Raw genomic sequence first — 72,089 nt, forward strand, 5'->3', positions numbered from 1 at the left:
GAGTAGGGATGAAATAGGAATTAAATTGTGTAAAATTGGATTTAGTGAATTTTTCAAATTAAATGGGTACATATGGTAGTTTTAGTATTTAAATTGAGTATATATGATATTATATGATTTACTTGGGTGAATATGTGATTTTTAAAGATTAATAAGGGTATATATGAATAATTTAATATGCAATATTTAAGGAACTAATGACATATAACCTAATTAAATCTCTCTTGTGTGTGTGTATATATATATATATATATATATATATATATATATATATATATATATAGGTAGGATTAATGGGGAAGTAACCAATTAGGAAGAAGCGGGGAGAATCAATTTTTTTTTCTTTCGTTTTCTGAAAAAACTTTGTTCACGAACATTATAGATTGGATGAAAATATGAACATTCAAAAAAGACACTTTGTGATAAATGTTTTTATTTTGACGCGAAAACGCCCGAAAAATAATATAACAATTATCGTATTTTTCAAGCGTATTTTGAGGGTTTAGAAATTAGGGTTTAGATATTAGGGTTTAGAAATTTAGGGTTTATGGTTTAGATTTAGGATTTAGATTGAGTTTTTAACACGAACGGTTTAGGGTTTAGGGTTTAAGGTTTAGGGTTTTGGGTTTTGGGACTAAACCCAAAACACTAAACCCCAAACCCTAAACCCTAAACTCTAAATCGGACTAAATTTTGACAAAAAGTACTTCACAAAACATGAAAAAAAAAGTTCGAAGATTAATATTCTTCACGATCAATATTATCTTGAATGTTATTTTTGTCGATCGTTTTCTCGCCTAAATAATAACATTCATCACAAAGTATCCTTTTTAAGTGTTCATATTTTCGTGTGATCTTAATGCGTGATAAAAAATTCGAAATTTTTATTTTCTTCCCCCGCTTCCCCCAATTATATTTGATCCTAATATATATATATATATATATATATATATATATATATATATATATATATATATATATATATATATATATATATATATATAATATTTTCATATTTAATCCTACCCCTATATGGCTATATTAATATTTTTAAATGTTCATATTTGATCATACCTTTATATATATATATATATATATATATATATATATATATATATATATATATATATATATATATTAATATTAATATTTTCGTAAAAAAAAAACTAATGATTTATAAATCAAACGCAATTTGAGATTTCATTACTACACATTTATCATTGTTGCGTTTTTTTTTTTCAATTGAAAAGTCTAACTAATAACAATAATACATAATCATTTAACTTATACTAGTATATGATAACGGCCGTGCATCGCACGGGATAAAAATTTAGTATAATATACATAAATATAAATATTTATTTATATATTTATACGGGTAGATTTCATTTTGGAAATGTGTGTTTAAATTTTAAAATGTTAAATACAACTAGTAGAGTGAACACAAAAAGTTTAATTTGTATTGGAAGACCAAAAGACAACCGGGACTATTTTTGCAATTTACACTTTGAAAAAACAAAATTAAAGGAAAAAAAAAAAATTGACCCAAAAACCTTGTTCTTCCTCAAATTTCAAACGCAAACATTTCCCGGTTAAGTATATACATCGCCAGCATCACTCACAAATCAGAAGCAAATTCAAAACCCTAAAGTAAAAGAAAATGGAAGCCAATAGTCCACCACCATCGTGCCCTAACACCGTCACTATCCGTCGTAACCCTCCCCGGCGAGCCAGACCAACACCGTACTCCGCCGCCCCTCTCTCACGCCATCCATCAGCTTCCAAAACTGCATCCATCCGTTCATTCCCTATTGACGACATTTTATCAATAAACGTCCCCGATCAACCAATTATTTTAGTACCTTCTTCTTCCGAACCCTTACCGTCGGAAAAACTTAAAGTGTTCCTCCGAATTCGACCAATCGTTATAATACAGCAACAGAAAGTGAGAGGATCACCGGGGAAGCCTACAGTAATCCAAAAAAATGTCTGGCCTAGGAAAAAAGAAGTTTCTAGAAAAACTACGAAGAAGAAGACTGACACGAAAGATGATGTGTGTCTCAAGGTCATTGATTCGCATTCTGTTACTCTACATCCTCCACAGAGCTTGGCGGATGCTCGGCGGATCAAATCTGAAGTTTATGAAGGTTTTTCTCACGTATTTTGTCCTGAATCTACTCAGGTTACACTCTTTCATTGTTTGATTTATGTTTTTGATTAGTTAATTTTTTTTTTTTGAAAAGCAAGATGATATATTACCAACCACAAACCAAACACGAATACAACAAACGTCCGTTGCTAAGATCGCAACATGAGATCTAACAAGAAACTAAAAGTCCTACCACAATTAATCAACCCAATAATAGCATTATATTTATAATCTAAACGTAATTGATGACAGATTTAGGTTAAATTTTGGATATAACATGAAATGGTTATAGGTCTCATCAAATGAGGTATACATATGCATATATTTCATTGTTTTATTTGTGAGAAATTTGAACTAATAAACAAGTATTTGGCTATTAGCATAGCATTTGAAATGTAAATTACATGTTTACGTTTTTACTGTAAGTTGATAGTAGTTAGTGATGAAATGATTACATTATGGAAATGAAACGTAATTGGTTAATTATGGAAATGAAGTCTGGTAAGGATAAAATGTGTGTGTTTGTGATATTGTGTTTGATGTTTTGATGGTGAATCATAAATCATAATTGACAGAGTGAAGTATATGAGGAAATGGTGAAACCACTAGTAATCGAGTTTTTGAAAGGTAAGAGTGGAATGCTGGCAGCGTTGGGCCCCAGTGGATCAGGTAAAACTCATACCGTATTTGGACGTAAAAAGGATCCCGGTATGGTTGCTCTTGCTCTTCGCCATATCTTTACCGAAAAAGAGAATAACGGGTCTAAACATTCAAGGTTAGTGGTTAATTGTTGATTGTATTTGAATTGCAGTTTGAACCTTTTTTTGTTGTGTATAGTTACTTCATTTAGGCAACCATGAGCAACACAATCATATGTTGTTATATATTGTTTCAGGACATTCTATTTGTCGATGTTTGAAATATATTCTGAGCGAGGAAAAGGAGAAAAAATAATGGATTTATCACACGATGGAGGTGATTTAGTTATGCAACAGTCAAATATTAAAGGCCTTCAAGAGGTTACGTTACTCTTTATACTTATATTATCATTCCTATTATTCAACTTATTAACGCTTTGGCATCTTTCTTGAGCTGCTATAGATCGATATTGAGTGTTTTGTTTTGTTTCATATACGCAGGTAGTCATCCATGATGTTCAAGAGGCTGAATCTTTGATTGCATATGGAATGTTAAAGCGCTCCACGGCTATGACAAATTCGAATATTCAGTCGAGGTATGTGGCACTGTTAACATGAGTTGGTGTGTTACAATATTGATTTAGTTTTACTGCTGTGATAAAGTAATATTCATTCATTTTTTATTTTCTTTCAGTCGTTCACAGTGCATCATAAACATTCGTTGTGATTTTAATAACCCTGATGAAGATGATGCTGCTCAGTCCTGCACTGCTGTGTTGACCATAGTTGATCTTGCTGGTGCTGAAAGAGAAAAGAAGACTGGAAATCAGGTGCATATTATTATTGTTTTTAGCCTATTTATAGCACATATGAGTTGAAATATTCTTGATTTCTGAAGGTATATCATTGAACTTATGTATATCTCTTGTTGATAACAGACCCTTTTTCTCAAAATCAGTAATTGTTTTTTTTGTAATGATTGTTTTACTTGTAGTGGTCTTAATGTGATAAAGTTGGATTTGCCTGCTTACTCTGATTTTGATTACTTGCTACCTTTGAAAATTTCATTCCTGTGACAGGGATCGAGATTACAAGAGAGCAATTTCATCAACAACACATCTATGGTTTTTAAATCATGTTTAAGGGTATGTATCAGACTTAAGCTTTTAAATGAAATATGTTTCGTTTGATTAGTACATTCTCTTTTTTCTATCTCCCTTTTGATATATGTCTCTCTTTATATATTTGTATATACACATAAGACATCTTTTTGTGCTTATATACACATGCACTGATGCACACTGCACAAATCATAACAGATCATTTTCATTCTTGATATGCAATATTATACTTTTACATGTTTTTATGATTTGTTTGATCCTTTTTAGTCTTTATTGGAGCACCAGAAGCATCCCAAGAAAACTTTCCACAATCATACAAATGAATCTTTGGTAATGCCTCATCAAATCTTTTTAGCGTTTGCTGTCTTGTTTGGTATTGGTACCCTTGTTCTTTGTATTGATTTCTGACACAACAATACTTTTTCTATATTGTTATCAGTTAACTAGATACTTGCGTGATTTTTTGGAGGGAAAGAAGAGGATGTCATTGGTATGCTGCTTTACTCACACCATCATTTTAGCTGGATACTTTAAATCTATTTTTGACAGTAATTATATATGACTGTGGGCTAATCAACACTTTCATGTAGCTGTTAACTGCAAAAGCCGGGGAAGAAGATTATCAAGATACATCCTATTTGTTGAGACAGGCTTCACCGTATATGAATATCAAGTAGAAGATGTTTATTTGAATTTGTATTACATTTTAATATTTGAGATCGAAGTTTAAAGATCTAAAATTCAAATTCTGGTTTTAGGTTTGAGAATGTTGAACAGCCTACTAACACATTGGGCATTAAGAGACGTACCCAAGTATTGCCAAAAACAGAACAAGCTAAAAGAATGAAGATTAATAGTAAAGAAGGTTGTGTGGTAATTTTTCTTTCTTTCACATCATAATATATACTAACAACTCAATGTTTGCACTTAGGCTGTTAGGCATGCTTGTAAAAGTCCCCGACTAAGCCGACTAGTCTCTGACTAGTAGGGATTTTGAAGTAGTCTTGACTAGCCTATGACTTGGCCTATTTATTATGTAAAAGCTGTCAAAAGCTCAATGTAGTCGGATTTGTTAGTTCAAATTCAGATTTACTCGTTCAAAGCTGGTCAAATACAGTCAAAAGTCAAAGTTTGTCAACTTCCAACTAGTCCTCAACTAGTCTCCGACTTGGCCTAGTCCCAACTAGCGAATTTAACAACCTTACACTTACGGCCCGTTGGAACTTATTGAGCCATCTCCATGTTTCTTTAATGAGCATCATTAAATATTTAACTATTTGAGTTGCATTTTTGCATCTTTCAGGATGATGCAGTGAAGGGTGTTATTCTTCATCAGCCTCATAAAGAAGGTTACACAAATAAAAGTAAATATCGGCTATGCATTTTTTTACATGTTTTGATCAGCACTTTTAAAGTTTTTCTCTTTGTCTGAACAGACCCGATTCTCGAAAAAGATATAGACCATGAAAATAATGTGTCGTCGAGTGAGTGTCCTGCTGTTATCAATGTTGAAGCAAAAGATAAAAGTTTTATGAACAAAGACTTCACTGCTTTAGCAGAGATAACTAGAGAGAATCAGATTCTATCAAAGTTTTCTAGAGCCTTGTGGAATGTGTTAAAAGAATATAAGACCAAGTTAGAGGTAAAATTGAACCAAGATTGTCCTTTTTGCACCTATCTTTTTTATTTGATTTGTTATATAGTTTATTACTAATTGCTAGTAATATTTAAAATCACTTATAACCACTTTATTTACCGTTATGACAGACAAGTGAAAAGGCAGTTGAATCTTTACAGAATAGTCTCAATGCTGAACAAGAACGGTGTTCTGCACTTGAAACTGAACTGGACCTCATGAAAGCTTTATGTTCAAACACTGAAGAAAATGGATCTAATGCTAAATCAACAAATTGCTCATTCCAATCGGTTGATGTTCATCAGGTCTGTACTTTGCAATTTGCATCTTCTCGATTGACTAAAACTGACTTTTATGTTATGTTTATATCTTCATCATAATGGTTGATTTTAAGTCGAGTATGTCAAGTTATCAATACTTTCCACTAGCCAGTTGACAAACTAATATGGTTTCTGTTTAATGTTAAACCGAGTTATCCGGTTCTAAGTATTTGTGAGACATCTTCCTTGTAGGCTTGTACCCCTAATCAATATAGCTATGTAATAAAAAAATCATGCAGTTTTAATGATACATTTATTTATCATACTCCCTTGCGTACTTGGTTTTTTGTTTTTTTATCAAGATGTGTTCAGTGATATTATTACCTTTTGTAATTGTGACTGAACCATTGCCCAATTTTAAGTTTATCTATTTATATATATTGCTATGGTTGTTGAAGTTAATCATGAATTAATGAGGGTTATTCTTATTTTGTTTAGAAAGAAAGTGTCCCCTGTGAATATGTGCTGTTTGATAAAGAAGATTTGACGGAACTGGGAGACTTGGAACTTGGCACTGAAGTATCAGGTTGGTTTTATATTTGAGCTCATATTTAAATTCTTTCCAAGTGATGGATGTTTTTTTAAAGGCAAGGCCCAAAGTGTAGCTAGTGGGGTTTGAACTCGAGTCTCTTTTGGAGATTCCCAAGTACTCAACCAGTAGGCCACCCTTGGGGCCGAATGATAGATGTTACTTGGATTTATACCAGTGAAGTGTCACACAGATTGTGTGAGAATACAACTTGTCGTTTTTTTTTTCTGTGGAAACCAGGAAAGGTCATTAGTTGTCATCATTCATGTCTACTTCGGTTACCTTTTGTACAGCGTTGTTGGACATTGTTTGTACTTCTCTTAGTATGTTTTTTTTTTTTTTTTTTCCTTTTTTTGTTATTGTTATATTGCAGGGTGTGATACAGTAGAGTCAACGGTTAAAGATTCAATTAGTGGTGCAAAGTTACTTGTACATGAAGTTGAAGGCACTCCCTCTGTGAAGGAAGACCAAGTGCAACAAGAGGAAGAAGAGGTTAGTCTGATATATCTGACTGTTTTATGTCATTTCGTTTTAATCTTTACTCTTACCTGTTGAATAATACGTTGGTACATTTGTGATCGATTTTGATTTCAGTTAAAATCACAAGTTACATCCTTGGATCCCAATGAATTAGAGTGCCTTCAGAAGCAAGATATACTGGATGACATAAAACAGTCTGGTATATTCCAAACCAACACTCACCATTTTTGCAAGTATACCAATAAATTAATAAGTTTGGTGATAGGCTGATAGCTGCTGATTTTACTTGTTCATCTACTGTCAATATATTCTGTCTTTATGCTTGCTATATTCTTATAATCAAGGACTTTTTTACTCCTCTTTAAATTGCAGATTGTGATACTTTTGAGTCAGCTGTTATTAACTCAGAGGTGATCGTACATGGAGATGAAACCTCTTCTCTTGTGAAGGGAGACCTATGTCAACACAAAGAGGAAGAGGTCAGTTTTAGTAGAACGGGTCAAGTTGCAAGTGTTGGATAGATATAGTAACAAGTCAAATTGGGTCCAGTTGTGCTGGACCAAGGAAACCCACACACGGTTGTAAAAGTCGCTAGTCGAAGACTAGTCGGTTGAGACCTTCTAGGGATTATTTCTTGATGCTGACCCACTTTGACTGTTTTGACTGATTTTTTAACTATGACCGATGTTAACCTAACTATTTCTTGACTAGTCCGTTGACTTTGACAACCTTGCACCTAAATCACTTTTTTGATCATCTATGTTCTATATATTTAATAATTTACATATAGACCAATACGCCATGGAAAGGGTCTGAAACGGTCACGAAATTACTCTGGTTAGGTCGCGTACATCCGAGTAAGAATACCCGCCTTCCTTGAGTAGCCTGCACATGGAAAACCTTCTCCGATCACCTCTTTACTTTTGTGTTGCAGAATATTACTGTTTATCATTTAAATGCATTTTTTTCTTCCATTTATTCCTTGATTTCAGTCAAGTGCCCAACGGTTAGTCTCAGACCTTTGTGAATCTGACTTGGTAAAGGACGTATTGGAAGACAAGGTAACCATGCACTTTCTAATTGAATATTTTTTGTACTCTCTCTCTCTCTCTCTCTCTCTCTCTCTCTCTCTCTCTCTCTTATTGTTGTTATATATATATTGGCTCACTTCTTATTGTTGTTACGCTTTCCTGGAAGTTATACCTTAATGGACACTATATATTTTACTATTGTTCAGGAAGTAAGCTTGGACGGAGTCATATCAATATCGTCTGATGATGAAAAGTGTGAAGAGCTATTCAACGAGGTATATATATTGAGGCCACGTCAACACATTATAAATTATAGCTTAAGTCTAAGTTGACAGTAACGTTTTATTTTAACCATTAGAATGTTGATGTTTTTTTTGCAAATGCTGTTCTTGATCAGCAAGGATTCAAGGAAGTTGTAGGAAAGGAAGCTGATGAAGAATTTGCAGGTTAGAATTCCAACCAGACTTTATATGTTTTGCGCATTTAATTTGTATTAATTGTCTGCCTCTTTATCCAAATGCCGAATTGAAATATCTCTGTTTTTTGTTCTTTTTTTTTTGTCACTTAAAATATACCTGTAGATGATATATCTTAACTATCACTTTGCAAGATTGGTGGGGTCCCATGTGCATTTATTATTGTGTTATATGGGTCAACATAGCACAGTTATGTTGTATTCTTAAAACATAGTTTGAATAGAAGGTAACCATCAAGATTGTGACTTTGTACTCCTTTCTTAAGTCGCAGATAGTTCAAAGTTGCTTTCTGTAGCTGAAGATGAAAACTCTTCCACTTCGGAAGAAAAACAGGTTAGTTTAACCGTTTCTTATTCTTAAGATTTTGTGTTCTTTGTTTTCGGTTTCATTGTATTCATGTTTGTAATGTGTTTTCTAACGCAAATCTAAACTTAATAACTCGATTGTCTGATTTACACACGATTTTGAATTAAATCTGTACTTGCTTAATTTTCATGACTATAATCATATTATTGCTTCTGCTTACTGATATTTGATTGGAAAACATATTCAAGATTTTCTTGTGAAAATTTCACATTTTCTTCAGAGATCTTAATGAAGTCAAGGAACAAAACTGATATACATAGGTTATTAATTACTTAATGGAGTCCTTTCTTTTAGTGATATAGTCAACTACACATAAGTGATCTGTATGCTACAAAAAACTATAACGTAACTCTTAAACTACAATTCATAATGTTAATCTTTTTGCCGGGCCCTGCTGATCAGCTTAATATACTATCTGAGAGTTATATACACTTTATAACAGTGAAAGAGAACATACTTGTAAACAAACTCACTGTGAGTTACCTGTTATTAAGTCAAGTTTGGTTGAATCGAACATAATTTGATTGTTACCCAACCCACTTGACTCACAAATTTGCCACTTCTAGAAGTACACAAGAGTTTACAGCAGTATAGTATCTATGTCAACACAAAGAGGAATGGGTTAGTTTTTTGGTTAGTAGAACGGGTCAAATTGCATGCGTTGGGTGGATTTAGTAACAAGTCAGTATGGGTCCAGTTGGGTTTGCTTAAGGCCCCTACACCACCTTTTGATCCATGTTCTATATATACAGTAGCCTAAAAACCTTCTTTTGATATATTTTACTGCTGATCAGGAAGAAAGCTCTGTTGAAGTCATAGCAGTATCTAGTGATAGTGATCGTGTTACGTCTGAAGAGCAGATAAATGAGGTATATATAGTGATTACGGTGTCATCAATGCATTTTAACATTATAGATAGAATCTAAGTTGGGTATTGTTCAATTTTATATATCAGAAAGTTGATGTCTCGTGCTCAAATGCCGTTCTCAATGAACAAGACTTTAAGGAAGTTGTAAAAAAGGAGGCTGATGAAAATATAGCAGGTTAGAATTCCAACCACACTTTAAATGTTTCAAGCAATTAAATGTATCAGTTGCTTACTCATTGATACTCGAGTAATTAGTTGTACTTGCTATGTATATTGATAAAACTGATACGATACCCATGTTTAAAGAATTACAAATAGCAAAGTTATGTTGTAATTTGAAAACATAGGTTGAATTTAAGGTAACCTTCAAGATTGTAACTTTGTAAGCCTTTCTTAAGTCGCAGATAGTTCAAAGTTGCCTCCCGTTGCTGAAGATGAAAAACTGTCTACTTCGGAAGAAATAGAGGTTAGTTTATCACCTTCTTTTTCTAATTTTTATGCTTTATGGTTTCATTGCTTTCTTGTTTGTAATGTGTTCGCCAGCACAAATCTATACTTAATAACTAGGTTATCTAATGTACAAATGATCTTAAATCTTAAGCGTACTTGTTGAATGTTTATGACTGTGTAACAGCCCTTTTATAGCTTCTGCTTACCAACTTGTGCATGAAAAACATATTCAAGATTTTTTTGATACCTCAAATGTGAATGAAGGAACAAGGAGCAATACTTTAGTATAGTAATCTTTATGCTACAAATACCATAACAAAACTCTTAAACTACAAGTCATAATGTAAATCTTTTTGCTGGGCCCCGCTGATCAGCTTAATATAATATCTGAGAGTTGTATACACTTTATAACAGTGACAGACAACATACATGTAAACAAACTCACCGTGAGTTACCTGTTAGAAATATGAAGGTGTTTGTTTTTGGTTGAATCAAACGTAATTTGATTGTTAACCAACCTACATGACCCTCCAATTTGCCACTTCTAGAAGTACACAAGCGTTTGTCAGCAGTATAGTACTCGTATCTATAATGTTTTGTTACTGGTTGTAGGTCGTCTCAGATAAAACATTTGTCCTTAAAGATGATGTCACTACTCGGGGGTGCAAAGCCAGTAAGTTGTCGGAGGCCACAAATGCTCAACTTTGCCAACCTGTCACTTCAATGAAACCAAAAAGGTATAAATTTTTTTTTTAATCCTTTTTAGCAAAAAGGTTTTTCTTATTTTTTTATGTTGTTGCATGCCTCATGTTTGCCTCGAAGCCAATAAATTAGTGACTTGCTTTTTACGCTTTATTAGGAGACTTCGACCTGCTTCATCTGTGATGCTTAGGAATATTAATGTAGCAGACTTTGATGATGCAACCGAACTGCCAAAGGTACTTTATATTACAATGTTCTGTTCAACTTCTCAATTACAGTAACAAGTATGTTTATTAATGTTTACGTGTTGCTTGCTTGCAGCAGCATCAAGGAAAAAGAGGTGAGAAGCAAGATGCTGCTAAAAAATTAACTCAGGGTAGCATCTCGCTTCTACGTCTTCTCAAACCAAATCTCCATCGCTAGAATATGATAACATAGTTCGCATTATGCTATATATAGTAATTTTCGTCTGTGGATATTAATTCCGAGTTCAAATTTGTGTATCTTTACATATTATGTTTTCAGTGTTGCAAACTTTAAGTTGCAGAACGCTTGTTTATTGCGTGTAGGAGTATGATATAATATACTAATTTACGTAAATTTTCCTGCAATATTATTGGCTACAACTTCTACTTTTACTATTATACTGTTTCAACCGCCTCATTCTCTATCGTTTATTAAACATCATATATGCAGGGAACCTTCCAGACCTTTATCTTCCATTAACACAAAATATGAGCCATGAACATATACAGAGAATTGGGCTCCATGGATGGACACTTCGTCATTCTGAGCTGGACATGTTAGAATAAGTATGTGAAACATGACATGAAAATGCAAATAACTACACTTAAAATATAAAACAATTATGTTCTAAAAACAGCATAACCTGCATCTATAAACTAAGAGGTACCAGTCTAAGTGAGTGGCTCACTGGCTCCCTAAAGTCTTTCTTTCTTTTATTTTTTGCGAAAAGGAATTTATTTTAAAAAAAAGACCTTCATCAAACAAGTGAAAGAAATTACAAGAAACAAGCTGTGGATAGTTGCAGAGTTACACAAAAAACATAAAGCCAAACATGTGCAATACTAATCCTTACAAAGAACTTGTAACTTAAACCAACATCTCTTGTTTTTAAACTGACCAAACGAGCAGCTTCTTGTTTTGAAATATCTCTCGAATCGTGGAATCACTTTCCGAAAGTAATTATTCGATCTTTATTGCCTGGGTTACACAAATATCACTTTGAGATCAAAGTGATACTAGGTTTGAGATATGCCAGGTGTTACCTTTTGCAGTTGGGACTCTTCCTATGAAGTATCTTGGGGTGCCTCTTGTTACTAAAAGATTAGGAGTCAAAGATTGTAAAAGTTTGGTGGATAAGGTCAAAGCTAAAGTGCTGAGCTGGAGAAATCATTCCCTTTCATATGCAGGGAGGCTGCAGTTAATTTCTTCAGTGCTTAGCTCTATGCAAATCTACTGGGCATCGGTTTATTTGCTCCCCAAAGAAGTGATTAATGATATTGAAAAGGTTACGAAAGGTTTCTTATGGGGTAACAGTGATAATGCTAGGGGTAAAGCTAAAATTTCTTGGAAAATGGTTTGTATGCCCAAGGTTCAAGGTGGTTTAGGCATAAGACCTTTGGAGAAATGGAATGAAGTTCTTCTGGTAAAACATGTCTGGAAAATTATTGCTAAGAAAAATTCTTTATGGGTTGACTGGGTGAATAAGGTCAAGCTTAAAGGATTAAGTTTTTGGGAAATTAAACCATCTAGTATTGATAGTTGGGGATGGAAGCAATTTCTGAAAATAATTAGAGACAAAATTAAAAATAATGTGTTTTGGATGGTGGGTAATGGTCAAACTGCTTCTTTGTGGTTTGATAAATGGCATGAGGAGGGCTCTTTAGCTGATTTTGTGAGTAGAAGGGAGATTTTTGAAGCTAGGCTTACTAGTGATATGAAAGTTGCTGATTTGACTAGTAATGGTCAGTGGTTATGGCCAAGTGACTGGATAATTAAGTTTCCTTTGTTGTGTAATTTGGTGACCCCTAGAATCAATTCTTTTGAGAATGATAAAGCTGTTTGGATTACTAGAAATGGGAGTAAGGTTGAATTCTCTACTAAACAAGCTTGGCAAGATTTAAGGGTTGATAATCCTATTGTTAGTTGGCACAAAGTTGTTTGGTTCCAAAATTTGAACCAAAGCATGCTTTTATCCTTTGGCTTGCAGTTCATGGGAGATTAAGTACTCAAGACAGATTACAGAAATGATTTACCAATAAGAGATATGAATGTGTATTTTGCAGGCAGTGTGTGGATTCTCATAGCCATTTGTTTTTTAAGTGTGACTTTCCTGCTAGGGTATTGGGTCATGTTAAGAAGAAATTGCTGTTTAAGGGGCTGCAGAATGATCTGTTATCCCGTGTGCATGGAATTGCTAGGTATCCTGCTTTGAATAATATATGGAATGTGATTAATAGAATTGCTCTAGCTGCTACTGTATACTCTGTGTGGACTGAAAGAAACAGAAGATTATTCAAGCAGGAGGTTAAGAATGTGGATCAGATTATTATGGTATTGATGTGCAGATAAAGCTCAAGATTATTAGTCTCAAAGTGAACAAGACTAGAAATGTTGATAGAGTTGCTGGAATTTGGGGGTTAAAATGGGTTGGGCATAATTTGCATTTTGTCTAGCTTGTTTGTTGTTTTTGGGTTGGTTGCCTTCTTGTAGGGCTGTTTTGTATTTCTGGTAAGGGTATGCCCTGCCGTTGTATTGTTTTTGTTGTTTAATAAAATATCCTTTTTTGCCCAAAAAAAAAAAAAAAAAAATATCACTTTGAGATAAGACAGATTAAGTTCTTATTTTAGACAGAGAACAAGAACCCTTTCGAAGGGGAGTATTTAGGTTTCGAATTGTGTATATCTCATGAATAATTCGTTTATATATTTATAGGCACCCGTAATTATGGAAGAAGATATATTCGAATCAATTGGCCGATTAACAATCCATAAATATCTTCCATAATATTCAAAGTGGTTAAGATAATAATATTTTCTATAAACAATAATTATCCTTTCTACAAATATAGCATAAGTGGTTACAAGAATAATCTTTATGTATTTTACTAAAACTTGAACACCACGAAAAATCTTACAATTTGACTAATTGTTTTCCTTGCTGCCCCTTAAGAGGAAGCGTGGAATCCTTGCCGCCTCTTATGCTCCCTTTTTAGATGGAGCACTAAAGAGCTAAAATACTTAGTAAATTTTAACTCTTTTTGCTGCTGCCTGCCTCTTCAGAGGGAGCACCAAACTTGTGCTACTTTTTCAGCATTTTCTTGTGCTGCCTCTTCATAGGGAGCACCAAACACTTAACCAAATTTCATAAGTGTTTTCCTTGCTGCCTCTCGTGCTATCCAAATTTCAGCCGACTAAGAAGACATAGACAAATTACACTTAGTCAAATTTTAGCTGACTAAAAAAACATATCACGAAAATACTTGGTCAAATTTCAAATAGACAGAGTCATGATAGTAAATAATGAAAAACCACTTTTAGGTCCGCTAATCTATCATTTAATGAGTGTACACTGTGTATCATAATCTAATTACTAAATCCCTTAATTAAATTAAATTTCCAACAAAAACTTGTTAAAAAAAACTTGGATATATTATGAACAGTAATTCTAAAGCTGGTGAACAAAGAAGGAGAATTTTCTCTACTTCACTCAGGGTGTGATTTCTCTTTATTCTGGGATAGAGGAAAGTTTGTCCTCCTCATATCCCGCTCGTGCGGAATTGGGTTTGCTGTTGTTGTAGTAATTCTGAGGCTGGATTCACCAATCCAAGCTTTGCATTGAATCACGTACCATTTTTTCATATTATCCGAGTAAAATATCATGCTCATGTGATAACTTTATTTATTTATTCTTTTATCATTTTATTTATTTATTTATTTGTTATACAAAACCACGTGCAGTGTATTGCTAGAAGAATTTTTTCTTTCCCGAAAGAATAGTTGTATTTTTGTAAAGATCCCATAGTTCATCCCTATTTGTAATTTAACCCCTCATGCAACTAGAATTCCGGGTTTTCAATTGCCTTTTCGAAGTGCGAAACTTTTGACTATATCAGCACTAAAAGTCAAGTATATGCTAGTAAAAGTTCGACGAGTCTAGACATTCAAACATATTCTACCAATTAATTACGCTTTGTTAGTATATATATGCAATTTGGCTTTAAAAAAAGAGAGTATATATTGCAATATTTATATTAAGATTAATAAGATAAGGTATCATGGTAACTATGAAGTGTTATCTTTATAACCAATAAAAATATGAAATTTTATGACTATTTATTGTCATGGTCCAATAAGTGAATGTATAGTGTTTTGAGAAGGTTTAATCATTGGATATGATCAACATCAAAATGTGTTTAGAAATATGTGTAAAATCAAATGTTATTGATCGAGTTGATTCAAGTAATAGTTATCAAATATGTGAAATTTAAAGACTTGTGTTAAAAATAAGCAATGATAATATGTAATAGACGTGTCTAATTTTAGATCAATGATGTGGCTACTCTAAAATGAGAACGAATATATTAAATTTAGTTTTTAATCTGTGATAGTAAAGTAATACTAGTAATGACAATGATAAGGCGGTCAAACTAATGTTACTAACTACACTTCAATAATTTCACAGAGTCTTAATAGTTTCATATGAAAGCTAATTACATGTTAACCTGTGTAACTCATGTGTTAGTAGTCTACCTATCTTAGCGAGAGGTCAGAAGTTTGACTCCCGTGGAGTGCACCATTGCACACAAGGTTGTCCCTTTACCCTTTAATTTCACCCAAAGATGCTTTCCGCACATCGCGTTGCGGGGTAGTGGAGATGGGGGTTTTACCGCCATGCTCTCGGATTGGGCCGACTTTCCTTCTAGGCAGCAGTTGGGTGCGGGTTATGCAACTGCGGAAGATGAACGCGTGGATGATTAAGTCTCCTGAGTGATCCCGTACTGCTGTTTAAAAAAAATTACATGTTGTCATTGATTTAAAACTATAGTTTTTAAAAAATTAAAATTTATCTTCTCATCTAATATTTAAGAGTTTATTTTCTAAATAAATCTTAACTTTTTTATTTTTTTTTATTTTTTTTTATTTTATGCCTTTCTTTTGCCTTTTCAAATCTCCAAAATATAGATATAATTGTTATAATTTTGTAGGCTTATAACTACCTTTAGTGGCCTAGTTCTTGACTGTAGACTACTAATAAGTATATAGAGAGAATATGATAGAATATGAGAGAATATGAGAGAATATATTTAGTGTGTGTTTTATAAACTCATAACACACATATTTATACTCAAAAAATCTACTATACAATATCTATAATAATAATAAAAATAACATCCAATTTAACTTTTATAACACTCCCCCTTGGATGACAATTTTATTAGAGAATAACTAGTACTGCCTCGTTAAAAACCTTGCTAAAGAAAACCCATTGGGATAAAACTTTAGCTAAGGGAAAAAGAGTGCAGCATAGAGTTGACTCCCCCTAAGTAGGCAACGCCTGAATTGTTACATCTTCTGAACATGCCCCATGCCAATATTATGAATGTGTGTTCTGAAAATAGCAGTTGGAAGTGCTTTGGTGAAAAGGTCAGCGGAGTTTTTGCTGGACTGAATATATCTCATTTCAATCTGGTTGTCCTTAATGAGATTTTGAGTGTATGAGAAGAATCTAGGAGGTATGTGTTTTGTTCGGTCACTTTTGATATACCCTTCTTTCATCTGTGTTATGCAAGCTACATTATCTTCATAGATAGTTGTTGGACTTTTATCGCGTTCTAGTCCACAAGAATCAGTAATGAGTTGTGTCATTGATCTCAATCAAAAACATTCCCGAGTAGCTTCATGTAATGCAATCACTTCGGCATGATTTGATGATGTTGCAACAAGTGTTTGTTTTTGAGAACGCCATGATATTGCGGTACCTCCATTTAGGAATACATATCCATTTTGATATTTAGTTTTATGTGGATCAGATAAATAACCTGCATCTGCATAACCAACCAAATCTTGTTTCGATTCGTTAGAATAAAATAATCCTAAATCAGTAGTTCCTCGAAGGTATCGAAATACGTGTTTGATCCCATTCCAGTGTCTTTTGGTAGGAGCTGAGCTGAACCTTGCCAACAAATTAACTGCAAAAGAAATGTCAGGTCTTGTACAATTTGTAAGATACATAAGAGCTCCAATTGCACTAAGATATGGTACTTCTGGTCCTAGGATATCTTCATGATCTTCACAGGGACGAAATGGATCAGTGTCAACATTAAGTGATCTAACAACCATAGGAGTACTTAATGGTTTTGCCTTGTCCATATTAAAACGTTTTAAAATCTTTTCAGAATATGTTGTTTGATGTACAAGTAAACCATTAGGCATATGTTCAATTTGTAAACCAAGGCAATACTTGGTTTTTCCGAGATCTTTCATTTCAAATTCTTTCTTTAGAAGTTGAATGGCTTCATGGATCTCTTTATTTGTACCTATGATATTAAGACCATTGACATAAATAACTACGATATATATCTGGTCATTGTTTTCATAATTAAAACACATGTGCAAATAAGTTTATATGTATACATTTTTCTTATCAAGTAATCACTTAATCCGTTATACTATTGTATCAACCCATATAAAAATCTTTGTGATTCAATGGAATACATTTCTTTAGGTTTTGCGTTAGATGTTTCTGATACCTTAAACCCTTCAGGTATATTCATATATATCACTATCAAGTGATCCATATAGATAAGTAGTAACAACATCTATGAGATGCATTTAAGTAACTACCAGGTTGATTAAGTATCTAATAAGTAATTGTATCCATTACATAAGGATAAGTTTTCCTCATAATTCATTTCTGGTCTTTGTGGGAAACCTTGAGTTACAAGTCTAGTTTTGCCTTGTATCTTCATTTGCACATTTCTTTTTCGGATAAAAATTCATTTATATCCCATACGTTTCACATCTTTAAAAGTGATAACGATTGATCCGAAAACTTTTCTTTTATTGAGTGATTCTAATTCAGCTCGTATTGCTCCTTTCTGTTGAGCTCAATCATGTCTATTTTGATATTCAATGATAGATTTTGGTTCCAGATCATCATCTTTATTCATGATGTCATTGTAACATTATATGAAAATATCTCATCAAGATTTTTCATTTCATTTCGGTTCCATAATATTGCATAATTTATTGCAATTTATGTATTTACATTTACCAATATCCTCTGCAGAAGGAATATTGATTTGTGGTTCTTCTTGAACACTTTTTTTTACCTCATTATCAGCTGATTTTTCTTTTCTAGGATTTTTATCTTTTGAACCAATTTGTCTTCCACGTTTCAGACGTGGCGAAGACTCATGAGTGACATTATTGCCAGCTTTTGGAATTTCAATTCTAGCTTAAGCATTTACTGCTGGTATATATGATTTAGTCACTCTTTTTGTATCTTTAAATGCATAAAGTAATTAATTTGCAAGTTCTTGCATATGCATTATTTTTGAACTTTCGTTTCGCATTCTTTTGTGCGAGTTCTATATACCTTAATTGATGTTCACATAATGAAGCATCTTTTTATTTATTTTTCATTGCTCCCCCTAATATAGGGAACAATGTTTCATTAAAGTGACAATCAGCAAAATGTGCTGTAAAACATCACCCGTCATGGGTTCAATATATCTTATGATTGAAGATGTTTCATATCCAACACATATTTCCATCCTTCTTTGAGGAATCATTTATTGTGGTGGTGCAATTAAAAATACACTGCACAACCAAATGTTCTAAGATGGAAAATATTTGGCTCTCGACCAAAATTAAGTTGGTAATGGAGAATATTTATGACTTGCACTTGGTTTAATGTGAATTAATGTCACATCATGTAATTTTACATGTCCCCATATAAATATTGAGAGTTTTGTACTCATTTCCAATTGTCTAGTTATTAGCTGCAAGCGTTTATCTATTGATTTAGCTAAACCAATTTTGTGTATGCACATGAGTAACTGGATGTTCAACAACAATCCCTGTAGACATATAATAATCATTCAATACTTGAGATGTTAACTCACCAACATTATCAAGTCTCATCCTTTTAATGGTGTAATCAGAATAATGTGTTCTCAATTTAATAATTTGTGCAAGAAACTTTGCAAATGCCATATTACGGCTTGATAACACACAAACATGAGACCATCCGCTAGATGCGTCTATTAGAATCATGAAATATCAAAATGGTCCACATGATGGATGAATTGGTCCATATATATTCCCTTGAATTCTTTCAAGAAATATTGGTGATTCTTTCTCAATGTGCTTTTCATTAATCACCATATGCACTTTTAATCATATGCGCTGCGCTTTTCATCATATGCGTTTTTCATCATATGCGCTTTTTATCATATGCGCTTTTAATCATATACGCGCTTTTCATCATATGCGCTTTTCGGTGCTACATAGATATTTCTCATTATCTGTTATCATTTACTGATAATCATATCCATTATGATATATATATATTTATCAGAGAAACTCAATTAATTTCTCTTTGATTTTGAGAAAACAAGGCATTGTTTATCAGAAAATTTTTACCATTTGGTAATATGAATTTTTGCCTTTTCCGTTCCTTATATCAAGTTTGCAAGACCTGATATAGTATTTATAATTCCTTCATTTGATTTAAATCAATGAAATATTTCTTAGATTTGATCATAGTGTGTATGTTACCATTATCTGCAAACAAGTTACAATCTGAGAAAGAACCGCATTAGAAAGTGACTCAACAATCGTACTAGTAACCTAGTAGCAATAGTCATGATAAGCCCAATTAATCATCATAAAACTGGACTCCACATAATTTATTTATTTTATTATTTTTTTGCATAAAATAATATATATCAAATATAAGGTAACATTTCAAATATTAAATTACCATGTAAATCGATCTAATATATCAAAGGTCTGTGAATTATATTCACTTGAAATATATGCATATTAAGTATACAACTAATTTATGTACAGATCAAATATATTTCTAATCTTAAAAGATCATGATGATTATCAATTATGCATTAAATATTAAAATAATCCAACATGCAATTTATCATGATTAAAAAAAAAAATCAAATTGCATCAGTGTATAGCACATATAATCATGTATATGGCGAGAGTTTAAAAGAGTACACCGATCACAAAATAATATACCAATCTAATCCACTAACTTATTAATCAATTAGATTAATAATAGCATAGGTCATGATATTAATATAACCACTTTTTCCAAGTTTCATGTTAGACCAATTAAAAACTTACAAGGTAGCAACCATAACCATGTAGCATATATAATCACAATATATACATATATACATATATACATATATAAGTATAAAATTACTTGATGCATACATCAAATACACCAAGTATACTTTGTCTTAAAAAATCATGATTACGATTCATCAATATTCATTCCATAAATAGAATATTCCTAGTCAATACAAAACGTAAATCAATGATTATATTCATCATGCATAAGACTCAAAAATAGTTATTCTATCCGAAGATAACTAGACACAAATATGTTCTATAACATGCTCATATGTAGTCGGTTTATACAATCATACAAGTTAAAACAGTATACCACAATATGATAACATGAGAGTAGCAGATCATAGTATTGCAATATATATATATATATATATATATATATATATATATATATATATATATATATATATATATATATATATATATATATATATATATATATTTTCTTCTTTTTGAAATAAAATAATATTCACAACTATTTAATTACTTCATAGATCTAATGTGTTAATAACTCAAACGAGAAATATCCAGTTTACGACTACATATATATTATAATAATAAAATATATTCAACAACTTAGGTAGAGTTTTGGTATACACAACTTTTGATTTCATAACATGCTTCATATTATCAAATAAAATATAAATCATATTATACCAATTTTATAGGCTGACTAATCGTTTACATATTCAGTTAACAAAAAAAAAGGAATATATTCGGAACTTATGTTCCTTTCTTATTTTAACTTTTAAGATTTACTTTTAATAAAAATACAAACTAGTTTTTCTATTTTAACTTTTAAGATTTACTTTTAATAAAATACAAACTACTTTTTTTTTTAACTTTTAAGATTTAATTTTAATAAAAATACAAACTACTTTTTCTTATTTTAACTTTTAAGATTACTTTTAATAAAAATACAAACTACTTTTTTTATTTTAACTTTTAAGATTTACTTTTAATAAAAATACAAACTACTTTTCTTATTTTAACTTTTAAGATTTACTTTTAATAAAAATACAAACTACTTTTTCTTATTTTAACTTTTAAGATTTACTTTTAATAAAAATACAAACTACCTTTTCTTATTTTAACTTTTAAGATTATAAATTTAAGAATAAACATTAGTATGCATGAAATAAATAATGATTAATTGCATACGTAATCATAAATCTTAGATAACATATAAAGACCCCATCGTATTCGTATTGATCGGAATTAATCTCGACCCATGGTACCGTGTTGTCAAATGACGTGTTGCGTACATAAAGTACCGTGTTGTCAAATGACGTGTTGCGTACAATCATGAGGTCTTATTAACATAAATATAAATGTTAGTGAAGTTAATAAGAGTTAGATTACAGAAAATATAATTCAGGCGGTATAACCGACCATATATAACTTAAATAACATAAATATAAATGTTAGTGAAGTTAATAAAAGTTAGATTACAGAAATATAATTCAGGCGGTATAACCGACCATATATAACTTAAATAACATAAATATAAATGTTAGTGAAGTTAATAAAAGTTAGATTACAGAAATATAATTCAGGCGGTATAACCGACCATATATAACTTAAATAACATAAATATAAATGTTAGTGAAGTTAATAAAAGTTAGATTACAGAAATATAATTCAGGCGGTATAACCGACCATATATAACTTAAATAACATAAATATAAATGTTAGTGAAGTTAATAAAAGTTAGATAATTTCTTACCTTGATTAGTGACGTGTGCTTGCTTAGATAAACCTTGATTATACGGAGCACTTCGTGCTGATAACGTGTTATAATTTTGTAGGCTTATAACTACCTTTAGTGGCCTAGTTCTTGACTGTAGACTACTAATAAGTATATAGAGAGAATATGAGAGAATATGAGAGAATATGAGAGAATATATTTAGTGTGTGTTTTATAAACTCATAACACACATATTTATACTCAAAAAATCTACTATACAATATCTATAATAATAATAAAAATAACATCCAATTTAACTTTTATAACAATAATCAATTAATTTCCGTGTATATAGTTTACAAAAAAGTACAGAAACTCGAGTGGTTCAAAAGCTGACAAAACATTGATAACTTATTAGGTAATGTACATTAATACTACAATTAAAACTTCGAAACTATATCTCATGAATTCTCAACACTATATTTACTAGTTGTACAAATATGCTATGCGATGGTCCATTTTAATATCCTTTCACACGATTTCATCAAATATTTATTACTAGATGTACGTCCCTAAATGTTGTTTGCTACAAACTTAAATTCTATAATATAATTTGTATGTACTTCATATATATTTGACACAACGTTATCAAAATAGAATTAACTTTGCCTTTTAGATTGATTAAATAATCTAATAAATTTTTTAACTACAATATGTTGACGATTTCGTTTTAACCATAGTAGTCCTTTTTCGTTGTATATTGGTCAAATATATTTTGATTGATGATAATGTTCATATCATTATTTTCTATAACTTATTAAAGACGTACCTTAGAATTTTGAATTACACATATAACTATATAAGTTATGTATTACACAAATTGAAATATCCTAAAATATAGGTATGTCATCATCAATTTTTCGTAGATATTATCCCTTACCAAGACAATATTATATCTAATATAAATATTTATATAGTTTGTGATTGTTATATGAAAAATGTTTGAAATAACTTTTGTAAAATTTATCACTTGCGTTTACAGAGCAGTGATATCTCATGTTATTCGGATTTCATGGGATTGAGAGATCAAATTTACGGGGAATCATCACAAATTGTGTTTTATGGTTAGTTAATTTAGAGTTTTTTATATGATAGTTTCTCTAGTTTATGCATTCGGAACAGTTAATCTGGAGTTTTCTTCTAACACGTGATATGAATATGATTGGGTATGTGGCTTCTGGCTCCGTTAGTAACTCCTAACATTCTTGATAACTTTAAAAATTTAAATTAAAGTTAGTTATTTAAAAACTTAAACTCCATAATCCAACAATTTCCGTAGACATCTATATAGTCATATAAAGCTCTAAAATGATGATGTTATCATTAAGTTAATTACTTTTTAATTTTCATAATAATGATGTCATAATTATATATTAATTTAATTAAAAAAATAATACGAAATCTTTTATAATAGGAAATATTAATCTCTTCCAAATTGTAATTTTATTTTTCTAAAAAAATTTAAAAGACATTTATTATTACTAATAATAATAATTATTATTAAAAATATAAATACTCAACTTTGAGAGAACTTTATTATTATTATTTACTTTTAATATAATAATTATAATTATAATTATTATATTATTAATATCCAAATATGAATTCTTTTTATGAAATTAATTACGTTACATATGTAAGCGAAAATACATGTCTTTATATATTTGTAAAAACAAAGACAATATTTCTTAGTCAAACGGGTCATTAAAATAAATAACTTTAGTATTATATTCACTTAATACCTAAAACATGTTATTAAATTGTTTCGTTTAAACAAACCCTTGATTTCACGGGTCATTTCACTAGTAATAATTATTTAATGCTTAACAAAAAAATTTAAATACTAAGTGATGAGTAATCCAGGGGTACAAAGTACATAAACTAAAAGATTAGGGTCGGTAATGTAAATAAAAATTCTTGAGACAATAGGTGCTCCCAAGAGCAAAGCAAGAAAGGAACGTTCGATCAATCGATCGATCTCTCTTTTGTTCACCAATAGATATGCTGATACTGCTTATATTATTAACATTAAATACAGGTACAAGAATCTGCTACTTTCACTATTCTGACAGACAAAAACACGCTGTACATAACGAAATTAAAAGTTTTAAACGTTTATTGTGTTTGTTTCTTGATACAATTCAATTTCAATTTGAACAAAAATTGTTGTATTAATTATGAATTGTTATTTGTTATGGCATATGAATACGAATTAATAATTAAAAACGTGTGTATATTTAAAGATGTATACGAATTTAATTGTGTTATTTGTGTTAAGGTTTAATTTAATTTTGGTAGCTAAAGCGAAATCTGGTAGAATTTGTGTTTTTTATGTAATAGATGTATAGATGATTAGTTAATCAATTATGGTAATTGAAGTTGTAACTTAGGGTTTTATATGCAGTTGATGAATTTAAGTTTAAAGTTTAAGTTGTTAGGGTTTAATTATAATTATAAGTATAGTTATAATTATAATTTTGATTTAGGGTTTTGTATGTGAAGATTCTGTTTTATAACTTATTTGTTTATTTGTTTATTTTTATTTATTTATTGTATTTGTGATTGTAATGTGATTACAGGATTGTTTAAATTGTGACTGTGATCTGGGGGCTGTAGCTGTTGTACAAGCCAAGTTTGATCAAGGGAGAAACCTGACTTATACGGTAAGGTTTCTTTTTGTTCGCAAGTTTATGTCTTTTTGTAACAGAGTTATCTGTAGTTATTTTCCCCTAAAATTTGCAATCGGTGTTTACGTTTTGTACCGTTGGGTCATCCGGGAGAAAGTCATATCGGTTAGAGCATTTGCAGGTGTTGTCGATATACTTTTGTTAATGTTTACTCTTTTATGCGGTTGTAAGCCCTATGAAAATATAATGTGAGGCACTTTGCTATGCATGTGCCATGAAGCAAGCGTGAAGTTTGGTATAACCTTTGAAAGAGTTACGTGATCTTGATAAATATTTACTCACAGCTGCTATAGCAAATTGAATGTTTGAAATTACCAAACAAAGTGAAATTATTAAGTATTAGTACTGATGGTTATAATCATTATTAATTGTACAATGATGACATTGTAATTTGGATGGTTTGAATTAGTTAATCACTTAGAAAGTTATTTATTCATAATATGCTTACGTTGACCCGAAAAAATTGTTTTTAACAGTTCAGTCACTTGTCAAAAGAATTTTTGGTACTACTTCACTGCGATTACTGCAAAGTAGGTGTAAAAGATGTTGGGAATAAAAGAAAGAAATGCACGTTGATTGAGGTAAAGTGCGTAAAGGGTAATTTAGTGACATATTTAATACTCCAATGTTTATAAGGTTGCATGGTTCTTATTTTTATTCTAATAGATTTTCACTATGAAATTGTCGAATATTAATACTTTCGCATATCATCTTATAAAACACTTTAATTTTGGTTTCTAGTGGGTTATGTTTTTCTTGCTATTATGTTTTTCTTGCTATTATATGAGACTATAATACTACAAGTACAATTTATTTTTATGAACTATGTTTTTTGCTTTACTTCTTTCTCTGATCAAAATTCAGGAAAAAGTTTTAAGTACTCGTCGTAAAAGATTGGCTCAATCTGTTAGGAGATTATTTTATGTAGTTTACTTGCAGTTAAATTATGTGATATAGGCTCTGCTTAAAAAGCAGTTTTAGGGGATCTTATGCATTAAACACATCCGTTGTTTTTCAATAAGTTCGACCCATTTCCTTCAACAATCCTTCAGACCTGTTAGAGATAATAGATAACTCAAGTCAACTAATATATAAGTAAACAGATTGAAAGTGACAGCTCTATGCATTAAATATAAGGAGTAAGAACCTATTATACTTGAAGTTTGTTTATATATAGAACCGCCTCATTTATATAAAGTAGCAACAAGATTTTATGGTTTCTTGATGAATCAGCCGTTTACAGTGTCATCTCTAAAACATCCATGGTTTATTACTCTCTACGGAACATGATAAAACTTGATGCGCAAGGAATTGGATGAGATTACTTGAGGAACAACTAATTTGCCAGAAGGTTTCAAATTAGGAAAATATCTTCTAATTGTTTATTAGGAAACTTAATCAGAGCTTATGTAGGATTAAGATTTATAGGTCTATATATATGGATAATATCTTAGGTTTTTATTCATTTATTTCTATTATATTCAATTCAAGTTGATAAATTTTTCTTGTTTTCTTATACTCTTCAAGATTCTTGAAGTTTATAGTTTGGTGATTCGCGTTTGTGAATTAATTCCAGTTTACACAGGTTTGTAAACGAATCATATCATGTCCTACATCATTTCTCATGTATACATTGCTTTGTTTAAAGATAACAACTTGAATACTTTATTTTTATTCTTTTAACCTGTTTTTGGCTCATTTAATGAAAAACAGATCATTGTTGCTAACTCAACATACACCAATCCATAATAGTTAGTTAATCTTGCACTTGACAAAAATCTCTGCCTTCGACATCTTTGTAGTTACGAGGATAGCTAGTTTTGAATAGACTTGAGTACTTGAGTAGGCCTTCATCTGTGTAGATGATAAGTTGTACTACACGTTTGTCTACATTCATGTTTATATATGTATGTAGATATATACCCATGTGTGTGCACATTTGTCTACTGCTGATATTCATTAAATCTTCTATATTCACAGGGTACTTCGATGAAGTAGTTTAGCGGATGGTATACTAGCATGATCCCCTTTTTGCTCAATTTTGAACACGCTAACCTGTTTGGTTAAGCAATATGACACTTAAGGACTTCTTTACCTTAATCGAGTTAAAAGATGGGCTCACGAATCCATCCAGAGTTACAGACCTCCTCAACGTTATACAGAACACGAAAGAGACTTTGAAAAATGTTAACGAAGCATCGGGACAATGGTCTGCTGTTGCAAACACTATTGCAGCCACCGAGAATAAAGAATGCCTTGATCTTTTCATCCAATTAGATGGACTCAAGTTCATTAATAAATGGCTTAACGATGCTCAAAATTTTGTGAATGATAGTGAAAATGATGGTTTGGAAGAATTAATCATTGCGTTGTTGCGCGCGATAGAGAAGCTGCATGTGGACCGTCATGGGTCCGTGAATTCAGGATTTGGGAAATCTGTTAACGATCTTTGTAGTCATCGTAGTTTTGTGGTTCAGGAAAAAGCTAAAGCTCTCTGTGATAAGTGGACCCCACCGTGTCAGGCACCTGGGGATGAAATAGAATGTTCTTCAGTTGATAACGAAAAAAATGCGGAACAAACTGGAGATCAAAAGATGACACCCGTATACTCCGATGACGTTCATCAAGAAACGGATAAAGAAGAAATACCAGTACAGGAAATAGGTATGGAATCTGATATGGATACGATTAAGGCCGAAAAGGACGAACCTAAATTAGAAAATACTCCTTTAACGAATGATGTTCCTAATGATTTGGAAGATGCGAAGGAGAAACGGGAGGTGAACTTGTTAGAACACAAAACGTTGACTTCAAGTACCGATGTTGACCAAGCTTTAGAGTCTGAAATTATGGAAGACGCTATTGTTAAAGATGAAGATATGGTGGATGGTGGGAAATCGCATTCACCAGGCTGTCAGAATACCGTAACGGAAGTCAATACGACTAGCGGAACTGGTGATTCTAGTGGTGGTGGTTTGTGGGAAACACCTGGTGCTATGAACCCTAAAACGACATCAGATACAGAAGATGACGAAGGTGATGAAGCTGAAAATAACGACGTTGAACGTTCATGTTTGTCTAATATGATGGTGAATGTTCGAGATGGTGATTTGATTAGCAATCGGCCGACTGATATGGAACTCGATTGTGGGATGGTGGACCCACTAGAGCTTGCTAGACAAGTTGCTATTGAAGTCGAACAAGAAATTGATTCCCAGGATCAAACTTGCAGTAGTACATCTACAAATGAAAATCAACAAGGTGGATTAGGTAACGAGGTTTCATCTGGACCCGAACCTAAACCCGAAACTGATATTCCAGCTGTACAAATATCCGAGACGAGACAAGAGTCGGGCCATAATGCTGAAAAGGGGTTTTCTGGGTTTGATTTGAATCAAGAATTTTCTTCAGAAGAAACCGAGAGTGTGATTGATACGGTTACGACCCCGATCTCGGTTGTTTCGGCTTCTAGACCGGCTGCAGCCGATGGACCACGTTTTGCTCCCTTGCAATTTGAGGGTTCGCTTGGTTGGAAAGGTTCAGCCGCCACTAGTGCTTTTAGACCGGTCCCTGACACCAACTCGAACCAGCGGTTGAACCTTTTGGAGTTCGATCTGAACGTTGCTGAGGTCAGCGAAGATATTAAAATGGAAGACTTCTTATCTCGAGAAAAAGTTGAAGAACCTCCAAGACTGAATTTGGACCTTAATAGTGTCGGTGATGGTGACGTGGGCCCCATTTCGTTGGATTGGAAACGTGTAAGACAAAACGGGCCCCAGAGTCCGTGTGTATCCACGTCAGCATCTTCGATGCATCCTTCTTTTAGGAACATCGATTTGAATTTAAACAACCACTTTACTAGTTCGAATCCAAATAATGCTTCACTGAAGAATTCGTTTCTTGGTAAGTTATTTAACAATAAACGAGACGAACCTGTTATTTCCATTTTTGGTACTCAAGTTGAGGTAAACCGCAAGGATATTATTCCTCCTTTTACTCAGCCTAATGGAAGGATTCTAGAACCTTCAGTTGATTTCAGTTTGGGTCGACCCGGGTCCAGTTTACCGCTCGGATCTTCAATGACTTATCCTAATCTACCTGGTTATGGTTACGGGCCCAATGGTTATGCGATGGGACCCATGTACGCACCACCCGGTGCACCAATCCCATATATGGTAGATACAAGAGGATCCCCTATTTTACCATCAATGCCTCCTGCGTTATCTCAACAAACGCAACCCTTAATCTTCAATATGGCTGGAACCAGTGGACCATCTGGTTCGAACGGTGCAGGCACGTCACGTAGTAACTTCGATCTCAACTCAGGTTTCTTGACCGAAATGGGAAACCGGGAGAATAACGGGGGGTTGAGACAGTTTTTTAACCATAATCAAGCGTCTTCGAGTTCTGTTATCGGTGGGAAACGTGAAGAACCAGAGAGCGGTTGGGAGTTATTCCCGATAAACTACAAGCATCAACAACCGCCATGGCAATAGAAGAAGGTCTGTTATTATTATTATAATTCAACATCTTGATCTGGCTCCCTGTTTATGTCTATTTTTATTTATAGCCTTATTATAGTTATATAGAGTAGGCAAGGTGTTAACTTTTAGTTGGAGGGGTGTTACTGTAGTGTTAGTACAGTTCAATTCGATCAAATAAAAGAAGACGTTTAGCGATTTGTTGGTCTAGCGGGGGGTGTCGGAAAGCATGTGTAATCTTATTCATGAGATTAATTGGCAAAAGGAAGTTTAGGCTTACTTACACAGTGATTTTATATCTTAGTTAATTTCGTTTTCAGAACTTTGTTCACATAGAGATGTATAATTTGTTCTCCAAATATATCAGAGAAATTTAGAGACCTCGTCTGTTTACAGTTAGGTATTTTATATCAGTTCGAGTTTTTGTGACTTAACGTTTATGATCGCTTAATGTGTTGTCAAATCTGCTACTACCAGGGTGGCCAACTTTCACATGTAATTTTTGAAGGCTCGTTTGGCTCACGGAGTCGTGTCAAAATTCAATTTCAATTCCGCCGGAATTCCATTGGATTCTGTGAGCCAAACGCTATTTTCGTTTTAATCCAGAATTTTGTGTTTATTTTAAAAGTCGTTTGGTTTGCTACCTGGAATCACTTCAGTTTGTTACGACGTTTTTGATAATGTTTGAAATGCAAATGGGTATCAATTCCATTATTGCTGTTGTTTGGTTGCCTAAAAATTTAAAGTCTATCTACAAATTGGGGGTTTTTATGTCATGGTAAGATCTTTTTGTTGTCACAAAATATTTAGATAGCTTTATTTTTTTTCTTTCATAAAAAGCATACGCATGATTTTCAGTGAATTTATGTCATGGTAAGACTACAAACATAAATTTTTGTAACAAACTTTGTAAAAAGCCCTTGCAATTGGAGATGCTTTAACGATTAAAGTAAAATTGTAAAATATATGTTCTGTTGAGATTCCATTTAAAAATAACTAGAAAAAGTGGCCCACGCGATGCGGCGGGGCTTTTCGGGGATTGAATATTCATATTTAACGTAGCGTTATGTATTTACAGAATTAAAAACGCGCTACTACCGGTGTATTTGAATACACGTGGTTAGTACCTAGTATACATAATGGTTTGCGCGTTTTTGACGACACGAAGATTGCCTAAACAAAGGGAACGGAGCCATCGATATGATGTAGTTAGTTTGGGTTGTTTATTATACGTGTATGTATATGTATGAAAGGTATCCAGAAGTATTTAGCGGTTTTTAAAATATGTCCGTTTCGCGTATTGTTAGTTGCGTTGTGTTCGTAAAATTATTTCGAGTTGAACGGTAATGTCGAAAAAATTTAACGTATGGCGATCGAGAAGATACGTCCTATTAAAAATTTTGGTGGAGTTTATTCAAGAATTTTTATTAAAGGTTATGGAATTTACTTTTTACCCCCTTGTTTGGAGGTTAGAAATGTAAGATGGTCAAAGTTTGGGACTTTTTTTATTTGGGGCATGTTTGGCAAAATTAGCTGGTAGATGAAAACTAGTAGCTGTTAGCTGTTACATGATAGCCGAAAGCTGTTAGCAGCAGCTTTTTAAATATATTTAAATGTTTGACAGTGTAACTGGAGCTGTTAAAAAATAGTAAAATGACAAAATAGACAAGAGTAAAAAAAACATAATTCAAAATTCACAAGAAAATGTAATCTCTGATCATCACAAGTTATATAACATTTAAACAAACAAAGTCAATATGATTCATATGTACTCTAAATAATATTAACATAACAGAAATAAGTGATTTCACGAATTAAAAACATATTGGAAAACATAAAAATTACGTATTGTAAAACATAAAAACTAGTACAAATGTATGACGGTACAAAATAAAAATAATATCTTTAATATATACAAATATGGACGATAGATGATGGTACAGGATGAAAATAATATATTTTATAGCATCAAAAAGTGGGTACTAATGGATGCTTTCAAATTCTGTTTGATTTACGTAAAATAATTCCTAATATTTTATAAGGGCATTTAAGTAATCAAAATAGCAAAAGCTCTTGTTAATTTCAAACGCTATCTCATTTAGCGTTTTGTTTTCTAGCTTTTTCAACCCATTAAGAGCTTTTAAGTTGGTTGAGCCAAACAGAGCTATTTAATTTACAGGAGCTTTTTCTTACAAACTAAAAGCTAAAAGTTCCTAAAAGCTTCAAAAAGCTCGCTCCCAAACATACCCTTGATTTTGGATGTCGTTTTTTGGGTTTATTAAACGACCAAAAATCCGGTCTCCTTTAGTATTACAAGGAAATTAACTTATAATTTTGGTGGAGTTTATTTAAGAATTTTTATTAAAGTTCGTTTAATTTACCTTTTGCCCCCTTGTTTGGGGGTTAGAAATGTAACGTGGTCAAACTTTGAAGGCCTTTTATGTTTGATTTTGGAAGTCGTTTTGGGTTTATTAAACGAACAAAAACCCGGTCTCCTTTAGTATTATAAGGAAATGTCTCTAGAAAGTTGTCACTAGAATTTTCTAGTTGAGATTCTATTCTATTCTATTCTATTTTAAGATTATAGAATACCTATTAAGTATTTTTTTTAACGTAGATATAGTTTATTTATTTATTTTTTTTATTATTATTTTTTTTGTTGCGAAAATACATATTTATTATACATATAAAAAAAAAGATATTGTGGGTTTTTTAACGTAGATACTATTGTATACATAAAGTTGCAGACATCGATATACATACATGGATGTCTTATTTTTTGTCGTTGGACTGTTATAACGCAAACCCACACAATGGAATTGTAATCGCTATTCGTACCCAAAAAGGAATGTCTAGAACAAAAACAAATACTCACTCCGTCTCATTACAAGTGTCCACTTACTTTTTGCATACAATTTTAGAAAATCACATTAACTCTATTCTCCACAAATTAGAAATTTTCTCGCTCCAGAATAACTCCTTCTTATTGATTGAAATACAAAGTGGACATTTGAAATGGTACATCCCAAATGAGAAATGTGTACCCTTGTGGCTGGAACCGAGGAAGTAATAACTCTGAATACTATTTTGGTTTAGAGGGAGTACAAGATTACTAAACCCATTAGTTGTATTGTCCAATTTTGGGCTTTAACTTCACCAGCCCACATAATAAGTCCACGTTTATCGGGTTTCAAGTACGATTTTTTGTTGTTGTTGCCAATAATAGAAATAGAATTATCATGAATATTATATTATATACTCCGTATTACGGAGTATAGGTTCTGTAGCATTATCATAAGACCTTAGTTAACCGTGGCGTGATCAAGCATTGTGACACCACCATAGCGCCACCCATCACACCATTAACGTGGCGTGATGCCCAAAAATTTTGTTGGCGTGCATTGGAAGGTTTTTTGGCGTGAGAAATGAATCGACCTATCGGAATTCATGGGATATATTATTGACTAATCAGATTAAATAAAGTGTGAGACCTACTCCTTATCACACTCCATCATGTTGAGTAGTGAAGAGTTTGCTCAAAGTCTTCAAGTGGGAGATTGTTGAATATGTGAAGAGTTTGATCAAAGGAACAAGGCTTGACTTGGTGAACAAGTCGTAGAGAGCTTGACTTGGTGAACAAGTCGTAGGGAGCTTGACTTGGTGAACAAGTCGTAGAGATTCTGTTGTCTTAATTAAATCCTCTAGTAGGAATGAAGTATGGAGCAAGTAATAGATATTTATGGAATGTCTTTTGCTTGAAGGACAAGTTTAACTTGGTGGACAAGTTTAACTCTTCCTATAAATTGTAACCCCTAGCCTCATTGTAATGTGTGCACGAAAATAATAGAAGAAAATCTCTGATTTGCGCCCGTGGAGTAAACTCTTCTCCGTGTTTTGGAGTTGGGATATAACCACGTTAAATACCCTGTGTCGTTTATCATTTTTTATTTATCGTTCTAGCTTTATTAATCGTTTGTCGTTTGTGGGTTTGGTGGTTTGCATGAATCACCGGTCTTGTTAGGGCCTACCGAATTCCTAACAAGTGGTATCATGAGCTTTAAGGTTCAAAAACGGGCACGATGGCGATTTGAAAGCAAGATATTCGATTCGTTTGATGATTCGGATTTTCATCAAGGTTAGATCAAACGACAGGGTTGTGTGTCTTGCAACTTGTGTCAAGATCTAGAGAAGGTCTTGTTGCAGAAGATACTAGAAGAGATTTTCGGGAAGATCCGGGTATCGGATCTAAGTTATCATTCCTTGCGGTCCCGTTCGAGGGAATGATGAACTTTTCAAAATTCGGATTCTACTTCGCAGCTGGAGAAGAAAAATTACTGCAGGTTCGTTAGCCGTTGGATCTGTTTGAAATTTTTACCGAAGGTGCTGGAGTCATAGCTGTAGTATCTGTAAAAATTTGAGGAAGAGCGAACCGTTAGATCTCGAGATATAATTTTTCGAAGCTGCTGCTGTTTAGGTTTAACCTATTTTGTTTCAGAGCTGTTAGAGGAGAAAAATTACTACGGGTTCGGTAATCGTCGGATCTCCTTGAAAATTTTACTGTAGATGTTAGACTCGTATATCTAGTCGTGGTCAAAATTTGACAGTGATCGGACCGTTAGATCTTGAGTTATGTTTTTTCGAAGTTGCAGTCATTCGGGTTTAGAGCTTCTGTAAGAGAAAATTCATAGAGGGTTCTTCTACCGTTGGATCCACTTGAAACTTGGACTGTACGTTTCATAGGTAATGATCTACGAGTGATAAAATTTTGATGATGATCGGACCTTTGGATCTTGAGATACGATTTTTTTAAAGTTGCAGTAGTTTTATGAGAGAGTTCCGGTTTTGATGTTGCGAGTGGCGAGACGATTTGTTTTGAGAATCTTCGGGCGATAAAGGCTGTGATTTTTCTGAGATGTAGCTTTGTTACGGGAGCCAAAATATATTCCAGATGTGATGGACGGCGCTGTGGCCGCACCTCTCAACGCGTGTGCGTTCCCTTGGTAACCTTGAGTTGATCCTGAAGTCTTGTATCGAAATCTCACTGGTCCGCACACAGACAGTTTGAGAGTTCCGTTTGGCGACGGTAAAGGTTGGGTCCTAAGTATCGTTGGAAGGGAGGCCCATATGGATTTGGGTTTGAGGGGAGGTTTGTTATGGTGCAAACAAAAGTCATACATCGGATATGGGGTAGAAACAAATGTGTGCTTAAAAGGTGGTTTCTCTCTAGTTTTGGCGGTAAGGTAGCAAACACTGGGACAAATCGAAAGTAGGAGTTATCGAGAAGGTTGGATACTCGCAGGTTGTAGTCTGGATGTGTGGATAGCGCAACGTGACATTTGCAGCATGTCAACGGTTGGCTTAACCCCTTAGTTGGCACACGCGGTTGTGCACCCTCAGCGGATGTGTTGATCTTAGAGCCTTGTACCGTAAGTAGACTTGATGTGGTCCCATTCAAGTTGTGTTCCGAGGTTGCGGGAGGTGCTAAAGAAGGTTGGATCTTGACTATCATTGGAGGAATGCCTAGTTGAACTTAGGTTTGAGGGGAGGTTTGATGGATTGCAAACCAAAGTCCAACATCAGATTATTTGAACGGGTCGACCAATGTATTCGTCGAATATTCCAGGGTATTTGGAATATGTGGGCAGAGTTAGAGCTTCTCTGTGACAACCCGTAAATTTTCGGCAAAATTTAAACAAAAATCTTTATATGATTTCATTTAACCTCGACTAATTCCGACGATTCACGAACAATTATTTGTAAATAATTACGCTTTAATTTGATATATTAATATTATTATTATTAATATCCTTTTTAAACAAGATATCAATAATTAATATCTTTATTATCAGTATTGTTATTATGAATAAAAAAAATATATTGACAAATATTCTTGGAAAAGTAGTAAATCAATTTGTTTATTTTAAAAAAATATATATATAAAAAAAATCCTTAAAATAAATGATTTTTTTAATAAAATAAATAAATAAATAAATAAATTACTTTTTAATTAAAAATTATAATGGAAAATTACTTTTATTATTTTATTTTGTGCATTATTCCATGACCTAACATTTAGTACTTTTGAATTTTAAAATCCCATTAAAAATTAAAATATTTCTTTTTCTTTTAATTATTTTATTCTTTTTATCTAATTTTTTCAAGTATAAATACCCCTCATTTCTCATTCAAACTCACACCAAAATTTCTCTCATTCTCTCTTTGAAGAATTACTACTAGTAAGTATTCTTTTCTTACTTTTTACTTTTTACTTTTTACTTTTTACTATTTACTTCGATTTATTATTATTTTTTACCGAAACATGTAAATAATGTTATAAATTATATGCAATTAAAATTAAAATAAATAACATGTTATAATTAGTAATATATGTTACTAAAAATTATAAAAGTATTTTTATGAATTAATATATAGGAGTTATAATTAAAATCGAATTAATGAATATATATGTATATACGCACCTAACGTGAAGGTTATAATTAAAGATAGCGTACAAAGACTACAAACATCACCGCTACTTGTGGCCTAGGGTGATCCTTGTTACCATTATGGGACGCTTGTGGATCTCGAATGCCAAGACTTAGATTCTGGTCAAGAGATCCTGGGCCGCTCGGTAACAATAGATCATTCGAGTGACTTGCATGTTAGCGACGAAGTTTGGGCGAGATTGTATAACATCTTTGTTAAGAATTATAACCCGAACATTCTTAAACTAGAAGCTTACTATAAGTGGAAGTTTTTCATAAATAGTAGGTTTCCAAAAATAGAAACTTTTGAGAAATAGGAACTTTTCTCGAAAACCGTCACTGTCAATATAGTTGCTATATTAATAAACATACTTTATGTCAAGTTAGACATTAACTAATCAAACGTTATACCTCAAAGTTGATATCCAGATCACTTACTTGCTTTACTTTCCTTCTTGCGTGGAATACTTCAACTGCTATTTAATGTGAGTTTTCATAGCTCCCTTTTTATCTATATTTTTGGGCTGAGAATACATGCGCTACTTTTATAACTGTTTTTATGAAATGAATACAAATACTAAAATTTATTTTTCGTGAGTTTTCATAGCTCCCTTTTTATCTATATTTTTGGGCTGAGAATACATGCGCTACTTTTATAACTGTTTTTATGAAATGAATACAAATACTAAAATTGATTTTTCGTGAGTTCATCTGCTCCCTTTTTATATATTTTTGGGCTGAGAATACATGCGCAACTTTTATAACTGTTTTACACGTATCAACTATTAAACTGTGATATGTTGGGCTATGACCAGCAAGTCCCCAACCGACAAGTATAAACGATAACTTGTACGGGGCAAACTTGAAAGTCTAGTCTAAATATCAGTACCAACTATTAAACTGTGATATGTTGGGCTATGACCAGCAAGTCCCCAACCGACAAGTATAAATGATAACTTGTACGGGGTAAACTTGAAAGTCTAGTCTAAATATCAGTACCAACTGTTAAACTATGCTGTACCCGGCTATGTCCGACTAAGTCCCTACAGTGATATTTTTAATTGCTGCGGCATTCTTAATTATTGGGGATAGGCCTATCGGGAGTAACGTCCCCGATACATTTGACTAAGTCTTTGTATTACTTGATAATGAAATTAAACGACAAGGACAGAACAACTTGTCACGGGGCAAACAACGTTTAGTCTAAATATCACGCACTGTCATAACTTTTTGATCCTGCGGGAGATCAACTTGACTGGATCTGAGTGATCTACTTATGAAAACAAATCTTGTGGTCTAACACTATTACTGAAATCATTATTTATGACAAACCTATGAACTCACTCAACCTCGTGTTGACCTTTTTAAGCATGTTTATTCTCAGGTACTTAAGTATTGCTTCCGCTATATATCTACTGCTTTGATGATGATTGCTTGCTATGCTTGGAGTCTTCATTACATATCATATCAATTAAAGACATTTATCTTCCGCTGCAAAACTCAACAAAACGTCTCATGTAGAGTCGTTTTCGTTTATACAACTGCGATTTGATATAATTAGTCACAAATACCCCAGGCCCTATTTGGGGGTGTGATATTCTCTCACTAAGGAAATTGGTTGACGAAGTTGTCGTATAGGACGCGTTTGACTGACGCTTTGGGTTTGGTTGACAATGGTACAACAAAGTAAGTTGGGTTTCTTCGAAGTGACCAATTAGGAATCTTTGGGTGATGGAGAAAGTGGATAATCTTGTAAGTCCTGGAATTTGAGCTTTCTAGAGGGTGACGAAAATTCGATGGGAGTTTGGTAACCGACGAAAGTACTGAACTAGTGGGAGTTTGACGACTAATGGGAGTTATGGAGACGATTATGCAACGTGGGTCTCTGGTATTCACATGATTAGTGCGTATAACACTAGGGTACTTGGATGCTGCAAACATACCCTCGAATGGCAAATAGATTTGCAACTGACCGTTGGAACGAACTAGATTCTTCTCGAGTAGCCGCGGTTCTATTTCTTACTCGTACATTGGGAACGTGCTTGGGATGAGAAGATGGGGTTTGTGAAATTCATAACTATGAGGTGGGTCAGTGTACCAGCGCGAAAGCGGTAGAAGTTCAAAGGTGTAGATTTTAAAGTTTTGTGTTCTCACTAGAGCCTTGATGAAGAGTCTACGAGGACGTCTGTTGGATTTTCTGATTGCTGGGAAAGAAAATCATAGATAGACGGAAATCCTGTACGAGGGTGATCATTGACATGTGTGTTCGGGATTGGACATGTCTAGAGTGATCGGTAAGGCAGTGTAGTCTCATGAAGAATCCTATAATTGAAGAGTTGCATACTTCAATTGATTTTCTTGTGTAAAAAGATGGTGGTGCAAAAAAATCGAGATGCACCATGATAGTAACTGGAGATCGGGTTGAAGCTTAACGGTTTTGATGCCGAAAGACTTCCTTCCCTCTGGTGTGGAAGAGCGGCGTGACCTGGATGTTTGATTCCGGCGGTATCAAAGTCGTAGCTGAGAGGAGATCGGGAGTTGCTGTGGGTGTTTGAACAACATTGACAGTTGAGGCGGTTATTGGTTTCTAGTTCCGAGAAGTAGTGTTGAAGACCTTGTATCGAAAGTCTACTCATTCGACGTATGTGATGAGTGTGCGTGTCCCAAATGGAGTTTGTCGGTATAATGATGGTTTGACTTTCTTGGATGGAATGGAGATTAATGTTCGGGTTTGTTCAAAATCTTCAAGTGGGAGATTGTTGAGTAGTGAAGAGTTTGCTCAAAGTCTTCAAGTGGGAGATTGTTGAATATGTGAAGAGTTTGATCAAAGGAACAAGGCTTGACTTGGTGAACAAGTCGTAGAGAGCTTGACTTGGTGAACAAGTCGTAGAGAACTTGACTTGGTGAACAAGTTGTAGGGAGCTTGACTTGGTGAACAAGTCGTAGAGATTCTGTTGCCTTAATTAAATCTTCTAGTAGGAATGGAGTATGGAGCAAGTGATAGATATTTATGGAATGTCTTTTGCTTGAAGGACAAGTTTAACTTGGTGGACAAGTTTAACTCTTCCTATAAATTGTAACCCCTAGCCTCATTGTAATGTGTGCACGAAAATAATAGAAGAAAATCTCTGGTTTGGGCCCGTGGAGTAAACCCTTCTCCGTGTTTTGGAGTTGGGATATAACCACGTTAAATACCCTGTGTCGTTTATCATTTTTTATTTATCGTTCTAGCTTTATTAATCATTTGTCGTTTGTGGGTTTGGTGGTTTGCATGAATCACCGGTCTTGTTAGGGCCTACCGAATTCCTAACACATCACCCGTTACAAGCCTTTTTTCTTCACATTTGACACATCATTAATATACCCCACAACAACCCCCTATCACACATTCACCATTAATTTTGGTCTAAGAAGAGTACCCATATTTCAATAGAAAGATTAAAGTATTTCAAAATATGTTGATTGTAGTATGCCTATTTGTACACTGGTTATTGATTCAGAAGATTTTCTTGTGAATGAGATCGAAGAGGTAGCTCCTAGTATTGTTCGTATAGGTTCATCTTCTTCGTCAGTTTTTGGTAATTTTGTTTCCTTGGAATCGTAGAATGAGGTAGTTATTTGTGCCAACGAGTGTCCGATTGACTTCAATACTGTTGCCTCTAAATTTGATAAGGGTAAGAGTATTGATACTGAGGGTGTGGTTGTGGATGTCGTGGCTTCTATTTCAAATCCTTACAAGGCTTTCAACGAAATGATGGACAACATGGTAGCTGAGAGTGCACATGCCGTCCCTATTAACTCCGATGATTTGCCAATAAAACAAGCTAAAGTTACGAAGTCAAAGAGAAAACAACAAGTTCAAGGTGAAGAAATGAACAAGTTCTCCGAATTTATTAAGGACGCTTGATGTAGTTTTGTAAGATCCTGTTTTCTTTTTGGGTTTGGACGCCGTCCAAACATTTGGGACGCCGTCCAAACATTTGGGACGCCGTCCCAGTTTGAATACCTGGACGCCGTCCAACAATTGGGGACGCCGTCCCAGATCGAAGACCTGGACGCCGTCCAAGATTTTGGGACGCCGTCCAGAATGGCTGGCAGGCATGTCTTTTTGCTTTTAAATATCTTAGATGGATAAATTGGTAATTTCACTTGGTGGACGAATTAAAGGCCCTAGATCAGTTTGGTTGAGCCTCATTACTCCATTCCTAACCACCAAACTTCATCCACTTAAATCCTAGTGAGAGAGTGTGATTCAAGTGTGAGAAAGCTCAAATCGGAGAAGAATAAGCTTGTTTCGGGTTTTAGCTCGAGCATTAAAGTTGTTCATCTCCTCGTTAGCTTCGTTTTGATTGTTGTGGTAAGCCCTAAACTTGATTACCTTAGTTTAATGTGTTTAAGGGTTAGGGTTTGGGTTAGTATTGCACATAAAACCTATTTGTGAGTAATTTGGGGTTTTGGGTAAGTTTGGGTCATGAAGACCCAAATGGTGACTAACCTAGGGTTTTGAAAGGGTAAATGATGTAAATGGGTCTTAAAGACCTAAGTAAATACTAATACACTTATAGTTAATGTTAGTGGGTGTGATTTGGGTTGTGGGTGACCCAAATGGGTGTGTTGACCTAGAAATGGGTCAAATGGGTCTTTGATGACCTAGGTTGTCTTGCATGTATGAAAATGAGTTAACTTTGTGGTTAAAAGTGTGTTAATACCTTAATTGGCTAAAGTTAGGGTTTTTGGTGAAGTTAACCATTATTAGGGTTAAAGGTGCAAAATGGGTCGGGATTGCACTTAGGGTCAAAAGACTCTAGATTGTTGAGTGAGTTACTTGACCGACTTGAGTTGTGAATTGATTATGTGCTAAAATGTAATAGGTACGTTACATTGACATTGCAAGTTCGGTTATCTCACACGAAGACTTTGAGGTGAGTGGAATAATTATATGCGTATGTATATAATGTATCTATTTGTTGTAGCGTGAAAGGTGTAGTGTCGAGGTGTTAAGACACCACGTTTCACGTGAAGAGTGTAGCATCGAGGTATTAAGATGCCACTCGGGTGTAGCATCGAGGTGTTAAGATGCCACCTAGGAGTGTAGTGTCGAGGTGTTAAGACACCACTCCGTAAAATAATGAGTGTTGCATCGAGGTGTTAAGATGCCACTCGGGGTGATGTGCCGAGGTGTTAAGGTGCCACCCTAGGGGTTAGTGGTGCGAGGTGTTAAGTGCCCTAACGGATGTTACGAACACCGATGACGTTTTCGCGAGCGCCGTTCCCTTGTACTATTGGTTAACCATGGTTATTTGTGTTGTAAGCATGTTATATTATTCGAGTTATATTTATATGCGGTTGTTATGCTAGCTTGGGGGTATTGGCGAATTATAGCTTGTTATTGCGACGATAAGCTAATGTTGTTTGCTAGCATGTTTGCGGTTGTGTAAGTGTATGCAAGTAGGTATAATTATATATGTATTCGTATAATTATTGCATTCACTAAGCTTTGCTTACCCTCTCGTTGTTTACTTTTTTTATAGGCTCGGGCGTTGACAAGGGTAAGAGCGTTCAATTGGATTAGTGATCTCCCGCTTGTTTTGTTAGGGGATGCTTTTGGGTGTTAGCTTTTGGAGTTCGACCGAGATTGGGTAGTTTAACCCCAAACACCATGCTCTAGTGTCGTTTGGAACTTAAACTTATATTGGGTCGAAACTTTTATTTTTGAACGAAACTCGTAAAATGGGCGATGTGGGCTCGATGATGTAAAACTTGATTTGATGATGAAAATCTCTTAGTTTCACTTATATTTGACTTGTGGTAAAAAGGTTCTCGTTTGAAAGTGTCGGGAAGCGGGTTTTCCGCTCGTGTGAGTTGGACCCGTGATCAGTAGCTGGAAGGCTATTGGGACGCCGTCCCGATTGCTTGGACGCCGTCCCAGTTGCTTGAGCTGGACGCCGTCCCCAAAGGTTGGACGCCGTCCCACCTTTCTGAGCTGGACGCCGTCCAGATGCACTGACATACAAATTTTTTTTTTTGGTACGCGTTTTGAGTTTATGAAGTCGGGTTGTTACAAGTTTCCACCCTTATCCTTCTTTTGGTTTTAAGCCATAGATGGATTCTTCTTCCACTTTCTGTTTGTTTGGTTTCCATCTTTGGTTTTGTTTAGCTTTAGTTCGTTTTCTTTCTAATATGTTTAATTTGTAGTTTGTAGTGTATTTCGTTTGTGAGTTCGTTTAGGTTGTTAGTTGTTTTTGAGCTCGCTGGTTAGCTTGGTTTGTAAGTTCTTGGGGATTCATTTTTTTTGATGAATTGCCTCGTCGTTATAAACTTCTAGTCTTTTTCGCCAAAAAAAAAAATTAAAACTAATATGGGGTATATAATCTTCATATCTCAAACTGAAATACTAAAGATTAGCATTTTATTTGCACGATACGTTGGAACAGTGTGGTAGTGAGTGTGATAGATGTGATGATGATTTAACGCTCATATAAAAATGTACACTAATAAATAATAATAGTGTTTTCAAAGTGTAGTGGGTGTTTAATACAAAGTAGTTTTTTTAATTTTTAATACTATATATTAAGTGAGAAGAAAAATGATTACGCAAAATCGTGCAGTCTAAGAATCTACAAACTTGATTACAGAGATTGTATGGTCACTATGTGGGACTGTTATTATATCAATAATGTTTATAAATCATTTAGTGGCGTTTTGTTGGGGAATTAAGGGTTGGCACCGAGCCACCGAAAGTTTGAAGATTTAGTGACCATAAAAATACATTAATTTGATTTTATTCTTGAGGGGAATAATTATAAATGTGGTGTTATGTCATCTGTAAAACATAAAGTCCTTATTATCATCATAAACCTTTCGACTAGTAAATCTAATGATACGGTTTTGTGCATTGCATGTGCTTCATAAAAGAATTTAGTTTAAATCATACGTTTCATATTTTCAAGTGACCGATCATGAGAATAATTTTCCGCTTTATAGCATCAATATTCACCAAACTACCGTAAATTTTTTTTTTTATGAAGTTATCACCTATTAGGCCAAAGATTAATGTTAATTGCTAAAAACACACGTGTGATTGGGTGTTATTGTATCTTTTTATATCTGTTGGAAATCAATGAATTTCAAACGATAATTAAACATATTATATTTATTTATTTAGTTGTGTATAATCATAGGATTTATGCATATGTATATGTATGTCCACATTTACTTTGCTTTTTGGCTATAGTTTTAATAAGTTATTATAACACTAATTACAAATATGAAGAATTATTATCATGCAATGGGGGGAAATATATCTATATACATATGACAACCGATGAAATAAAATTAAGATAAATCATTTAAACTTTAAAAGATGAAATCGTATACTCGAGACAAAGAACAAAGACAAAATTACTTTTGTTTTAAATGAAAAATAAATGATGTAATCACTAAATACTCTAGTATATACAAATTTGCTCATATAATTACATCTCGTTCAAAAAACTGTTTTCTCATAGTTGGAAGAAATATATAATAAATGAAATTAGAGTCACTCTAACTACATTAGTTGAAATTCGTCTTGACGATCCTCCCATGGCTAAAGTTGGCAACCACGATGACCTGTTTGGATCGTTTGCAGTTTCCGGCTCTCTAAGAATAATTGGTGGAGCATTGGTCGTTGTTCCGGTTGTTCCCGATGCTGGTACTGACGATGATTTTTGGCTGAAAATCAAACAATGAGAAAAAAACATGTTATAAAACATCATTATATTTTAAACTTTATTTAAATTAAAGTTTTATTATATCTATCTTTACTTAGTTTTTGTCTTACATGCACCAACTATAGATGTAAATAAATGAACTTATACGTAATTATTTTATCTATAATTGAACAGTTAAATTGATATGAAGGTAGTATATGTTTATTAATTTTACCTTGTTGAACCAGGACAAAATGTAACTGTATAATCTGCGCCCGTACACGTAAAAGTACTCGTAGCATCATCGTAAGCGTAGCTATACGATTCAGGGCATGCCGATTTAAAGATTTCAGAATAGACCGATGGGCGACAAGTATCGGGTGATCCAAATGACCCGCTACAACAATATTCCGGGTTCCCAAAAGCCTCACATGCACTTTTGCAAGCCTGCCCGTTTCCAACCCGTAACTCGGCCGGGCAAATTCGGTTCAAATCGGTCACACATCCAGTTGTATCACACGCTCCTGTCCCACCACTAGCATCAACTGCCATAGGTAAGTTATATCCATCCACTAAGCTGACGTCATAAAAGTCTAGTCCGTTTGATCCTGACCCTGAACCTGACCCGATTGTGAACTCGGCTAAGGTTGCAGGTGGGGTTGCACCGGCCCCATTGCATGATATTTGATTGGACCCACAGTCGCCGGTTGCACAACTTCCTTGACCGTTTGGATCGAAAGTGCAGCCGGTTCTACCCCAAAACCGACCCGACCAACCCGGTGTGGCTTGAAAGGATCGTGACTCACCCGGGCTAAGTTCGAACCCGGTGCTATCTAATGGGGTGCTACCTGCACTTGACAATATCCCCGGCCACACATTGTAGTCACATCTGTTTTTGAACGTGAATGTACTTCCCATTGTACCTGAATATACAAATTAATTAAATGGAACTAATTAGCACCAAACTTTAGAATATAATTATTAATTATTAATTATTAATATTATAATAATTATAATTATAATTATAATTATAATTATAATTATAATTATAATTATAATTATAATTATAATTATAATTATACAATCTTATTCAAAAAATTTCACCTAAGTACCTAACTTATACTATCTTCCTTTTAAACGTACTTATAATATGCTAAAAAATCTAAATAGACAAAGTTTTTTAAAACAAAATTGTCGAAGTTTATAAAAACTAGCTAATTGAATACTCCTCATTCAACAGATGAATACAAGTTTTAAATCCGAATATTTTATCTATGATAAGTAATTTTCTCAAACCATTCAAATTAAGAAATTTTATATGACTGGAACCTTATGTTATCACCAAATGCGGAAAATATTACCTTTGCAAATCACCAAGAAAAAGAAGGTTGCGTATAAATAACGAGAAACAAACGAGTCTCGTGCCATTAAAAAGTTGTAAATATGCCAAGTTGATGAGATCTTTCAAAAACTTCCTGTTGGAGAGCGTTCTTTAAATCGCTGCACCGTGTGGTATGTCACTTATGAATTCGTTATAGGTACTATCGTAATGTGCGATTTGATTGACTTGAATTTACAAGAACGAAGGTTTGGGGTAGGTTTGAGATAGTGAAACGCAAAGAATATGGTGTTAATTGAGAGATGGAGAAACTTATGTTATATAGGGTGGTAAGTATTGGGATTTGTGTTAAGAACGGGAATAAAAAAGGAAATAACATTAAATTAGTTTGGAGATCAAGTTAAACTTAGAAGTCAAGTTTACCTAAAGAGTAAGTAATTGATTTTTAGAATGTGTTTTAATTGTAGGTCAAGTTTAACATGTTGAGCAAGAAAAAACTAATTAGAAAATCTGACGATTTTAAGATTAATATTTCTCTATAACAACAACAACAACAACAACAAATAGACTAATAATTTGTTATTTTGTGCATAATAATAAATAAAAATATATTTGATGTGCGTTTGTGGATTAAACATTTTTTCCGTACGATTAGAGTTAAGTAAAAGATTTGTATGTATGGTGTAAATTAAAAATAAATAAATGAATAAAAATACATAATAATGGGAAATAGAGAATATAAGGATGGGGATTGGAGAATTGAAGGTGTAAAGGCGAGTCTAACTTTGGAAAAGTTGGCTACTAAGTTTTTTGTATGATCACCTTTACGAGGATGGCGTTCATTTGTTACTGAATTATTTGTTACTGAATTACTTGGAAGTTAACTCATTCTTTTATTGACTTTTGTCATAGCTAAATTTATTTAAAAGGCAGAGTAAATAACTAAATACTAACACTTTTTTTTTTTTTTTTTTTTTTTTTTATAAAAACAAGCATTACATTTCATAATAAAACCACAAACGATACATCGAGAGATACAATGCCAAAAGGTAACACCTCCAAGCCTGCAAAGTGCAGTCAAAGGAAGCGAACCGAAAAAACAAAAACTAAAGAACACGAATATATATACAACTTTGAAAATACAAAACAAGCGAAGAGTATGGAGATTAATTAGCCAATTCCAGTTCTAGTGTTTGTCGATAGAATATAAAACCCCGGGTTGATCAACCATTGATTCCAATCCAACGAAGCTTTTTTTTAGTCTTTTAGAAATCCACCCGAAACTTATCAATTGAATATTTGATAGGATATTGGCCGCGTTCCAAGCTTCTCCTTTGAAAATGAGATTGTTCCTCGCTTTCCAAATGTGATAACTACAAACCCATTTGGCACATTGCCATATAACTTTGCCCATTGTGGATAAATCATTGTAAGGGAACGAGTCATCGAAGCTCTGGTCAAGCGAAAAGTTGTTGACAGGAGGAGTGTTCCACCATGTAAAGAAATGATGCCATAGGTTTAACACACAAGGGCATTGGGTCGTGATATGCTCAACAGATTCAGAGTCTGACGTGCAAAGGGGGCAAAGAATGGAGTCTAAATCGATACCTCTTTTATCCAATTCAACAAGAACGGGAATTCTTTTTAGTTTAGTTCTCCACACGTAAATAATACCGATCTTTTATGGTACTCCTTTGTTGTCATACCCCGTCCTAATCCATCTGGACGAAGTCACCAACATCTGGTCCCATTGCGATGATCGACTCCAAGTAATGTCTTTAAAATGTGCAAATGCACATCGGAAGATTTCTTTCATACCTGAGAATAAACATGCTTTCAAGTGTCAACCAAAAGGTTGGTGAGTTCATAAGTTTATCATAAAACAATAAAATTCATCATTTTGATAGACCACAAGATTTAAATCCTGCATGGTACAAATGGGCCCGAATCCTATACCCACCTGTAATGTACATGCGATATCTTTTAAATACAGTACACCTTTCTCGTGTACGAAATCATCTTTCATAAATCTTAGTAACCGTACACATATTTTGTGCACAAAAATAACATACACATAACCTGTGTATAAAATCATTCTCTCGATACAAAACATTCACTTTTCATTGCTTTCATAGCTTGGCTTGGTAACCGACCTTAACATATAATGCGCATAATAATATCCCCAAAACAGAACATCTCGTCTGTATAATAATCATATAAACTTCGAAGTACTGAACACCACGCCCACTAGCCCTTCCGTCTAGTGAACATTCTGGGTGGGGGTGTTAAACTCGGTAGCTACCTTTAGGATTCGCGTCAATTAGGCGTGCACTAATTCTCAAAATTAGTGATGTTCCCTAATTCTTAGGTTACCAAGCAATAATAATCAGGGAAAAAATATTCATATCAATTGTGGCAATTATCACGTCCACATAATTCAATGGTGGCAATGTTTTGCTTGTGTCTATCTCGTCAAACATTTATAAAAGCATTTCATGTATTCGCAGTTCAAAATGTATTTAAAAAATATTTAATAAAGCAGTTGTAAAAGTAGAGCATTTATTCTCAGTCCCAAAAATGTAAAGAGTAAAAAGGGAATCAAATGAACTCACCTAATTTATTTTGTAGTAAAAATACATATATCAACATTGAACATAGTGTAGGGTTGGCCTTGGATTCACGAACCTATTATTCAATCATGTATATTAATACATGTAATGGTAATCGAACAACTATATATATTATTAGTGATTTTATTTGTTATTTTATATCATGTATTTTATTAATAACTTAATTAGATATATTTATCTTTATATAGACAATTAACATTTATTACAAAAGTATTAATATGATAGGTTTCATGTCATAAATATATTTTTATATATAAAAAATCTTCATTTGATATATTAATAATAATAATAGTAATTATGATAAAAATAATACTAATTATGATAAAAATTATGATAATTCTAATAATAATAATAATGATAATTTTAATATAAATGATAAAGATAGTACTAATAATAAAAATTGTTTGTAATGATAATACTAATAACGTTTAACGATAATACTAATAATTATGATATAATTTTATTAATAATAATAATAAATCTAACAATAATAATAATAACAATAATAATAATAATAATAATAATAATAATAATAATAATAATAATAATAATAATAATAATAATAATAATAAAAATAATAATAAAAATGAGTAATAAGTAAACTACCTCAAAGAAGTAATCCTAAAAAAATGCCCAAGTCTGGGTTTGAACCCGCGACGTCCCGCTAACCCGATAACATCCTTAACCATATTTATTATTATTGTCATTTCACATATCATTAACGAATCATAATCATCACCATGCTACATCGTCTTATTATTTTGTGTATCATTATATTTAATTCGTTATTCGTTATCCTCGTCTTCATAATCACCATCAACGTGATCATAATCATAATCAACACTCGTCATCATCATGTATTCGTTTGTCATCATCGTTATGATTTCATGTATCATCTAACATCATAACCATCATTGTTATCTTTATTTAACATTATCACAGAATCATCATCTCTTCACTCATCACAGCTTTATCATCATCATCATCATCCTGACATCGTGATCATCATCACTAAGCTTCATTCCACTATCATATTTTCATCATCACTCTCGTCATTTAACATCATCAACATGATTCATCTCATGTCATCATAATCATCATTAAACATACTATTAATCATCTTCTTTAGTCATCATCTTCATCATCTTTGAATCATCCATCATCATAATACACGACATCCATTCTCATTTTCACCACCCATCATTATCATAACCGAAATCATGATTGATCATCACCATGATCATCATCTAATAATTATTTCACAGTCATCATCAATATTGTGAGCATGAATCATATCATAACCTAATCATCTTTTATATCCTAAATATCTCATCATCATGATTGTCTATCATCAACATCTTAATTTTTTTCAACGGGTTTCATCATTATCTATGTATCACGATCCATATCATGTAATCATTTTATCATATCATTAAGTCGTCACCATTAAAATTGTATCATCATCATAACTTATACCATTATCATCATTTTCTAACATCAAGTCCTCACCATCATGCATTAAGGGAAGTATTTGATTCATGTATGTGGATCGACAAGAAACAGGAACCAGCAATTTTCGAACAGTAGCACAGCCCAACTGAAACGATAATTGGATCACGGCCCAACTGAAACGTCAAGTCTTCGGTCCAAAACAAGGTGGCGGCCCAAATGCAGTTTCTAAGCCCAAGTTAAAAGCCTAACTTGTATTTTGTTAGGTTCTGTCGACATCCCCCAACCATAACAAGTATAACGATAATATTATAAATAATTAAACCTAAAAAAAAAAAGAATCCTAGGCGTGTGACTCTGTATCCTTTTCTTTTTAATCGACAGCAACATCAAACAGATGATGACAAAGCTGTTTAATCAGGAAGAAAATGCTGCCGAGTTCGAAACAGAAAAAAAAATCTAAGAAAAAAAATAGCAGCGTAGAAGTAGGAATTTCCTGTTTTCGTTTAATCATCACTTCATCTGTACTTTTTATCGTCTTCCTTCCATCTTCATCATTCAAGTTTCATCATCATCCTTTCTTGAATCCTCCTCACATCACGTCATCATTATTCTTTACCGTATCATCACAGATTCAAACAGCAGCAAAAACAGTTTCATCTTCTTATTTCTTCGCTTGAACTGCATCAGATATAGCAGTAATACAGTGACAATTCTAGAGGTTTTTGGTGGTGATTTTAGGGTAGGTTACAGTGGTGTAATCAAGGAAAATAACGCAACAATAGTTAACGGTTGTAGTGGTGCTCGATGGGTTGATGATGGGTAGGTTTATTGTGGTGTTTTGCAAACAGACAACGAAGATACAAAAATAAAAGGGTTTGAAGATGGTGATGGTTTAATGGGTTTTGAGTAGATTGTAATAACAAGGTGGTGATTTTAGTGTTATAAGAAGTGGTGGTGTCCTTGGGGGTTTGAGATGTTAACCGGCTGTGGGTTTTCGAATTAAAACAGAAAACAGGTAAGTTTCATATGGTGATTTCAATTAGGCAGCAGGTGGCTGTGATGGTGGTGCGACGGTGGTGTGGTGGTTGGCCGATGGGATGGTGTCAGTTTGAGGTTGGAAACATATATGTCTCGTACATGTATATATATAAATATATTAGAATGAAGTTGGTGATGGTTATGAGTTTATAAAGGTAGTGGTTCAAGAATGGAAGAGGGTGGTTGACGATGGTTTGAGAGTGTGGTATCAGAGCGGTGGTCTTAGCGAACTAGGTCTTGCATTAGTGTGTCTAACTGATAGTTTTTTAGATGCATTAGTGAGTCTGGACTTCGACCGTGTCTGCATGTCAAAAGTTTTGCTTATCATTTCGTGTCAAAAATTTCCTACTTATCATTCTTAGGGAATCACTTGCTTATCATTCTTAGTCTAGACACGTCTTACTGCCTCTATTGCATAGATAGTGTATAGATAAATTCATATCTTAGCGTATCTGTTATTGTTACCTTTGCCTGATAGCTTCCGTAGATTCCTCCGTAACTTATGGAATTTTAGTATTATATATCCATATGTAAATTATGTATTGCAGGGTACTAATCTACATCCTATAATCTATTTCTTATCGAAAATCCTTCATCTGATCTTACGAGATGAATCCCTCAACCAGTTCGAATTCCTCAGACTCCGACATCTATTCCGATATGGAGTTTCACCTAAGCTCCGAAAGCAGTGTCACTAGAATGAATCAACCAATTCATCTGATGGGTTCGTAGCCTACTTAATCATTGGAGAAAAAAGAAGGTGATCCTTTCCATCAACCAAATTCACCTCTTGGCGAAGAACCTGAAACACTTACCGGCGAACCTGTTCGTAATACCATTCTCTCTCTCATTTCCAGAGTATCCCGTCACGATTATATACTATCTCAGATTCTGGATCTTATTCATCCACTCGTTCCAACCGACAATCATCCCGGAACAATAAAAGAAGTCAACGAACTTCGCGCTCGAGTAATCAATTTGGAGAATATGGTGCACAATTTACCAGCTTCAGCAACATCACCGGCACTAACAGTATCATCAGTAACAGCATCAGTACCACCAACAATCTGAGTTTCAACATCACACGCCTCAACATCTCATTCTGTACCTCGAGCATAATCATCATTCTATGTATCATTCTATATACTTTATCTTCGATCTACATATCGTTCTACATCATTTATCTTCGTTCTACATGACAATTATATAATGTTTTAGAGATTATGTATTCTAGTTCAAACGATAAATCAAATGAGATTAATATCATATTGACTCATTAAATCCATGATTACATTTGAAGAAAAGATATATGTATATATATTTTCATAAAGATTGTAATTAAAAATTCTTTTGTACAAACTGTTGATGGTGAAAATATTTTAACGGGTAGGTAATACCCGAGGAATATTTAGGTTTCACATTAACATGTTATACTATACATTCTTCAAATCTGATTCAACATTCATTTACTATCCTACTTACATCTACAAAGATACGAATCCGTTCACCGCAGAATAACCATTTTCATTCAATTTCATATTTGGATTTTGACCTATCAGAATCCAACAAGTGGCATAATGAAGAAAACATTGGACAAAATAAAATTTGTTAGAAACAAACAAATTAACTATGAAATTTTTTATTAAGAATCCACGCTAACTGTTCCTAGCTAACTGATTACATTTTATTTATCGCAATTTAATTATCGCAATTTATATTTTCGCAATTTTATTTATCGTCATTTAATTTCTGTTATTTATTTTACGCACTTTAAATATCGGGACACGTATACAAGGTTTTGACATATCATATCGACTCATATATATATATATATATATATATATATATATATATATATATATATATATTATTTGGAATAACCATAGACACTCTATATGCAGTAATGATCGAGTTAGCTATACAGGGTTGAGGTTGATTCTACAATAATATATATACTTTGAGTTGTGATCGAGTCTGAGACATGTACACGGGTCACTACATTTGTTGCATAAAGTCTATGTCGAAATAAGGGATTGTAATATGCATTTATCAATTTCCAACGATAATGTTTTGACCTTAAAAGTGCCTTCAGAATCCAGAGACCAAGTCCATTTGTCATTAGATTCTTGATTAATTCGAACATTCATAAGATCCTCCGTAATTGTTATTAACTCGTCTACAGTTCTTCCCGTAATGGGGCTGGCCCAATCCCAATTGTGTGATACACCATTCTGAGATGCTAAAATTCGGTCCCCCACTGTTGCGTTTTGATTTTGATCAAACATGAATAATCTGTTATACTTATCTTTGAGCTTTCTATTCCCGCGCCAAATATCATGCCAAAACATAATGGACCGCCCGTTTCCAACTTGCCTGATGAAGGATGTTGCGAAGTTTACTCCGTAGTTATCAATTGTTCTTCCCACTTTGATGATATTTTTCCAAGTTGAATTGCCGTTGAAACACCTGTCATTGTTAGTAGAACCCAAACCTCCCCCGACCCATAAATACTAGTGATTACTTGAACCCAAAGTGCATCATGTTCAGTTTTAAATCGCCACCACCACTTGGCAAGTAAGGCAAGATTTTTCCCAAGTAATGAACCTACGTTTAAACCACCCAACAAGTATGGAAGAATAACCCTATCCCATTTTACCCAACAAAGTTTTTTCTTATCACCCGACCAGCCCCAGAAAAAATTGTACCTCAGAACTTCTAGAAGCTTTACAACGCCTGCAGGAGCTCGATAGATAGAGAAAAAGTAAAGGGGCAAACTGCTGAGAACAGACTTCACAAGGGTTAAACGACCACCAAAGGATATAGTACGAGCCTTCCATTCTGATAATCTTTTTTTTGAATTTATCAACCACGGGTTGCCAAGACATTATTTTGTTCATGTTTACTCCTAATGGAATGTCGAGATAGATCAAAGGGAAATACCCGATTGAGCAGCTGAATCTACTTGCCATATTAATTGTTTCACCTTCAGTAACTCCAATACCATAAATGTTGCTCTTTTGGAGGTTGACTTTTAAGCCCAAGAGTTTTTCAAAACATTTTAAAAGGTTCATGATGTTCAAGGTGTTTCTTTCACTCCATTCTCCAAAGGAATCATGTTATCCGCATATTGAAGATGTGAAACGGTTACATTATTTCGACCAACCGTTATACGTTTTATTTCCGCAGATTCTATTGCTCTTTTTGTAAACAAATTGAGACCTTCGGCTGCAATATTAAAAAAAATTGGCGAGAGCGGATCTCCTTGTCTAATGTAACGACCCAACCCGTTATTTCAATAAAAATGTACATATTTTTTTTAAAGTATAACATGTCGTTGTGCACATCAATCATCTATCACAGTTAATTGCTACATGTTTTAAATGGCGCATACGCTTAATTAAAAGTTTACATCAACATTCGGGTTCGATGGCCCATTTTACAATTCCCAAAAAATATAAGTTTCGACCAATTAGTTTAAGTTCCAAAAATCACTAGAGCATGAGTTTGGGGTTAAACTACCCAAACATTAGGTCAAACTTCCAAAAGCATCCACTAGGCACCTAAGAGGAAAAGCCTAGTCCACAACTTTACCCTTGCCACGATCCGCGCCCACATCTAAAAATATAAACAACGAGAGGGTAAGTTAAAGCTTAGTGAGTAGAATAAATATATACATGCATATACAATTTACCTACCCACATCCATAACATCATACAATGCAACAAATGTATATCATCTCATAACGAAAGCTAGTATCACCAAATCGTACATCTAGCAACATCAATAGCATAATAATCATAATAATAATTAAATGCCAACATCAACAATTATAAACCATGGTTAACCAATAATCGCAAGGGAATGACCTCGCGAACAAGTCATCGGTGTTCATAACAACCGTTAGCGCCCAAAAACGGCTATGGTATGCTAACCCCCGAGGTGTTCCAAAAATGGCTATGGCATCACCCCCAAGTGTTCCAAAAATGGCTATGGCATCACTTGATCAACGTGTGAGTAAAACACGTCTATTACTCACAACCATGTGCACAAACACGACTATGTGCACAATTAATACGGGCAAACAACGTGTGAGTAAAACACGGCTATTACTCACAACCATGTGCACAAACACAACTATGTGCATAATTAATACGGGCAAATAAATCATATACATACATAGATATTCCACTCACCTTATCGTCTTGTGAGATTTTCAACAACAACTTGTAACCTTCAAGTCAAGTTACCTATTGCAATTAATGCCCAATTAATACACGTGACAAGTTGGACTATACACCATAATTTACTATTGTGCATTTAATGACCCAAATGCATTAAATGGCCCATTTACACTAAAACCACCCATTCGAGGCCAAGACTCATCATTAATCGCTAAAAGCTAGTGATTAAGGTCAAACAACACCAACCATCACAACTTGGTTCATTTTATAACCATCTTGCCCAACTAGGTCAATAATTACCCATTTGACCCATTTTGTCATCAAAACTTATAATTTGGTCAAATCTGTACTCATTTACAAAACTTTCACTAACACACAAAAGTATTAGTGGTCTAACAACACAATTACACATCAAACACCAAATTACAAGTCCAACTCTAGATTACTACAACTTAGGGTTTTCTTACATCAACATAGACCAAATTTGCCCATTTAACTCCCAAATGGGTCTTACATGTCTTAAATGACAAAACCCTAGCCATAAATTGAATTAAACTCAAAACACGGAGTTAAGACTTACCACCACTATCAACACGTAGCTAAGAACGAGAAGAACAAATTTCCTTCTTGCTCCAAAGATCGAATCACAAATCTTCACCTTCGAATCTCACTTTGAATTTAAGTGGGTTTTATGTTTTGAGAGAAAAGTAGGAAGGAAAAGGGAAAAGAAATGGAGAAAATGAGATATGTGGCTGGGATTTAGAGACACATATCTGATCTACACGTGAAAAGATGAAAATACCCTCCAGGCACCCTTTTAAAAAGCAGAAATTCGGATCAGATGTACAGGAAGGTCGCGGCGCGACCCCCTTTCTCGCGGCGCGACAATGCAAACATTTTTCGAGCTGTTTAACTCGCCTCCTGATCTTGATCCATGCCTAAAACCGCAGCGCGACCGCCTTTCACCGCGGCGCGACCATAGGTGTCATCTGACCAATTTTCGCCATATTGATCCAACTATTGATTACACGACTCGTACACTCCATTCTCGCTTCGTATAACCACCTAAACTTGACTACAAGGTCTCATTCGACCTAGTACTTTCCTAAACCATGCATATACTTATACATGTATACATTCTCAAGTGTATATATATATATATATATGTGTGTGTGTGTGTGTGTGTATCGTGTTCTACAAATTAAAACTTCATATCATTTAATCGCATAAACTACCAAAAGTAAACGTTCTTAAGATCAATTACGTACCTTAGAACATGTATGAAAAACGGGATGTTACAACTCTCCCCCACTTGAACCAAAGTGCGTCCTCGCGATCCATGCCGCATGACAAGCCGGGAGATACACCAAAACCAACTCTTCGGGTTCCCATGTAAACTCGGAACCTTTTCGATGTCGCCATTGCACTTTATAAGTTTTAACTTCTTTGTTTCGCAACCTTTTCACTTTTTCATCGAGTATAGCAATCGGCTCTTCAACATACTCTAATTTGTTGTTTAACTCAATCTCTTCTAACGGCATCCAAGTCGAGTCATTCTCAAGACACTTACGGAGATGGGAAACATGAAATGTGTTATGAATTCCCGCAAACTCTTCGGGTAACTCTAGTCTATAAGTGACCTCACCAACACGAGCCAAAATTTTGAAAGGCCCAATAAACCGAGCAGCTAATTTCCCTCGTTTTTGAAACCTTATAATACCTTTCCATGGCGAAACCTTAAACATCACCATGTCGCCTTCTTGGAACTCAATAGGTCGCCTTCGTTTATCGATATAAGACTTTTGTCTATCTTGCACTGCTTTCAAACGAGCTCGAATCATTTCAATTTTACCATTTGTCTCCAATACCAAGTCGGTGCTCCCGACTTCCCTTTGACCCACTTCACCTCAACAAATCGGGGTTCGACACCTTCTTCCATATAACATCTCATATGGTGGCATTCCGATACTAGTGTGAAAACTATTATTGTACGAGAATTCCACCAGTGGTAGATGTTCGTCCCAACTTCCACCAAAATCTATTATGCATGCTCTCAACATATCTTCCAACGTTTGATTGGTACGCTCGGTTTGACCATCCGTTTGAGGATGATATGACGTACTCATATTCAACCTCGTACCCATATCTTCATGAAACTTTTTCCAAAAATCGAGAAGTAAAACGCGTGTCCCGATCCGAAGCGATAGACGCGGGAACGCCATGTCTCGATATCACTTCCTTAACAAACATTTTCGCAAGTGCCTCCGACGTAATTGCTTCTTTAATAGGAAGAAACAAAGCACTTTTCGTCAATCTATCAACGATCACCCAAATAGTATCATATTGGGTCCTCGCCGTCTTTGGCAACTTTGTAATAAAATCCATGGTAATATGCTATCACTTCTACATCGGGATTTCTAGCGGTTGCAACTTACCATACGGTTTTTGGTGTTCGGCTTTAACTTGCAAACACGTGACCCATTGCTCAACATACTTAACAACATCACGTTTCATGCTCGGCCACCAATATTCTTTCCTCAAATCAAGGTACATCTTTGTCGCACCCGGATGAATGGAATACTTAGACTTGTGCGCTTCATCAAGAAGCACCTTTCGGAAATCCCCCATCTTTGGTACCCACACTCGATTTTGAAAGGACAACAACCCGTGAGGGCCTAATTGAATAGACTCAGTTTGCCCCACGATTCGTTCTTCATGTTTGTTATTAACAAAAGCCTCAATTTGAATCTCACCGAGCTTTACGAGAAAATTTTTAGTAATTGTCATGCGTAACGACCCTACTCGTATCGCCGGATGTTGACTCTTTCGACTCAAAGCTTCTGCGACCACGTTCGCCTTACCCAGATGGTAAAGTATCTCACAATCATAATCCTTTACCACATCCATCCACCTACGTTGTCGATAATTCAAATCTCGTTGATCAAAAAGATGTTTCAAACTCTTGTGATCCGAATAAATCGTACACTTGACACCATACAAGTAATGGCGCCAAATTTTCAAAGCATGGACCACCGCCGTTAATTCGAGATCGTGCGTCAGGTAATTATTTTCATGTTCCTTTAATTGCCTAGAGGCGTAAGCAATCACTTTACCCCGTTGCATTAGAATACACCCGATCCCATTTAATGTGGCATCACAATAAACTGTCATATCCTCAACACCTTCCGGCAACACTAAGACCAGAGCTTGGCATAATTTCTCCTTTAACAATTGAAAAGCAATTTCTTGCTCGTTCTCCCAATTGAACCTCATATTCTTCCTTATCAACTTCGTCAATGGGGAGGCAATTTTAGAAAAGTCTTGGATAAACCGACGATAATACCCGGCCAATCCGAGAAAGCTTCGGATTTCCGTAGGTGTAGTTGGTTGTTCCCAACTCTTTACCGTCTCTATCTTCCCCGGATCCACTTGAATCCCTTCCTTGTTCACAATATGGCCAAGGAATTGCACTTCCCTTAGCCAAAATTCACATTTTGAGAATTTAGCATACAATTTCTCCTTCCGCAACGTTTTCAATACTTCACACAAATGACGTTCATGTTCTTTCATACTGTTTGAATAGATAAGTATGTCATCAATGAACACAATTACCGACTTGTCCAACATGGGTTGGCACACTCGGTTCATAAGGTCCATAAATGTCGCCGGTACATTCGTAAGATCGAAAGGCATCACTACAAATTCAAACTGCCCATAACGAGTTCGAAAATCCGTCTTCTCAATATCTTCCTCACGGGCCCGCATTTGGTGATAGCCGGACCGTAAGTCAATTTTCGAAAAATACGTTGCATCTTGGAGTTGGTCAAACAAATCGTCTATCCGAGGTAATGGATAACGATTCTTGATCGTCACTTTTTCAACTCCCTATTATCGATACACATCCGCATACTACCATCCTTCTTCTTCACGAATAAAACTGGAGCACCCCATGGTGAAGCACTCGGTCGGATAAAACCCTTTTCAAGAAACTCTTGGGTTTGATTTAACAATTCTTGCATTTCCGTTGGTGCTAAACGATAAGGAGTTTTAGCAATAGAGTATCCCCCAGAACCAACTCAATGCGAAATTCAACTTGTCTTTCCACCGGAACACCCGGCAAATCGTCCGAAAAAACATCTTCAAATTCATTAACCACCGAAATTTTACGAATGGATGGCAGCTCTTCACGAGTATCAACCACATGGGCAAGAAAAGCCATGCCACCACTGATATTGCTCTAAACATACATATATTTCAACGCAATATCATTTATATTTCATAGGCTTTTACCGTTTATGAAGACATTCAATTGCATATTTCACGAGAAAAACGACTAAAGTAAACACGAGCGTAAAGACCGAAAAAAGAGAATAAACGTCGATTTAAACCAAAATATTTATCGAGAAAACATATATCCGAATTGAAGAACGAAGAAGACCGAAGAAAAAGAGTTAAAACGAATGTTCAAGTCAGTATAAACGTCAAAACAACGTCTAACAAGGGATCAACAGAAAACATTAAATTAAAAAATGCTGTTTACACTTACGCGGATCGCGTAAGGATCCACGCGGAACGCGTAATGTTGTGACACATTTCCAGATTTCATTTTACTCTTACGCGGAACGTGTGATTTCCTACGCGAAACGCGTAATGTTGTGACCAGATCCAGATTCAAGTTCACATGGGATGACTGCTTTTAAAATATAATAATATTTCTTTTATGCTGGAAACAAACTTTACACACTATAAGATGCACTCCTTCAATTTTAAATGGAAAAATACAGATCCAACAGCAAATGGGACGGTAGCTTTTGAGTTAATTACTATTCTTTTCCAGTCCTTTACAGAAAAAGGAAGCAAAAATACAGATCGAAGTTTGAAGATTACCTACTACTACTACAAGTGCATTAAATAGAGAGGATACACAGAGAGCAAGGGGAGATCATCACAAATAAATTATTTTTACTAGTATATTTCTTATTTCTAATACTCCGTATCATTTTATTTTTATTTCACTTCAAATTAATTTCAAGTTTCAAGAATTAGGATAGTTTCAATATTAAGGGTGTATTGTTCGTGATTAAGGGTATTATTGTTCGAGTGCAAGGGTGTTGTTATTGTAATTTTCTACCATTTGAAGTTAATGAAAGTGAAGATTTTCATAAGTTTATTCTATTAAAATTATCGTTATCAATTTTTATCGTTATTATTATGTTTGTATACTTATATTTTTATGTTTACCCTAGTATAATGAGTAGCTAAGTTTCCATAGTGTTTACTTAAATGTAGAGCCCTAGTGAAATGGATTGTTATCATTTGTAAATATTAAAATGTAACTTATGTATTTTTAACATTGAGCCTAATTAAAAGAACCATTATTATGTATTTAGATATTTAACCCTTGTCACTTAATTTATTAGATTCAAATAATGAAAGTTATTTTTATTTATATAAATTAAGCTTTAACATTAAAAATGATTTAGACGAACTTATGAATAAGTTATTAACACTAATTTAGAAATAAAGTTCGGTGGTTTGGGTAATATCATTAATTATATAATAGTGAAATTGTAAAAATGGAAACCGTTATGATTTGGGTTTTGGCGAAAGTTAAAAATGGGTTAGGTCTCAATTTAAATACTTGAGAATAGTAAACTATCTAAATAAGATCAAATGAAAATTAGATTTAATTTAGTTAGTCGTAACTTTATATATATTCGAAAGAAAATATAAAGTTGTATATTAAAACATTTTAATAAGGCTTAAATTCAAAACAATCCATGGATCTAGAGGTGAAACATTTAAGTGAACACTCCCATTTATATATTGCAAATAATAATAATTATTATTTTTACGTATTAGTATTCAGAAAACTAAAAATTTAAATTAATCTCCTTCAGTTAAATACTACTGTTTTGTCACATCGGATAAAACTTACGCGGATCATGTATAACTTTACACGAAACACGTAGTCCCAAAACATACGCGAAACGCGTATATAGACACGCAAAATGCGTACGTATAAGAACAGTACTGTTACGAATTTTGTTAAATTCCAAGTTTTAATTAAAATTTTTATTATTACTTTAAAGTATTTAATCTATAATTAGTTTAATTATTATAATTCCTTTTCATCCATCTTTAATTTAATTAAAACTTATTATTTAGTTAATTTAAATAAATTTATATTTTATGTTATTGTTTAAAACAAATTCCTAATCATTTAGTTTTATTGCAAGTTATTGTTTTACTTATTACCATTTAGTAATACAATTGCTTTATCACAAATAGTATAATTTCATTTAGTTCACTTTTAATTTAATGATTATAAATCCTGTAATCTTGTGTAAGACCCAAATATTTATTGTACATAATGTATCTATGGTGTACGATGCGTGTATGAAGTGTACGCAGCATGTACGTGTTGTTTGCTCGAACGTCGAAGGAAACTGGACGTTGTCTGAAGTGACAAGGTGTGTACGTATCGTTTCAATCTCAAATAAAGTTTGTGTTGATTGTTCAAAGCCCTACCATTGGAAATAAAATCTTATTACGTTTCCAACGATATTTGATTCATCGAAAACGGAGCTACGGTCAAAAAGTTATGGCCAAAACAAGAAACTAAAAACTGACCTGAAGGTTGGAGTGGCGCTCCACCATTTGGCGCGGCGCGCTGATCCCGTCTGATGCAATTTTCAGCCTTTTTAAAAGGCTTAAATGAGGGGTACTTTGGTATTTTCATTTAGGGTCGGTTTGGGGTCACCAAAACTGATCTAGAACTCCATTGGAGCTCATTTCTCACCCACACAAACACTCTCATCCATATTTAGAGAGAGAGGAAGAGTTCTAGAGTGAGAGATCTTGATTTGGAGAAGAAGGAGTCGAATTCTAGCCAAAGCTCGGGTTTTAAAGTTGTTCATCTCGCTCCTAGCTACGTTTTAGTAGTATTGGTAAGTTCTAACTCCGAATTTCATTTGTTAGATTTGATATTCAAGTTAGGATTTGAGATTGTTAGTTGTAAAACCCATTTGGTTGATGAAGAGGGTTTATGGAAACTTGCTATTTTGATATTTGGCAGGTTTTGGGTTGGTTAATGATTTAACCATGTTTAAGACTTGTAAATGGTGTATAATCACTAGTGTTAGTGATTATTGGTGTTTTGGAAACCATTAGGGTTCTTAGGGTTGACTAATTTTGACTAGAGTCAAATTAGGGGTTTGTTGATGATTATGACTCAATTGCCGATTTAGTAAGGTTTATAAACTTAAAATGGATTAAGTTGAAGCATAGAACCGATTTAAATATGTTTTGGTGTCAAAACTTGCTAATGGCGTGATATTGACTTTTTATGGGTCAAATTAGGGTTTAAGTGTCATTATGGGCAAGATAGGTGTTTAACACATATGATTGGGTTTAATTGGCGTATTAGGACCATTCTCACTTGTGTTGGTGATTATTGGTTAATTTGGGCGCGATTTGTACTTGGAAGTGCAATCGGGTCGATATTGCACTAGGTGTCAATATGGGTTGGTTTGTAATCCACCCTAATTGTGTTGTTTATTATTATGATAATGGATTTAGGTACGTTCATTGACGGATCATCGGATTTGGCTTGTTCTCATCAAGACTTCAAGGTGAGTGGAATAATTATACATGTATGTATATAATTTATTTGCTTGTGCGCGATGTGCACAATAGCCGGGTTTTGGGGCACATCGATGCGACGATAGCCGTTTGGACACCTTTGGGAATAGTGACACAATAGCCGGATTTTGTGCGCTACATGTGACTTAAGATTTGGGGACCCGATATATTTATTGTAATGCTATTATTTGACGATGAGTCACATAGCCGTTTTTGTGACCATTGAGGTGTTGCATAGCCGTTTTTGCACACATTAATTAACGGTGTCACATAGCCATTTTTGTGACCATAGTTGTGGGACATAGCCGTTTTGTCCAATTGATAATTATGCACATAGCCGTGTTTGTGCAGATAGTGGCGAGTAATAGCCGTGTTTTACCCCCACGTTATTATCCGAGTTATTGTGCACATAGCCATGTTTGTATACATGATTGTGAGTAATAGCCGTGTTTTACTCACACGTTGATCAAGTGATGCCATAGCCGTTTTTGGGAACACTTGGGGGTGATGCCATAGCCGTTTTTGGAACACCTCGGGGGTTAGCATACCATAGCCGTTTTTGGGAGCTAACGGTTGTTATGAACATCGATGACTTGTTTCGCGAAGTCATTCCCTTGCGAAGAGTTGGTTAACCATGGATTATAGTTGTTGTGTAGCATTTAATTATTATTATGACTATTATGCTAATGGTGTTGCTAGTTGTACGATTATGATGCTACTAGCTTTGTTACGATATGATACGCGAGATTATGCTAAGGTTTATGCTAGTTGTACGTTTGATGTTACTAGCTTGTGCGAATTGATACACGAGGTATTTATGGTGCATTTGATGTTACTAGCTTTTACGCTTGTTAAACGAGTTCATTGTGGTAAGATTGATTATGCTAGTTTCTTATGCTTTGACATGCGGGATTAATGTGTGGTTTGGGTAAGGGAGTGCAAGTAGGTAAATTATATATGTACGTGTGTAACTATTGCACTCACTAAGCTTTAGCTTACCCTCTCGTTGTTGACTTTTTATAGATTTGCATGGATGCGGTGGCTCGGGTAAGCGCGGGGACTAGTGGACTTGCGTAGTTGCTTTAAAGGCATGCTTTTGAATTCGATTAGGATTGGGTAGCGTATCCCCAATCGCCATGCTCGGCCTTTATTTTGTATTACAAATCATGTGGTTGAAAACTTGTATTTTCGTACGAAAGTCGTAAAACGGCCGATGTGGGCCCGGTCTCGTAAAACTTATTTTATGAATGGAACTTGTTAGTTTTTCATATACGACTATGTTGTGAAAAGCGTTTTGTCTAAATACGCCGGGAAGTGGTCAAACAGTTTCACATTTCAAGACCTTTTGGACAGACCAGTTTGGCGCGCCGCGCGGGGTTCTGGCGCGCCGCGCCAGTAGCTGAACAAACAATTTTTTTTGTGATACTTTAAGCGGGTTCGAACGTGGTTTGGTTTGGGTTGTTACATCTTGTAATTTTATTTATAAAGTAAGTTAGTTTAATTAAGTTATTTTTCATTATTGTTATATTATATAATTCCTAATCCAAAACCCTCTTTAAATAAGTTTAACTTCAAAGACTATTAAAAAAACCATTAAACACTCCATCTCCCTGTGGAACGAATCGGAATTACCTATAAAACTAAACTACGCGGATAGGACTAGTTGCCTATATATGTGTGAAATCAACCTGAATTCATTAAAACACCATATATATATATATATAATAAAACAATTCGTGTAACAAAATCACTCAAATCCGTTCATAAAATAAAGGTTACGTTTCAACACATTAACTTTTTGGCGCCGCTGCCGGGGAGTTGGTAGTTAAATGAATAGATAATTTTTCTGATTCGTAGTAGTAGTTGGATTTGTACGTGGACTGGGTTATTGGAGCCAAACAGTACCCAATTATATTGGGACCAAACGAATCCTGCCCCTCTGTTGCATCTTTTGGCTATTCGAAACGTGGGCAAAATCAGAAGGAAAATATGTTTGTTTAAAGGTTTTTAACATTGTTTTTATGTTATTCGATCCTTTTATAGGAATTCAATTCCTAGAAAAACTTTTGGTGTTGTGATTGCACAATAGAAATTAATGCATGAATTTACGTTCTTCCAACACTGATTTAACTCCTTCATATCCTGAACCCGAAAGGGAATTTCACGAACGCTTAAGAGCTCAAGAAGTAGAGTCTCTTACTGAGGGTTTAGAATCACTTTCATTGGATTCTAACTCTGAACCAGTTATTCAACCAGTCATAGAGCCAGTTATTAAAGAAGAGGAAGAGATGGCTGCTACAAATCAAACGATGGATGCTTTAATGAGGGCAACAAGAACAGGTCAAGGCCACACAATTATTCAACCTACGATGTCTGATGGTTTCGAAATAAATGGTCAATTTCTTCACATGGTGACTAATACATGCCAATTCGGTGGAGCTTCGAATGAGGATGCTAACGAGCATCTTCGTAAGTTTGTAAGCATTTGCAAGCTATTCAAGATCAAGGATGTCACCGATGATATCGCGTGTTTAAAAATCTTTCCATGGTCATTAAAGGATGATGCAAGAGATTGGCTAGACTCATTACCAGAAGGTTATATCGAAGATTGAAATTATATGATGGATAAGTTTTTGTCAGAGTTCTTCCCTGCTTCAAAAGCAGCAAAGTTGCAAAGTGATATAAATCACTTCAAGCAAAAGCCTAATGAGACTCTTTATGAAGCTTGGACCCGATTCAATAAAATGCTTAGGGTATGTCCTCAACACGGGTTGAATACATTCTAAAAGGTCCAAATATTCTATTAAGGAGTCAATGTGGCTACTCGAAAGGATATTGATGTTGCAGCAGGAGGTTCAATCATGAAAAAATGCCCGAAGAAGCTCACACAATCATTGCCGATATAGCAGCACATTCTCATAACTGGCATCAAGGGATGGAGTTCTCTAGATCAACAACTGTTGCTAGTATTGAAAGCAACGATGAAATCGCTGCTTTAAAAGTTCAATTGGCAAATCAAGGAAGGCAAATTGAGAAGGTGACCAAGGAAATGCATGCTATTAGGGTAGGGTGTGAATTGTGCCAAGGTCCTCACCTTACTAGAGATTGTGATCAAACAACAATGGAAGAGCAAGCGAATTTCTTAGGTTACTTGCGAAAAGGTGAAATGAATTTCAACGATTTTCCGGCGGTTGAAGTAATGAACCGAAAATATCCTCCTATCAACAGCTACCAAATAGAAGGACCTTCAGGTTCAAACAATAATTACCAAGGAGGAAATCCGGTTTACCAAAAGACCTTTAAACTAAAAACAATGATAAAAACCTTTAAACAAATAGATTTTCCTTCTGATTTTGCCTAGTTTCGAATAGCCAAAAGATGCAGCAGAGGGGCAGGATTCGTTTGGTCCCAATATAATTGGGTACTGTTTGGCTCCAATAACCCAGTCCACGTACAAATCTAACTACTACTACGAATTAGAACAATTATCTATTTATTTAACTGCCAACTTATCTATTTATTTAACTGCCAACTCCCCGGCAGCGGCGCCAAAAAAGTTGATGTGATAAAACTGACCTTTAAATTTTACAACTAAACTAATTTAATAAATATTATCACACTACGGGCAACTGGTCCCGATCGTGCAGCAATAGATACTGGCAAGTCAAGTTCGTTCCACAGGGAGAAGCATATTCAAGAATCTAATCAACAATTAATTATACTTTTAAGTGGGTTTTAATTGGTTTTTGGTTTTGGATATAATTAACTAAAATAATAATAAAAATTACAAGAAATAAAAATATAAGAAAGTGTGTTTACTTAGATTTCGTCCCCCTCGTTGATATGAATCATAGACAATTCATAATCAATAAACTATGGATTGTTGTTAAGTTCGGTTACAATATTATATAGTATATAACTTCGTGATAACCTTTCGATTTCATAAAGTCCTGATTTACTAAAATTCAACTTAACTTTTGCTAATCTCATTTTAACAAATCAACTATACCTGATCATTCGAATTGTGATTCAACCTAGTTTTAACTTTCATTAAAACCTAAACTAAAATGGTTTCCCTTCTTATAATTTCATGACTATATAAATCTTAATACCACCACATCACCAAATCCGTATTCTTATATTTTTGTCAAGAATATAATCCTACATTTTGTCTAGATCACAAATAGTGTTGAAGCATATTTTATATATCACCAATTTAACTTTCGCTAAATGATTCAATAAACTATGTGACGGGGATTAAGTATTAAATTTACATAATAATGGATCTTTTAATTGAACACAATATCTAAAATGACTAAAATAACAATTGTAATACTTAAAATGTTGACTTTATATATTTTTCTTTCGAATTTATATAAAATCTTAACTAACTAAAATTAAATCTAACTTTCGTTAGATCTTATTTTAGATAGCTAACTATACCCCGATTATCTAAATTGAGACCTAGCCTAGTTTTGACCTTCGCCAAAACTTAAATCGTAATGGTTTCCCTTTTACAATTTCACGATTATACAAACTATAATATTACCCAAACCACCGAATCATATTTCTAAATTGGTGTTAATAATTTATCCATAAGTTTGTCTAAACCACTTTTAGTGCTAAAGCTTAATCTATATTAATAGAAATAACCTTCGCTATTTATATCTAATAAATTAAGTGATAAGGATTAAATATCTAATTGTATTACAGTGGTTCTTTTAGCTAGGCACAATGTTAAAAATAATCAAGTTACATTTTAATGTTCTATATGATAACAATCCATAATCGAGGGGTTCTACTTCTAAGCAAACACGAGAGTAAACTAGCTAATCATAATAATAGGACGAGAGTAAAACATACAAATATATAAACATAAGCATAATAATGATAGTAGAAATTAATACTAGTAATAGTAACAATGATAATAACAATATCGATAATGATAATAATAAAAATGATAACAATAATTTTAAGAGAACAAACTTACAAAAATCTTCACTCTCATTTCAAATGGTAGAAAATCACAAATAACAACACCCGTCCACCTTTAGTTCATAGTACAAACTTACTCAAACACTTGGAAATTAGAAATCAAAATAAACATATACGGAGTAATATTGGAACTAGAGAATGGGATATGTGTGTGTTGGTCTTCGTGAGATTTCCTCTCACTTGACACACGAAATGAAAAAAAATAATACGGAGTATATCCTCTAAACAACTTACACACTTAAACTAATTTATTTAAACACACAAACTTGAAGTGAAATAGAAAGGAGTTACAGTGTAGATATTTAGGAAATGATGTTTGAAAGGGATATCTACCTATCTACACCTACTCCTAAATTTGACTACTAATGCCTACCGTACTGTATGGAAATTAATGTGTGAATTTACGTTCTTTCAACACTGATTTAACTCCTTCATATCCTGAACCCGAAAGGGAATTTCACGAACGCTTAAGAGCTCAAGAAGTTTCATTGGATTCTAACTCTGAACCAGTTATTCAACCAGTCATAGAGCCAGTTATTCAACCAGTCATAGAGCCAGTTATTAAAGAAGAGGAAGAGATGGCTGCTACAAATCAAACGATGGATGCATTAATGAGGGCAACAAGAACAGGTCAAGGCCACACAATTATTCATCCTACGATATCTGACGGTTTCAAAATAAAGGGCCAATTTCTTCACATGGTGACTAATACATGCCAATTCGGTGGAGCTCCGAATGAGGATGCTAACGAGCATCTTCGTAAGTTTGTAAGCATTTGCAAGCTATTCAAGATCAAGGATGTCACCGATGATATCGCATGTTTAAAAATCTTTCCATGGTCATTAAAGGATGATGCAAGAGATTGGCTAGACTCATTACCAGAAGGTTATATCGAAGATTGGAATGATATGATGGACAAGTTTTTGTCAGAGTTCTTCCCTGCTTCAAAAGTAGCAAAGTTGCAAAGTGATATAAATCACTTCAAGCAAAAGCCTAATGAGACTCTTTATGATGCTTGGACCCGATTCAATAAAATGCTGAGGGTATGTCCTCAACACGGGTTGAATACATTCCAAAAGGTCCAAATATTCTATAAAGGAGTCAATGTGGCTACTCGAAAGGATATTGATGTTGCAGCAGGAGGTTCAATCATGAAAAAATGCCCGAAGAAGCTCACACAATCATTGCCAATATAGTAGCACATTCTCATAATTGGCATCAAGAGATGGAGTTCTCTAGATCAACAACTGTTGCTAGTATTGAAAGCAACGATGAAATCGCTGCTTTAAAAGTTCAATTGGCAAATCAAGGAAGGCAAATTGAGAAGGTGACCAAGAAAATGCATGCTATTAGGGTAGGGTGTGAATTGTGCCAAGGTCCTCACCTTACTAGAGATTGTGATCAAACAACAATGGAAGAGCAAGCGAATTTCTTAGGTTACTTGCGAAAAGGTGAAATGAATTTCAACGATTTTTCGGCGGTTGAAGCAATGAACCTGAAATATCCTCCTATCAACAGCTACCAAATAGGAGGACCTTCAGGTTCAAACAATAATTACCAAGGAGGAAATCCGGTTTACCAAAATAACCAGAATTTCTCAAATCAAAATCAAAGAAATGCACCACCGGGTTACAATCACCTAAATAACCAAAATCAACCTCAACGAAATTACCAAAATAATTTCTAACACAATCAACCACAACCACAACCACAAGCACCTATACAACCACAACCCGAGAAGAAATCCGGTTTAGAAGATCTTTTGAAAGATTTTATGGTTAAGCACGAGCAAACTGCGGAACTTCAGAATCAGCAAATTAAAAATCAACAAGCTACGATATAGAATTTAGAAAGAGATGTTGGAAGGATCTCACAGTTACTAGCAGAGAGACTGAAATGTCCCGTTCTTATTGATTAAAAACGTTCCATATTAGTTGATTTCGTTGCGAGGTTTTGACCTCTATATGAGACGTTTTTCAAAGACTGCATTCATTTTAAAACAAACCATAACCTTTATTTCATCAATAAAGGTTTAAAAAGCTTTACGTAGATTATCAAATAATGATAATCTAAAATATCCTATTTACACACGACCATTACATAATGGTTTACAATACAAATATGTTACAACAAAATAAGTTTCTTGAATGCAGTTTTTACACAATATCATACAAGCATGGACTCCAAACCTCGTCCTTATTTAAGTATGCGACAGCGGAAGCTCTTAATAATCACCTGAGAATAAACATGCTTAAAACGTCAACAAAAATGTTGGTGAGTTATAGGTTTAACCTATATATCAAATCGTAACAATAGACCACAAGATTTCATATTTCAATACACATCCCATACATAGAGATAAAAATCATTCATATGGTGAAGACCTGGTAACCGAAATTAACAAGATGCATATATATAAGAATATCCCCATCATTCCGGGACACCCTTCGGATATGATATAAATTTCGAAGTACTAAAGCATCCGGTACTTTGGATGGGGTTTGTTAGGCCCAATAGATCTATCTTTAGGATTCGCATCAATTAGGGTGTCTGTTCCCTAATTCTTAGATTACCAGACTTAATAAAAAGGGGCATATTCGATTTCGATAATTCAACCATAGAATGTAGTTTCACGTACTTGTGTCTATTTTGTAAATCATTTATAAAACCTGCATGTATTCTCATCCCAAAAATATTAGATTTTAAAAGTGGGACTATAACTCACTTTCACAGATTTTTACTTCGTCGAGAAGTAAGACTTGACCACTGTTGATTCACGAACCTATAACAATATATACATGTATATTAAAGTATGTTCAAAATATATTTACAACACTTTTAATATATTTTGATGTTTTAAGTTTATTAAGTCAGCTGTCCTCGTTAGTAACCTACAACTAGTTGTCCACAGTTAGATGTACAGAAATAAATAGATAAATATTATCTTGAATCAATCCACGACCCAGTGTATACGTATCTCAGTATTGATCACAACTCAAACTATATATATTTTGGAATCAACCTCAACCCTGTATAGCTAACTCCAACATTAACATATAGAGTGTCTATGGTTGTTCCGAAATATATATAGATGTGTCGACATGATAGGTAGAAACATTGTATACGTGTCTATGGTATCTCAAGATTACATAATATACAATACAAGTTGATTAAGTTATGGTTGGAATAGATTTGTTACCAATTTTCACGTAGCTAAAATGAGAAAAATTATCCAATCTTGTTTTACCCATAACTTCTTCATTTTAAATCCGTTTTGAGTGAATCAAATTGCTATGGTTTCATATTGAACTCTATTTTATGAATCTAAATAGAAAATGTATAGGTTTATAGTCGGAAAAATAAGTTACAAGTCATTTTTGTAAAGGTAGTCATTTCAGTCGAAAGAACGACGTCTAGATGACCATTTTAGAAAACATACTTCCACTTTGAGTTTAATCATAATTTTTGGATATAGTTTCATGTTCATAATAAAAATCATTTTCTCAGAATAACAACTTTTAAATCAAAGTTTATCATACTTTTTAATTAACTAACCCAAAACAGCCCGCGGTGTTACTACGACGGCGTAAATCCGGTTTTACGGTGTTTTTCGTGTTTCCAGGTTTTAAATCATTAAGTTAGCATATCATATAGATATAGAACATGTGTTTAGTTAATTTTAAAAGTCAAGTTAGAAGGATTAACTTTTGTTTGCGAACAAGTTTAGAATTAACTAAACTATGTTCTAGTGATTACGAGTTTAAACCTTCGAATAAGATAGTTTTATATATATATGAATCGAATGATGTTATGAACATCATTACTACCTCAAGTTTAGTAGGTAAACCTACTGGAAGTGACAAGAAATGATCTAGCTTCAAAGGATCTTGGATGGCTTGAAAGTTCTTGAAGTAGGATCATGACACAAAAACAAGTTCAAGTAAGATTTTTACTCGAATTAAGATAGTTTATAGTTATAGAAATTGAATCAAAGTTTGAATATGAATATTACCTTGAATAAGAAAGATAACCTACTATATATAACAAAGGTTTCTTGATCTTAGATGATTACTTGGAATGGATTAGAAAGCTTGGAAGTAATTAGTAAACTTGAAGGGATTTTTGAAGTGTTCTTGAAGTGTTCTTCCTATGATGATTATAGCTTGATTCTTGAAGTGATTTTTGATGAAGATGATGATTAACTACTGGAAAAATACATTCATAATAGTGTGTGTGTGTTGAGAGAGAATTAGAAAGAGAATTGGAAGTGAAATGGAGTGAATGATGAGTGGTAATTGGTGAGTGGTGAGTGATGTTAAAAGGAGTTCTAGTTAGTTGACTAGCTCATGGTAGAAGTTAAAATTGATTAGTCATACATGACATAATCAAGAGTGGAATCCCATGCTAGTTCCTATTGGTATATACCCATAGTAAGTACGTTTTGAAGCTGTGTATAATACGGGTAAGAATACGACTAGAATTCTTGATGAAAGAAAAGAATGGGAAAGTAACTGTAACCATTTTCGTTAAGTATGAGTGTTTTGATATATGTCTTGAAGTCTTCCAAAAGTATTTTAATACATCTAAATACACTACATGTATATACATTTTAACTGAGTCGTTAAGTCATCGTTAGTCGTTACATGTAAGTGTTGTTTTGAAACCTTTAAGTTAACGATCTCAATTAATGTTGTTAACCCATTGTTTATTATATCTAATGAGATGTTAAATTATTATATTATCATGATATTATGATATATTAATATATCTTAATATGATATATATACATTTAAATGTCGTTACAACGATAATCGTTACATATATGTCTCGTTTCGAAATCCTTAAGTTAGTAGTCTTGTTTATATGTATATAACTCATTGTTAATATACTTATGGAGATACTTACTTATCATAACCTCATGTTAACCATATGTATATCCATATATATATCGTCATGTCGTTTTTACAAGTTTTAACGTTCGTGAATCGCCGGTCAACTTGGGTGGTCAATTGTCTATATGAAACATATTTCAATTAATCAAGTCTTAACAAGTTTGATTGCTTAACATGTTGGAAACATTTAATCATGTAAATATCAATCTCAATTAATATATATAAACATGGAAAAGTTCGGGTCACTACAGAGACCACCAGGTGCTCTCCCCTTAAATACTCAAGTGAATCCCAACAACAGTCAAACAAGGAATGAGCAAGTAAATTTCATAACTACGAGAAATGGGTTAACCGTTAACCTCGATGTTCCAAAGCCTCATGTTCCTATTTCTATTCTAATTCCAAATGAAAAAGATTCTTCCATGGAAGAGGATAAAGTGCCAACCACAAGCGCACCTAAAACTCAACCGCCATTAAAAGAATACAAACATCCAATTCCATATCCACAACGTTTGAAGAAAGATAAATTACAAGCAAAGTACAACAAGTTTGCCGAAATGATTAAGCAAATTTGTAATAATGTACCACTTATAGATGTTCTTACGGGTATGCCAAATTATGGAAGGTTTATCAAGGATCTCATAGTCGATAAAGGTA

General features: G+C 33.9%; 3 protein-coding genes across 5 annotated transcripts; 2 read left to right on the forward strand and 1 right to left on the reverse strand.

Annotated features, from left to right (window-relative positions):
- Positions 1-1,660: 1,660 nt before the first annotated feature.
- LOC139849492 (kinesin-like protein KIN-6) lies at positions 1,661-11,249 on the forward strand. The gene is made up of 27 exons (XM_071839164.1): positions 1,661-2,182; positions 2,725-2,924; positions 3,045-3,168; positions 3,289-3,383; positions 3,482-3,617; positions 3,867-3,932; positions 4,176-4,238; positions 4,348-4,398; positions 4,499-4,581; positions 4,667-4,781; positions 5,212-5,257; positions 5,345-5,550; positions 5,676-5,849; positions 6,303-6,390; positions 6,767-6,885; positions 6,988-7,072; positions 7,246-7,352; positions 7,866-7,934; positions 8,111-8,179; positions 8,302-8,350; positions 8,646-8,713; positions 9,541-9,615; positions 9,702-9,789; positions 10,019-10,080; positions 10,677-10,801; positions 10,924-11,002; positions 11,091-11,249. The coding sequence occupies exons 1-27, from the start codon at positions 1,661-1,663 to the stop codon at positions 11,187-11,189; spliced, it is 3,063 nt and encodes a 1,020-aa protein (XP_071695265.1). The 3' UTR covers positions 11,190-11,249.
- Positions 11,250-23,869: 12,620 nt separating this feature from the next.
- LOC139857895 (uncharacterized) lies at positions 23,870-29,458 on the forward strand. 3 transcript variants are annotated; one of them, XM_071846760.1, is made up of 4 exons: positions 23,870-23,955; positions 24,497-24,580; positions 25,081-25,185; positions 26,585-29,458. In XM_071846760.1, the coding sequence occupies exon 4, from the start codon at positions 26,677-26,679 to the stop codon at positions 29,098-29,100; it is 2,424 nt and encodes an 807-aa protein (XP_071702861.1). In that variant the 5' UTR covers positions 23,870-23,955; positions 24,497-24,580; positions 25,081-25,185; positions 26,585-26,676; the 3' UTR covers positions 29,101-29,458. The 3 variants fall into 3 exon arrangements, with proteins under 3 accessions (XP_071702861.1, XP_071702850.1, XP_071702855.1); XM_071846749.1 differs by lacking the exon at positions 25,081-25,185; XM_071846754.1 differs by lacking the exons at positions 23,870-23,955; positions 25,081-25,185 and adding an exon at positions 23,991-24,002.
- Positions 29,459-43,072: 13,614 nt separating this feature from the next.
- LOC139857914 (thaumatin-like protein 1) lies at positions 43,073-44,189 on the reverse strand. The gene is made up of 2 exons (XM_071846767.1): positions 43,497-44,189; positions 43,073-43,283 (listed from the first exon to the last, which is right to left on the reverse strand). Exons 1-2 carry the CDS (start codon positions 44,177-44,179, stop codon positions 43,073-43,075), a joined length of 894 nt encoding a protein of 297 aa, XP_071702868.1. The 5' UTR covers positions 44,180-44,189.
- Between the last annotated feature and the right edge of the window lie 27,900 nt (positions 44,190-72,089).

This window comes from Rutidosis leptorrhynchoides, chromosome 1, assembly GCF_046630445.1.
Source record: "Rutidosis leptorrhynchoides isolate AG116_Rl617_1_P2 chromosome 1, CSIRO_AGI_Rlap_v1, whole genome shotgun sequence".
Classification (NCBI taxonomy): Eukaryota; Viridiplantae; Streptophyta; class Magnoliopsida; order Asterales; family Asteraceae; genus Rutidosis; species Rutidosis leptorrhynchoides.

Excerpts from the sequence above, each read along its gene's own strand:
- LOC139857895 (XM_071846760.1), top strand. The coding sequence starts at position 26,677 with ATGACACTTAAGGACTTCTTTACCTTAATCGAGTTAAAAGATGGGCTC.
- LOC139857914 (XM_071846767.1), bottom strand. The coding sequence starts at position 44,179 with ATGGGAAGTACATTCACGTTCAAAAACAGATGTGACTACAATGTGTGG. Across the intron at positions 43,284-43,496 it reads TTTTGTCCTGGTTCAACAAG|CCAAAAATCATCGTCAGTAC; the intron begins GTAAAATTAATA and ends TTTGATTTTCAG.
- LOC139849492 (XM_071839164.1), top strand. The coding sequence starts at position 1,661 with ATGGAAGCCAATAGTCCACCACCATCGTGCCCTAACACCGTCACTATC. Across the intron at positions 2,925-3,044 it reads AACGGGTCTAAACATTCAAG|GACATTCTATTTGTCGATGT; the intron begins GTTAGTGGTTAA and ends ATATTGTTTCAG. Across the intron at positions 8,714-9,540 it reads CCACTTCGGAAGAAAAACAG|GAAGAAAGCTCTGTTGAAGT; the intron begins GTTAGTTTAACC and ends ACTGCTGATCAG.